Source organism: Prionailurus bengalensis, chromosome A1, assembly GCF_016509475.1.
Source record: "Prionailurus bengalensis isolate Pbe53 chromosome A1, Fcat_Pben_1.1_paternal_pri, whole genome shotgun sequence".
NCBI lineage: Eukaryota > Metazoa > Chordata > Mammalia > Carnivora > Felidae > Prionailurus > Prionailurus bengalensis.
This window is the reverse complement of record NC_057343.1, coordinates 31,726,710-31,798,798: the sequence shown is the minus strand read 5'-3', so window position 1 is coordinate 31,798,798 and position 72,089 is coordinate 31,726,710.

Sequence of the window (72,089 nt, the reverse complement as noted above, 5' to 3'; positions counted from 1 at the left end):
AGTCATATGTATCCAATCATTCATTTGATGTTTCTTTAAAAATTTTTTTTAAATGTTTTTATTTATTTTTGAAGGAGAGAGACAGACAGAGCATGAGCAGGGGAGGAGCAGAGAGAAAGGAAGACACAGGATCAGAAACAGGCTCCAGGCTCTGAGCTGTCAGCACAGAGCCCAATGCGGGACTCTAACCCACAAAGTGTGAGATCATGACCTGAGCTGAAGCCGGATGCTCAAATGACTGAGCCACCCAGGCACCCCTCATTCTATGTTTCTGCTTGACCAGCTCCCACTCTTTCAGTAATTAAGTTTTCATAAGTTGTCTTACATTGCCCCATCTATTCCTTCCACATTCTTTTCTGTTTTATAAAATGTACCTTTATCCAATGTCCAGTTATTTGTTCAAGCTTGAAATCTGAGGTTCCTGATTCCTCCCTTTATCACAAACTTTCTATTAAATTTATCATTAATTTTTGTGGAATTTACCAATCACTATTCTCTGGGTTACATTACTGTAGTGGCCTCTTAACATGTTTCCCTCTTTCAACCATGGTTAGCATCCAATTTATCTTCTTTTATACAGAAATCAGAAGGATTTTTTTTATTTAAAAAAAAAAGAAAAGAAAGAAAATTCAATCATTTTCTCCATAGCTTCAACTCTTTCATAGCTTCACATTATGTTTGGGATAAAATCCAAACATTACTCCATGGCTTATGAGGCCCTGAATGTTTGCATTAATCTGCCAAAGCAAATTTCCCCATTGTTACAAATAATTTTCCCCATTGTGCACTAAACACCTAACTGCTCAGAGAATTAGCTCCTGCTGTTTATTTTCCTTATAATATTTTCTTTGGGTGGCTGGCCCCAAGTATTAACTTAAATTCTTCATAGATGTTTTTCTCTGTTTAAAATTGACTTCCCTTCCATTCTCTACTCCAGCAATTTATTACTTTATTTATTTTTGGTACACTTATTACTATTAATGGGATGTATACACTATATATATGTATACTCATATATATATTTATATACACTACATATATGTATACTCTATATACATATGTATATATGTATATGAGTATATACAGTATGTATATAGAGTATATAGAGTATGTATATATATACACACTATATAGTGTGTATATATATGTATATACGTATATACATATATATATATAGTATACAGTATATATAAAGTATATATACTTGTAATTTATTCACCAGTGCTATTTTTACTGCTACCAAGGCATGGCAGAAAATAACCATTTATTTAATAAATAATCATTGAATAACTATTATGTGCTAGGCACAGTTAGAGGTGTTGGTTATAAGACAGAGAATAAGTTACCCACTATTGTTAATTTTGTGCTTTGATTTTGAGAACTTCTTGCTAGAGTGCACTCAAATAAGACCTCTGTGTCACTTATATCTCAATAAAGCTGGGGGGGGGGGTTGGATAAGGCCTCTATGAGAAGATAAATTTTAAAAACAAAATTCTAGGGGAAACTGGGTGGCTCAGTTGGTTAAGAGTCTGACTTCAGCTCAGGTCATGATCTCATGGTTCATGAGTTCGAGCCCTGTCCGGCTCTGCACTGACAGCTCAGAGACTAGAACCTGTTTCAGATTCTGTGTCTGGCTCTCTCTGCCCCTCCCCTGCTTGTGCTCTGTCTTTCTTTCCAAGATAAATAAACATTAAAAAAAAATAATAAAATAAAATAAAAATTTTAGGGGAAGAATATTCAAGATGATACAAAATACAACTCTAAGTTACATGTTCAAGAGACAAAAATGGCTATGGCTAGAAATGATATTGTCAAGAGCAGTTTACAGATGATATTGTGGAATTAGGCAGAGGACCACTTGCTTAGTGGTTATGGAAAAGTTTATGCAGGGAGTTGCACTGATTGGAGGGATGGAAGAAAGGAAGGAGAGAAAGAAGGAGCGAGCAAGTGGGTGAGGAAAGAAGGAAAGATGATAGTGGCAGTGCTGCTTATATTACCTGCTGATTGAGAATATGGCTAAAAGCTAGTGAAGGGCCTCCTGCTGCGGCCTCACATAAAGTGATTTCATAGTGTCCTGTAATTTCATTGAATCTGCTGCTTCGTGTTAATTGACATCTGACCAACCAGAAATTTCTAAACCCTGACAGTCACTTCTAACATCCTCATAGGATTCTGGAATTGCATTTTACTAAATGTTTCAGCTAAATGAATTCGTGAATATTCTCTCGACCTGGCGATTACCTTCTCATCTCTCTTTGGGAAGAGGTCAATGTCAGACAGGTCTGAAAGGAGGAACACAGAGGCTCTGCTTGCCAGAGAGGAAGGGTTAGGAGGTACCATCATGTCCAGAAGCAAAACCTGCAGGAATGCTTGCAAACCCATGGACACCAGAGATGAGGCAGGCTTAGAAAGTTCATCCTTTTGCCAGAAACCCCATGACCCCCTCCCTACTGTGTCATTTCAGCCTAAGTAAACAGAAACATCCTTTAATAGAGATTTTTGACCAACTGGGCTCTCCTATTCCGGAACATGCTGGTAACTACTTACTCTCCCATTAAAGTTCTTATCTCATTAAAGACTAGTAATTTGAGAACCAATTTTCATTTTAGGCCACTAACATACCAGTCAGTAATTTGCAAATAGGTAATGTTTGCTAATTCTTTACAATGTGCTTTTTTTTTTTTTGGCAATCTAGACTATACATATTTCACCTTAAATGCTTTGCTAGTGAAAAATATTATATTCTTTTTAAAACTTTCTGACAAGGATAGAGGCCAAGGTTGAGGCTTAGTTAAGAAGAGAGCTTGAAGGGAGACACCTGGGTGGCTCAGTTGGTGAAGGGGCCAACTTCAGCTCAGGTCATGATGATCTCAGGGTTTGTGGGTTTGAGCCCCATATGGGGCTCCACACTGTTAGTGCAGAGGCTGCTTAGGATTCTCTCTTTCTTCCCCTCTTTCTCTGCCCCTCACTCACACTTTCTTTCTCTTTCTCTCAAAACAAATAAATAAACTTAAAAAAAAATACAAGGACCTAAAGGAACATAACTAAAGTTTGGTCAGAGAGCATCTTATCATTTTGTTGCTGGGCGAACTGGGGAGACCCCTGATCCTGAGGCCTTGACTCCACCCATCCCAAAGATGTAGCTGAAGGCTCTTGGTATTGTCATCAGAAAGAATTCAAAGACAGACACAACACAGCAGATGAGCAAAACAAGCAGGAATGTTCATTAAAGCCAAAATAGACTCAAAATGTGAGAGTAGGAAAGAGAGTCCGAGAGTGAGAAAAAGAGATTAAGAGAACTATGCACCTTGGAGTTTTTATCTTTTATTAAGACAGTTGTTAAGTAGGGGGTGGAATATTCATTACCTGGGGCAGGCATTTCTTGGAAGCAGGGTTTTGGTGCCTCCCTTATTTGGTCAGTGGTTTCCAGCCTACTTTGTCCACCATCTTGGTCCTATCTGGTTTGACCGGGCTTCTTATGGCTCTGTTTTAGAGTGCTGGCAGGACAGACTTCTGACTTTCCCCACAGATGGCCATTACTTCTTTTTTGCTGGCCTCCAGGCAACCTGGTAGAACCTAACATCCTCTAATGAATTCATCACAAGAATAATAGAATTTTATAGATGGAGAGGAGCTTAGAAATAACCTGAATCAACCCATCCTCTTTATAGAGGAAAATGCTGAACATTCATATGCAGCTGCTTGCCCAAAGTCACCTGACTGTTGGAATACATGAAACAATGACTTAGCCCTATGCTTTTGCCTTTACACTATTGTTGTCTCTTATTAGATTATTTACATATTATCCTAATATATAAGAAATTAGATACTCTAAACACAGAATGGCACAACATATAATAGATGAAATTGGCTTTAAAACTCCCAATAAAAATTGACATTATTTGTTTTAGATTGCTCTTCTCTCATCCATTTATCCTCAGTTAAAAAAAATCTATATCCAGGTTTACTAACAAATAGCATATTTGTTGTTTAAATTGGTGTTGACTGGATAGTTATGCAGGATCTTTAAATGTCAAATGGGAGTCTGTGGAAATAGATTGGAATTCCAATCTCCCTACTAAAGGTCTTCTATGGAGCTGTAAATGAAAAACAGTGTGTGAGAACATTGTTTTAGCACCTGTTTTATTGCCTGCACTTGATGTAATTAGTGTATTTAAAGACAGCCCTATTGGTTACACCATATGGTTTGTAATCATTAGTATAATAATAGATGTACCATTTAAAATGGGGCTCAACAACTGAGTGCTATTGTTCCATTATGCCAGCCTAATAGGGGGTTCTCACAGAATTGACTGAATCCCAATTTTGAATCTGACACATTTAGGTTCTCTCAGAGAAGAAATTTCACGTGATAAAAGGCAAGTTTGTCTACTGTTATTTGATTTAGATATTAGTAAATATTTTATGCTTCCTTTGACATGTCTGACCCTAAAATAAGGATATTTTAAATACGGGGCGCCTGGGTGGCGCAGTCGGTTAAGTGTCCGACTTCAGCCAGGTCACGATCTCACTGTCCGGGAGTTCGAGCCCCGCGTCGGGCTCTGGGCTGATGGCTCAGAGCCTGGAGCCTGTTTCTGATTCTGTGTCTCCCTCTCTCTCTGCCCCTCCCCCGTTCATGCTCTGTCTCTCTCTGTCCCAAAAATAAGTAAACGTTGAAAAAAAAATTTAAATAAACTATTATGAATGATGACAATGAATCTCATTAGCATTTTCAAATGTGAAGATGTGCTATCTTCTGGTTTACTAACACTGGATTCCCATTGTGAAAGTTTAATTAGCTTTTTATTCACACTAATTTCAGTTGTTATTAAAATAAGAAACTTATTCATTAAGTAAAATTTTAGCAGGAAATAAAAAAAGTGGCACAGGTCCTTATAAACTGTGGAAATAGTCCGTTTAAAACAACCTCGAAAACATCCCGTGTTTACAGGTTGCTCCTAAGTGACAACACCTAAAAGTTAATCAGTGATTCTATCTTCTCACTTCTCACTTGGTAGAAGCTACAAGAGGTGACAAACAAAACAAGAATCCCATTGGAGATAAGATTGGAAGCAAAATAAGAAGACACTGATTCCAGTGCTGTTAACCAATACGTTCATGTGCATATATACACATTTTTAGATGTATGCATGTAAAGAATCCACAGTCGTGACTACATATTATATAGGTATTTTCAAGTATAAATTTAAATTTGAATACATACTTCTTATTTCTTCACCAAAAAGACTAATCTCCATGCTGAAATTCCAAATTTGATGTAAAAATGAAAAAAATACATGCTCAAAAAACAAAGCCTAAATGCCTATTTTCCTCTAACATATAAAATGAGTTCATGTAATTATAATTTCTAAACTAAATACACCAATATTGTTCTCTCTCTTTTTTTTAATATGAGGATCTCTTTGATTTTTTTTTTAACGTTTATTTATTTTTGAGACAGGGAGAGACAGCATGAAAGGGGGAGGGTCAGAGAGAGAGGGAGACACAGAATCTGAAGCAGGCTCCAGGCTCCGAGCTGTCAGCACAGAGCCCGACACGGGGCTCGAACTCACGGACCGTGAGATCATGACCTGAGCCGAAGTCGGCCGCTTAACCGACTGAGCCACCCAGGCGCCCCTCTTTGATTTTTTTTAACATTTACTCATTTTTGAGAGACAGAGAAACACAGCACAAGCTGGGGAGGGCCAGAGAGAGAGGGAGACACAGAACCCCAAGCAGGCTCTAGGCTCTGAGCTGACAGCCTGATGTGGTGCTCAAACTCACAAACCTGCAAGATCTTAACTTGAGCCTAAGTTGGATGCTTAGCCGACTGAGCCACCCAGGTGCCCCTACATGAGAATCTCTTTGAAAGTAATAAAGACAACAAAATATTTGGGATTCCACTGACCCATGGTGCCAGATACATACTGAACTTTTTCTAATCAAAGGAACTGCATGACCTTAGTACCACTATCCTTTGCTTTGCCTGCCATCTACCCCCTACCTATGAGGCTTTGCATTTCTCTCATCTATCTACTTCATGTCTCTGAAGGCCAATGTTTTCACATTGTATTTGCCAATTAATGCAGCTTGATTTACTATCCAAGATGCAGCAGTCCCTTGCTCTGACTTATGTCTTCTCTGAACCATTTCCATTTGCAGCTGTTTCGCTCTTAGGTATGCCCTTGTCATTTGTCTTTAGACAACACTTCAACCACTAATAGGATGCCAGTCACATATATTAAAAACAGATCTATGCCTCCCAATAATTTCTCTGCTTAGGCAGACACCTCCAGTTGTTCCAACTGCTCCCTTTCAACTATTTTACCATTTCTCACTCTGAGCTTCACTACTCTTAGCTCATTTATGTAGGCATATAGTGGAAGGCTTGGTCTATAAGATATTAATATTCTATAAACTTCATACAACTTTGGTAGAATTAGCCACAATGAGAGCCATCTATTGTACAAAGTGCTTCCATAGTTTCCTTCATGCCTTATTATAGCCCCCAATTCAGTTTCTTTACCCACAATTCTCTCTTTTACTTTTGTGTCCACTGTGCCACTTAATCTGCCCTCCATTCCACTACATGTATGTACAGAAGGGCACTACATTTTACAACAGCAATGGCTGTCAGGAATTTTCTATGTACCTCAGCTGATGTAAATATAGATGAGATGTGAAGATGGACAAGCATTTGCTAGCTTCACGAAGTTAGCTTCTACTAAGGACCAGCTAGGATATCCTGTCTGAGGGGCAATGTTAAATGCCTAGTCTTATAGGGGAATGATTAAATAAATGTGGAAATTTAAACTAAATGGAATACTACACAGATGCTAAAATAATGAATATATATATATATATATATATATATACACAAGTTAAAAATGAAAAATAATGTAAATTTAAAACCTAACAGTTAAATATTAAAATATATTTTAAAATATTGGACAAAATGTGGTTTTAAATAAAAATCTTTAATATTTATATAGTTTTTCTTACATTGAAGGTTAATTTACACATAATACAGTTTTTAAACTGGTTAGATGAGATATAGCAAATATATTCATTGCATAAGCACATGCCAATTAAGTATAGAACATTTCCATCAAATCTGTAAGTTCCCTTGTAGCCTTTCAAGTCAACTACCACCATGTCCAGATCAAACCACTACACCAATTTCTAGAATTTTTGCCTGTACTAAGACTTCTAATAACTAGAATTATATTCTCTTCTCTTTGGTCTCTGGATTATTTTGCTCAACAAATTTTTAAGAATCGTTAATGTTATTGGTTTACCAATAACTGGGCATGGGATTACTGGGTAATCTCCCATGACTTTGGCTTTATCACAATTTAAATGTCTATTCATAGCCACTTGGTTTTTTTTTTCAGTTTGAGGCTATTAAGTATTAGCTGCTCTGACCATTTCTTCACAAATAATTTTTGTTGACAGCAGTTTTTATTTCTCTAGGAAAAATACCTACAAGTGTAATTGTTCTGTCATATAGTCAGTGAAGGACAAAATTTCTAAGAAATTACCAAATTGTTTTCTAAACTAGTTGTTTTGTTTTTGTTTTATTCTTATCAGCAAATATATAATATTTTACTTGTTCTACATCCTTACTAACTCTTGAAGTTGTCACTCTTGAATTTTTCTCCATTCAGTGAGGAACAAAGAGAAACTACAAACTAGTACTCATGATGTATAAGCTGTTTATATGGTATCTGGAAAGCAGAAATGTTAGTGTGGATGAAGCCCAATTTATTTATTTTTCTTTTACTGTTAATCACTTTTATGTCCTAGAAATCTTTGCCTACCCAAAAGTAAAAAAATGTTGCCCTAGTTGTTGTTTTTTATCAGAAGCCTTATTGTTTAAGCCTTCTCATTGAAGTTTATCACCCATTGTAGATTAATGTGTGTAAATAACATGCAGGTTTATCAATATTCATACGGATATCTAGTTGGTCCAGCATCATTTGTTGAAATAATATCTTTCTCAATTGAATTGTCTTGTACCTTTCTCAAAAATCATTTGGCTGTATATTGTTTACATTTTGAGGGGCTCTTTTCTGTTGTATTATATTTCCACTTCCTGTTTATTGATGTTTATGCCAATTCTTCACAGTATTGATTACAGTAGATTTTTAAATGAGGTAATATAAATCTTCTAATTTTGTGGCTCTTTTTCAAGATTAGTTTGGTTCTTCTAGTATCCTTGTTTCATTATATAACTTTTAAAATATGCTTATCAAAATGTTATGCTTTATAAAGTTCAAGTCAGCATATAATTGGACCTTACCTATTTATCCAATATGACAAGATTTCATTTTAATTGGCATCTTTAGTCCATTACATTCAATACAACTACTGATATGTCAGGCGTTTTGTTTAACACATCTATTATTGTTTTCCTTTGTTCCTCATTTCCTGTCTTGCATTAGTTGAGTATTTTTATTCTTCTATTCAATCTTCTGTATGAGGTTTTAGCAATACCTCTTTATTTCTTTCAAGTTCCTCTTTATATCTCAGATTACTTTTATATGTTTTGACCCGTAAGAAATTTACAACACTACATTTCCATTTATACTCCTTTTCTAGCCTTTGTGCCATTTTTAAATAATTCATATGTGTATCTCCAATACCCTGCCTTTATTTTTTGCTTAAAATAGTTTTATAAATTTAATAAGAGAGAAAATAGCCTATTATATTTAGTATTGGCTTACAATCTTATGTAGTTCTTTCTTTCTATAAATCCAAATTTCCATCATATCATTTCCATAAATATAGAAAGGACTTAATGAAGAATCTAATTTTTTCATTTCTTTTTTAATGTAGAGATGCTGATGGCAAATTCTCTCTGTTTTCATATGTTTGGAAATGCCTTATTTTGCTTTGATTTTTGATGCCGTTTTCCCCAAACACTTTAAATATGCTATTCCACTGTGTTCTAGCTTCTTGTTCCTAAAAAGGGGTCAGCTATCTTTAATTGTCATTAAGTCACTCTTATAGTTATTTCCCCAAACATCCAGTTCTTTTTCCTTGCTGCTTTGATTTTTTGTTGTTGTTGTTGTTGTTGTAATTTTTGTGTTTTTAGCAGTTTGGACAGCATGGGCCTATGTGTTTTCTTTTTCTTTTTTTTGTTTTGGTTTTTGTTTTGGTTTTTGTATTTTGGTGCCCTATTCTCTCTCTGCTCTATCTCACAGGGCACTGCCTTTCCTCATTTATTTTTTAAAATAAACTTATTTCAGAATATTTTTAGATTTACAGGAGAGCTACAAAGGCAGCACAGTGTTCCTGTACACCTCACCCCATTTCCCCATTGCTAACATCTTACTTTTGTACACTTTTCAATATTGACTTATCAGTTAAAGTCCACACTTTACCTAGATTTTCTTCCTTTAAATGAATGTCTTTTTTCTCCTCCAGAATTCCATGCAAGGAATCACAGTATAGTTAAGTCTTCAGCCTCCTAGACTTCTCTAAGACTATGAGAGCTTCCAGGCTTTCCTTGTTGTTGATGCCTTAGACAGTTTTAAGAGGAGTGGTCAGATTTTTATATCCCCCAATTGGGGTTGCCTGTTGTTTTCTTATTTTCAGACTAGGGTTATGAATTTTGGGAAAAAGACCACAAAGGTGAAATGCCACTCTCATTGTATTACATGAAAGATACACGTGATATATATGTACTTATCATGTGGCTGATAATGTTAACCTTGTTCACCATTCTCCTCACGCCCTGCTGGTACTATACTCTTTGGCTGAATGTCATTATATTAAGTATTCATTTCAATAGTGTGAAGTTACACTCTACCACCTTTAGTGTAGAATCATTTGTTTTCATCTTTCTGTTTTAATGCAGGTAACACCCATTGATCTGTTTTCAGGTTATTACTAATTGTTTCTTCTGCCGTGTCCAGGCTGCTATTAGTGCATATAAAATGTTTTTAATTGCAGGTATTGTATTTTCAGTTCTACAATTTCCATTTGGTTCTTTTTGGCAGTTTTCAAATCTCTCTTGAAATTGATCATGACTTCACACACTATATCTTTATTTCTTCTCACAGACTCTTCAATATATATTTCCTCTTGGCCTGATAATTTTTCATAACTATGGTTTATATTTTTTGCCTGCCTAATAATTTTTCTTGTGCTCTGGGCATTGCATATCATGCATTTTGTATTTGTCTCTTAATACTACTAAGGGTTCTCTCAGGCAACTAGTTAAAATATTAGCAGATCACTTTAAAATTACATTTTTCCTTTTTTTTTAATGTTTATTTTTGAGAGGGACAGAGAGTGCCAGCGGGCACAGAGAAAGAGGGGACACAGAATCTGAAGCAGGCTCCAGGCTCCGAGCTGTCAGCATAGAACCCGACATGGGGCTTGAACCCACGAGCCATGCGATCATGACATAAGCCAAAGTCGGATGCTCAACGGACTGAACCATCCAAGCGTCCTTACATTTTTTTTCTTTTAGTCCTTGGCCAAATCCCTTAGTACTTGAAGATGATCTTTATCTTAAAGGCAGAACTTTTGTTGTTTTCATGGTAAACCTAAGTTCTTTGTGAAGTCACTTGTACTTGGTGATACTGAATGTCTTCTCTGATTTAGCAGCAATTGAAATAGCAGCCCCACTCTGCTCATCTCTCCCTGTACTGTCTGGAGCCCTGCCCATTCATGACCATTTCAGTGTTCACCCAAGCATTTGGGAAGAGTTATAGAAAGATTTGGGGCCTTCATCATCTCTGGCTCACTCATTTCATGGAGTCCCACTTTATACTTTCTTTCGCATCCCTGACTTACGTTTTGATTACTAGGTCAATATGATTTCCTTTTATGGTTAAAATCAGATTTAGTGAACTGTTCAAACTTGGGAGTTTCCTCAGGAACAAAGTCACTATTTTATCAAGTGAAGTGAGTTGCTTTTTGTTGTTGTTGTTGCTGTTGTTGTTTTGCTTGTCATTCATGGTTAAATTAGTTCAGCTTCTGACTGATTTTGGTCATTTTCAAAGACCTCAGAACTATTATTTTTTAAAATATGTTTGCCAATATTTGCAACTGTCATAGTAGGAGGATTAGTCCAATAAAAGCTACTCTGTCATATTTGGAAATAGAAGTCTGTACCTTTATTTTTTTTTTCTTATAGAAAGCTTTAATTGGATAATTGTTTTCTACAACCCATTTTTGTGTTTAGTTTTTCAAATATATAAACTATTAAAGCCAATTTTCAATTAAGCATTATATCACTTGTTTACATTTGGGGAAACTGAGGCTCTAATATATGAAATTACTTGCCAATAAGTAACATCAGATATTAAATGCCAGAGATAGAATCATATGCGGAATTATTACATTCCAAACATTACATTTGCAAAAAGTATAAAAAGAAGACAAAGAAAAATTTGAGGAGTAAGTAACATAATTATTATAAAGCTAATGTTACTACATACATTTAATAAATTAAGAAAAATGAATTCACAATGAAAGCTATTTAAATGAGCTATTAAAAATTATGATTTTTCCAAATCAAAAATATTTTAAATGACTGTCATATATGTTAGACTTCAATTTTCTTAACTGATTCAATGAATGTATAATTATTCATTTTTGGAAAATTAGCTACCATGTATTTTGAAAAATGCAAATGATTTCATAGAAGAAAAGCTCCATATTTTTTATAAAAATTATCACCAAAAATAGTATTTTATAAAGATAAAGACATTTTGTTTTAATGTAATGATAAATTTCTTGGCCATATACTTAAAACCATGATCAGAACACAAGTGTGAAAAACAGGTATCCATAAAATATACTATAAAACACGTGAAGTGTATATTTAGCTATCAGAACTACAAGAAAAAATTGTGTACAAATCAGGAAAAGTTTAAGTTACATATATATATATATATGTATATATACATATATATATTAAAAGATATATGAAAGGGCCAGACTCTGCCACTGATTATCTGTGTGAACTAGATCAATTACCTTAACCTTTCTGATCCTCAATGATTCATAGGGAAATAAGTACAATGAGAAAATAAGTTACAGTGTTTACAATCTAGAGTGAAAATGGACAGGCAATTATAATAGTAGATGAAAAGAACGGCATAATGTTTACTCTAGGGTCAGAAAAACCTACCCAGAGTAAATGACATCTAAACTGATGTTGAAAAATGTATATGAATTAGCCAAACAAACAAGAAGAAAAGAGTATTATGTGCAACAGGTCACAAGAAAAATACAGTAGTGTGTTTTGAAATTGAAAGACATTTAACCTGCTGCAATATATAGTGCAAAGGAGGTAGAGGTAAGATATGAGGCTAAAGAGAAGCAGTAGCCAGACCTATATGAAATGCAAAATCCTGAACAGACTTTGTTTACAATATAAAGTGTATCCTAAATGCAATTGGATAACACTGATGGCATTAATCAGAGGTAGGACAAGATTAGATTTAACTTTAAAAATATAATTTTGACTACCATGTAGAAAATATATTGGGATCAGGGGAAAAATATGTTGCTTTATTATTTAAATAATATATGTAATTCTTTCAACCAAGCAACTATAACAGATCAACCAGAAATAAGTAAAATTCCCCTCATGATCCCATTTACTTGTTCTAAATCAGTTTATTAAAATTTAACAAGATGTAGCCTCTGCTCAAGTCAATCACATGAGCCCTGTCCATTGACAAATTCAATATATATAGGTGCTTAGCTGACCTCTTTTTTTTTTCTAAAAATTGGTTATTTAGTTCTTTTTGCTGCTCAATTGTAAGCATTTCTCATATATTTTGGATATTAACCCCTTACTGGCTATGTGGTTCACAAATATTTTCTTCCATTCTATAGTCGCCTTTCATTTGGTTGATTGTTTCCTTTGCTGTGAAGACATTTTTAGTTTGACATAGCCCTGCTTTTTTGTTTTCACTTTTGTTGCCTATGCTTTTGGTGTAAAATCCATAAAACCATTACCAAAGCCAATGTCAAGGAACTTTTGTTTTCTACAAGTTTTAGAGATTCATATCTTATTTTAAAGTCTCTAATCCATTTGGAGTTGATTTTTATGTATGAATGATAAGGGTCCAATTTCACTCTTTTGCATGATCCAGTGGTACTCTATTGAATATTCAGTTCATGCTAATTTACATGAATATGCAAACCATGGCAATCCAATATTGGATATGAAGTTCTCCAAACACCATTTATTGAAAAGATAATTGCATTCTTGGTGGCTTTCTAAAAAATTAGTTGGCCACAGATGTGTGTTTTTCTGAGCTGTCTGTTATGTTCTACTGATCTATGTGTCTGGTTTTTTGTTTTATTTTGTTTTTAAATGTTTATTTTTCAGAGAGCGTATGTGAGCAAGGGAGGGGCAGAGAAAGACAGGGACAGAGGATCCGAAGCAGGCTTCACATTGACAGCAGAGAGCTCAGTGGGGGGCTCAAACTCATGAACCCACCAACCCATGAACCGAGAGATCATGGCCTGAGCCAAAGTCTGATGATTAACCGACTGAGCCACCGGGCACCCCTATGTGTCTGTTTTTAGGCCAATACCTTATTGGTTAAATTAATTCCTAAGTATTTAATTATTTTAAATGATATTGTAAATAGCACTGTTTCTTAGTTTTTTTTTTTTTTTTAAGAAAAGTTTGCTATTAGCATTTGGAAGTGCAACTTATTTTTGTGTGTTGATTTGTATCTTGAAATTTTCCTAAGTTCACTTAATAATTAGTTCTAATAGGCATTTTTTCCCCAGTCTTTGGGGTTTTCAGTATATAAGATAATGTCATCTGCAAACAGAGACAATTTTTCTTCTTTCTTTCCAATTTGAATCCTTGTTTTTTTTCCTCTTCCTTGATTTTTCTCGCCTGAATTTCCAGTATTGTGTTAAAGAGAAGTGATAAGATTGTATGCCTCTGTACTGTTTCTGTTTATACAGAAACAAGTTTTCAGCTTTTTACTGTTGAGTATAGTAACAGCAGTGGGCTTGCCATATATGCCTTTTATTATGTTGAGATATGTTCCCTCTACACCTAGTTTATTGAGAATTTTTATCATGAATGGATGTTGAGTTTTGCCAAATGCTTTTTTCCACATTTATTGAGATAATCATATGATTTTTATCTTTCATTTCATTGATCTTCCCTACTTCTTTTCAGTCTTTCCTTCTATTTGCTGAGAAGGACCTACTTGCCCTTTATTCTCTGTGCCTTATCTGGGTTGGGTTTTGGAGTGTAAAGGCTACATGAGGGCTTCACAGCTTTAGCAGCAAACTTCTTAGTAATAAGAGGAAAGAGATCTTGTGCTCTGTTAAGCATTGAATAGTCTTGGTCTATTTTAGGCGAGGCTGGGGTTTCTCTGACATGAAAATTTCATCAAAAACCCAACCAATGTCTAGTCTGTTTGCTGTTTAGAAGTTCCACAGGAAAATCTGGCATTCAACCCTTTTGCAAAATATTTGTTTTACATTTTTAGTATCTGTATTTATTGATAATATCATAAATGTACACACAAGGTTTTGGGTGCAGAATCAATTATTATTTGCTTTAATATAAGTAATAAGTATGTGGTTCTTCTGTGCCCAAATTCTTACCCTGAGGCAATGAAAAACAGCTATCACTTTCCCTGTGTGGGTTTTATTGTAGGCAAGGAACACCAATAAAATGAATCTAGGTGTTTACATAAAAGAAAGGGTCAATTGTTCTCTCTCCCTAACTGAGAATCTTCCTGGAAACACAAATAGGGAAAACTCAGAGCTATTATTGTAAATCTTTGGATTATAAGCAAATTTTTCCTAAAGAAAGATAGACAAGTATGTCCCGCTCTGTAATCTATAGTGTCTCATAGTCCCAAATCTTATCACTTCTTGAAATCTTTCTCTAAGGAAATCTCTCTGGGGTTCCCATTTGCTAATGAGTCATAAAGTTCCAGGAAGCCCAGGCCCTAAGTTTCAGTAAAATGTGCTCCAAAAGCTCTCAGTGTGCAGAAGCATAAAACATATTCTCTCTACAGGCTCGCAGGTTTTAATCTTGAACATCATTATTTTGTATTATTTCCTTGTATATTTTGCTTATCCATCTAGTCTCCAAAAAAAGTGTAGCTACATTAAGACCTTTAAAACAACAGGTTTGAATGCAAAGCTAACACAGCTACCACTTTCATTTGCAAAAAGACTTATGACCTTTATATGATTGGATGTCATTGTATCTTCCAAAGCTATGATTGTACCTCCGCCCAGAACAACACTCTTAATTTAAGAAACCAGTAACTTTTACAGCCTTTAGAATTCCAAAATACACAATATTCAGTCAACTTATTTTGTATGCTATAAGTAGGATTCTCTTAGTTTATCCATCTTTATTGAAAACCTTCTGGCTTCAGTCTGATTTTATCTAACTCATAGATTTTTACTGATAAAGAAGTGCAAACCTACACCAAATTTCATTATTTCTTCAATTATTGCTCTTAACCATAGGTATAGGGCAAGATTCCAAGGTATAGAAAGTTATCTGTAGAATGTTTTATCGCAGATTGTTAAAGCTTCCCAGATTTTTGGTCTATAATCTCCCAAAGCCTCAAATCCTTTATTTAGCCAAATTGAATTTTTAGTGTTTTTTTTTTTTTAACTTAAGCACTTTACTTGCAAACACAAAGTAAAGTGCCAGCTAAGATTAGGTTTGGATTAGAGTAATAGAGACTTAGAGACAGTAATATAAACATGCCAGGCAGGAAAGTAGTTCAAGGCTGGCATGGTGACTCCATAGGTTATCTTCAGACACTACTTCCCTCTTTTTCTTTTTGGTGAGCCATCCATGACCTTCATCCTCCTGGCCACCTGCTCGGCTAAGATGGATGCTGATACTTCAGGCACTTTATCGATATTCAAAAAAAGCAGAAATGAGGAAGAAAAGACAAAGGATTCACTCTTTCTGTAATACAGAGGTTAGCTATATTTCATTGGCCTTCATAGACACTTGTCATGCCTACATTCCAGAAGATTGGTAAATGTGTTCCTATAACAGTTTGCATTATAAACCTGAAAAAAAAAATTACGCCTCCCTCATTGAGTAGAAAGAAAAGAATTCAGCAGTCTGCTATAATGAAATAAATTCCCCAAGTCCTATGGAATCCCAGAACTCTCTTCCATGTCTTTTCTTCACATCAGTCTCCATTAAGAAGTGCAAGAATTTGATGAATTATGTACTTAGTTAGGAACCTGAATTTATAGTCTCAATACTACAATGTTTTAAATGGGATTTACCCCCCAAATTCATTTTGCTTATTTGGTTATTCATTTATAGTCAGTTCCAAATTTAGGCTAGATATTTCCATTTCAGAAATATTACCCATAGAGGATATTTAAAAGTCTTGACACTGAATGGAAATACAATGAAAAGAAAAGAATAATGACGAAAAAAGGTACAAGGACTGAAGCTTGATTATTTAAAGGTCAAGAAAATGAGAGTTCAGGAGAGTGAGAATGATAGTCAAGTAAAAGGAACATGGAGAATATGACTCCTCAAAACAAAGTGAAAAATGTGTTCAAAGTAGCATTCAAATGTGTTAACTGGTGTTGAGAGGACAAAAGGTAAGTACTGAGAATTTACTAGTGGGTTTGACAAATGTGGTAATTACCCTGACAAAAGATTGTTTTAGTAGAATGTTATGGACAAACTTACCTATTTTAGCCACTAGTTGCTCAAGGAAAAATGGGAAGAAGCAAAGCAGATAGTGGATATAGACAAAATTTTATATTAAAGGAGAGGAGAGAAGAAATATTATCTGGAAAGCAATGTGAAATCAAGAGATGGGTTTATGACTTTCTATTCCTTCTTAGGATGTATTATAGTTAAGGAGATTGGTCACACAGACAGGAAAGCTCAGTGAAAACAAGGAGACTGCTGGAACCCTGTTCTTGTGAAGACTGGGCACACTGGGGGAGCGGATGGAAATATATAGCTCATCCACAAAAGATGATTAGATTCAGGTACCAAGACATCAAAAACCATACAATGCCAAGTATACCTAATAGGTCACTGTCAGTTTCCTCGGGCTGCTATATCAAATTACCACATTTTCGTGGTTTACAACAAGTGAAATTTGTTCTCTCACACTTCTGGAGGCTGGAGGTCTGAAATCCAGGTATTGGAACAGCTGTGCTCCCCATGAAGGCTCTAGGGAAGAATCCTTCCTGGAAGAATACTTCCTTGCCTCTGCCTAGCTTCTTACAGGCCCCCAGCAATTTTCCGTTTGCGGCTGCATCACTTTATAATCTTTGCCTCCATATAGTCTTTGTTTCTGTGTGTCCTTTTCTCTGTTATGAGAGCACTGACATTGGATTTAGGGCCCAGACTAAACCTCACTTTCATTATACCTGCAAAGACCCTATTTACAAATAAGGTCACGTTCTGAAGTTCAGAGTAAGACATGAATTTGGAGAAACATTGTTGAATCCACTCAGGTACTTATAACCAACTATCATCTTTACTATTGTTTTGATAAAAGATGTTTTCTCCATATCAAATTTGATTTAAAAAAAAAAAGGTATCTGCCAGGCCCAGGTAGGAGGTATGTAAGGAAATAATATTCATTCCTTGGAGCTAACATCCTGCCAGTTATATTAATTATAGGAGTTACATGAGAAAGATTGTCTTTTAATTTTTGTGAGTTTAGGAGTAAATAGCAATTGCCAACAATAGAAATAGAGCAAATTTTATGAAATTGATGAGCCTGATACAATTGAATAGATCATTCAGACTTGGCTTATTCTTGGTACAAAATCCAGCGAAATAATTTCAGTAGTGAGGCACATTGAAATGTCCTCTTTAGATGACATATTTTTCCAACCAATATGTATCAACCAGGATAAATAAAGTAATAAGAATTCTTTGCAAATTATATTTTCAATAATAGGTAATACATACAAGACACCCACACATACTATATGTTATACGATGTATGATGTATAATATAGAATACACAATACATACATGTAAATTAAATGCATTTAAACAAAATTTTTTTTAAATTTATTTTTGAGACAGAGAGAGACAGAGGATGAGCAGGGGAGGGGCAGAGAGAGAGGGAGACACAGAATCCAAAGTAGGCTCCAGGCTCTGAACTGTCAGCACAGAGTCTGATGCAGGGCTCGACTGAGCTACCCAGGCGCCCCTAAATTAAATGCATTTATACAAAGATTTGAAAAAATCAAATATCTGTTAATTTTTGTAACCCTTTAACTAACAGCAAATACCTCCAGTAATTTATCACAAAAAACTATGACAAACTACATATCTAACATTAAACATACACTATTTTATTAAAGTTCAGAGCAATTGCCCATTAACCAAGATCATCTCATATTTTCTTTGCTAGGAGTGATCTCCCCTTCCTTATGTATAAAATATAACCCATTTTGTAAATATATAATATTAAATATACTCTAACATTTATTTTTTGCAATCTTTTATAACATTTTCAATATATTATTTAGACTATTCACATGCAGTAATAAGGCGGGAAGATCTAGAGAATAGTGTTTTGTATTTAATGTATCCCTTTAGTTCCCAATGCTCTACAGACATATAGCAAATAATAACAAAAACAAAAACAAAACAAACAATAAAATTCTTATTTCTAAAAGTTGTTAGGAAGGGAGTAAATCACTTAACAAACCTACCTAATATCCAATATAATGTACTATATTTCACTGAACTCAGAAATGGTCTATCTACTTCTGTAATATCAAGATAGTAATAATGCATATGGCTCAGATTGACATACTACTTGTTAAACTAATTTAATGTAAATTAATGAAACAAGATACCCCTCTAAGCTATTAAATAACCTGGAATAATTAATTACAGGGGAAAACTGCTTAAATATGTTAACATAAATTCCCTTTCAGGAATGTTTTGAAACTAAAACGTAGGACTTAGTTGGGGCTATCTACTTGTCAAGAAACCAATATATTAGAGATTTTACTGCTAATAATATTTTTAATTAGTTGACATAAATGTTTCTTTGAGAATTCTAAAAATAAATACATATACTGAAAGATTAAAAGGAAACATATTGTAGTCAGTAAAATCAGGCAACGAGCCTAAAAGAGATATAATGTGCTTTTCCTCACCATTTGCTTTGCTCTTATTATGTAGTCAATTTAGTCAGAGATACATAGGGTGTTCGTTTGCAGCAGGATAGTTTGTTCTTTCCACCAAATAGTATGTTTTATTCTTTCCACAGTGTTATTGACACTTTGAAGAGAGAGAGAGATGCAAATTGTATGGGCCAAAAGACAAGAGCAAGAACTCCGGGATACACTACATTCTTTTAAAGGGCAACTTTTTCTTACTTTTCAATCTCTATCTCCTTAAAGCCAGGGAATTCTTTCTCTACCAGCCAATGAATTATCTTGACTGAGACCACTTCTGGCATTTTCTCAGGTACCCGCAGTGCTCATTCTGGCTCTACTATATCCCACAGTGAGGGCAGATGGCTCCAAAAAATTGACTAATGCAGACAGCAGTGGTCTCTTTTGACACGTTGTGAATGGGTGATATTTCAGACCAAAAATAATGCTTTTTCTTTTCCCAATCTCAAACGTGAGGAGTTCTTATCAAGTGTTCTTCGCAGAGAATGATATCTTACCCTTCTCAGAAATTCTGCCTCTTTTCAGAATTGGTGATGTTATGCAGAGGAAAAAAACTCATTTGAGCACTATATCCTCAGGATACAAAGAGGCTACAAAGACAAGGTACAGGGAAGTAATTATATGTTAAAATCTGCATTTGTATTCATATGGTGTATGGATCAAGGGTATGACAACTTTCAGTAGTTAAAAAGCAAATAAGCTAGGAAAAAAAAATACTTTTCCTGAAGAAAACTAAGTCCTGAAAAACTAAAATGTGCTGTATGATTCTCCACCTTGAAAGTGTATATCAATAGCAGTATAATTGACACAAATTAACTTTGACAGGTAGCTCAAAGAATGCTTAAAAATACACTCTTCTGCTTTCATAGAGTGTACCAGGGTGTGCATACAATCACAATAAAATAATCTCTAAACTGCATCCCATTTATTTCTTTAATCTCCAAAATTCACTGTCGGACAAAGAGATTAAGTAATGTCACATCTATGCAGACATGGTATGGCAAAAGCAGAGTTATATAGTTAGTATTTATGAGACAAGTTGGGGAGAGCAAATGAGGTTGAAGATTGTATTATTTCAAAATAAACTCACATAAAAAGACTCCAAGAAGTCAGACAAAACAAATATCTAAGGCCTGTTCTTCAATAGCTCTTTATGTATTTGAATTTGAGAAAATAAATTATACACACACATGCACACACACACACATTCTTTGGTAAGAAAATAGTCTAATTTCTCTTTTATTTTCACATTTTAAAAAGTCTACATTTTATAGAATAATTTAAAGAATATCCAAAGGCATAGCCTGAACTGTGTTCAGACTGTGTAAGTGTTGTATCCCTCAGAAGCATGAGCATTGTTCAGAGCCTCTGTATTTAAATATAATTCAAATAAACAATTAAGAAAGAGTTACAGAATAATTATCATAAGTAACACACCTCAGAAGTCTGCATCCCTGTATGAGAGAGATGTCTTTTGAAAGATGGTTATCAAGCTCAAACAAAATACATTCAAGAAGTACAGTTTTGAGTTACTACATTGGAGAAATTTATACTATTTAAACGTATATTTTCAAGAAAAGTGTCAGGCCTTTGAGATCACAGTAAATTAGTTGAATGAATAAAAAAAGAGCCCATTCTTCTGATAAGTGGACTTTAGAAATAAACGAACCTTACTTAAGACTTAATTCAACACTTCTTTAAAAAATATATATTTATCTTGAGAGAGAGAATATGTGAGCATGAGCTGGGGAGGGGCAGAGAGAGAAAATCCCAAGCAGGCTCAGCACTGACAGTGCAAAGCCCAATGCTGGGCTGGATCTCACAAACCCTGAGATGATGGCCTGAGGGGAAATCAAGAGATGCTTAACCGAACTCAGACACCCAGGTGCCCCAAATTCAACACTCTAATTGAATTAACTTTGAGATGAAGCAGTAAATAATTGGGACCCTCTGAAAATCAGTGAAGAAAGATGAGAAGTACTAAAATAGAGGTCAGTTGCTGATCCACAACTTCTGTTGAGATAAACTCCTGAGATCTACCCCATACATCAACATTCTACCTGCCCATTACCATTCAAGCCCCCACTACTCCCTAATGAGAGCTGAAGAGACTTGAAGATAGTCAATACAGCAGAGCCTGAATGCAGAAGGAATAATTAACTATCGGACACATAAATCCAGCTACATCTTGGGAGACATTAAATTTTGCAAATTCTCACCAAGGTGCTGCTCCCTTATACTCTTTTACAGCACCACCATCATCCCCAAAAAGTTTCCTCTTTTAAAAGTCTGAGAATTAGGAGTTCTCAGTTATGTCTATTTCCCATACTACCAATTTGAATCCAATATTTGAAACTTTGTAGGTAGTCTATTAATATTTATTTCTTATAAACAATGTTGTTATAAAATTTTTTGTACAAGTAATTTTATGTTACTATGAAAAGTTTCATTAGGATATATAAAGAACATATATCCTATTTCCTGGGACTTGCAGCATCATAGGGCATATGCTGGCAATTTAATAGATAAAGCAAAATTGTCTTTTCAAAGTAGTAGTACAAAACCATATGCTTACCAATAGAGTTTGTGATTCCCCAATGCTCAGGATAATTATCAGTACTGTTTTAACTTTTTACTGTTTGGTCAATCAAATGGATGGAAAATTAGAAATTTTAAGAAGTCATAAAGTGTCTATGCATATAATCCTCCCCCAAAAAGCTCTTACACATTTGTAACAATTTTCACATAGATAAGCTATGTAAGCTTTTTGAATGGCTTGTTACTTATTTTGTGCTCTTCATTTATCTATACTGTGTCTATGAATATATAGGGAGAGATATATGTATACATGTAATATTTTATATTTGAACTAAAACTAACTTGATAATTATTTATATCCCCCAAGTAGTCCAGTTCTTACATATTATCTAAAACAAACTCAATACATATCTTTTTTTTTTTAAATTTTTTTTTCAACGTTTATTTATTTTTGGGACAGAGAGAGACAGAGCATGAACGGGGGAGGGGCAGAGAGAGAGGGAGACACAGAATCGGAAACAGGCTCCAGGCTCTGAGCCATCAGCCCAGAGCCCGACGCGGGGCTCGAACTCACGGACCGCGAGATCGTGACCTGGCTGAAGTCGGACGCTTAACCGACTGCACCATCCAGGCGCCCCAATACATATCTCTTAATCAAGATATCAACTCAAAAGTCCTGACACAAATATTACTTTCAATTTCATGAAAATCTATAGAAATTTGATTATGTTTTTCCAAGATAAATAAAAGGCTCAGGAATAAATTCATCCCACAAGAAATTTAAACATGTAAATGAGAACACAAGACTATTTTTATGGTATGTTGGTCAAATATAATAATAGCTTAAACTTTTTGTAGGTAGGTATCACAATTTGCAAAGCATATTTGCATAAATTTTTAACTATAATGACACTTAAGCCTCTGAGTTAACAGAAGGCATTCATGTTTCCACTTTACAGCAAAGGAAACTGAATTTCAGACAGGTTGAGTTTCAGAATTCTGAAGTTCATAAATGTTAGTCTATCATCTACCTCTATCTTTCTCTTTCTTTCTTTTTTCTTTTTCTTTCTCTTTCTTTCCTTTCTTTTTCTTTCTTTCTCTTTCTTTCTCTTTTTCTTTCTTTCTTTCTTTCTTTCTTTCTTTCTTTCTTTCTTTCTTTCTTTCTTTCTTTTTTCTTATTGAGATACAGTTTATATACCATAAAATACACCCCTTTGATTTGTACAATTCATTGTTTTTAGAATATTCACAGAGTTGTGAATTCATCATCATTACCTAACTTTAAAACACTTTCATCAACCAAAAAAGAAATCCCATGCCCATCAGCAGTCATTCCCTATTCCTACCACAACTAGTCCCTGGAAAACATTAATTAGTTAGGGGGTGTGTTGTTTAATGTCCACATATTTATGAGTTTCCTGAATTTCTTTTTCTTACAGATTTCCTACCTAATTATGTTTTTGTCAGAGAACATACTTTGTATAATTTCGATCTTTGTATAATTATTTGGGCTCGTTGTATGGCCTAACATATGGTCTATTCTGGAGAATGTTTCATGTACTCTTGAGATGAATGTGTATTCTGTTGTTGATTGATGCATTACAGACACCTATCATGTCAAGTTAGTTGATAGTGTTGTTCAAGCCTTCTCTTTCCTTATTTATCTTTTGTCTAGTTATTTTTCCATTATTGGAAGAGGTGTATTGAATTCTTCAACTATTATTGTTGAATGATATCTTTCTCATTTCAATTCTGTCAGGTTTTGATTCGTGAATTTAGGGGTTGTATTGATAAGTGAATATGTCTTTATAATTATTATATTTTCAGGATGGACTGATTTTTATTACTATAAACTGTCCTTCTTTAGCTCTGGTAACAATTTTTTGTATTAAAGTCTACACTCCCTGATATTGGTACAGCAACTCATGCTTTATTTTCATTACTGTTTCCATGGTTAGTTCTTTTTTCCAACCATTCACTGTTTGTTTTGTTTTGTTTTTTAATTTATCTTAAATGTCTTAATTTACCCTTCCTGTTTGAAAGATAGTTTTGCTCTATACAAACATTTTGGTTGATAGTCCTTTTATTTCAGCACTTTGAATAGTTATCGCACTGCCTCTGGCTTTTGTAATTTCTGATGATAAGTCAGTGTATATTCTTACTGGAGATACCTTTTGATAAATTGTTTACCACTTGCTGCCTTTAAGATTCTGTCTTTGTTTTTGGCTGTTGAGAGTTTATGATGTGGGTAGTTATGGATCTCTTTGAGTTTTTTACTTGAAGTTTATTGAGCTTCTTGGATGTGTAGATTAATGGTTTCCATTAAATTTAAGAAGTTTTGGGCCACTATTTCTTTAAATATTCTGTCCACATTTTTGTCTCTCTTCCTTCTGAAGCTCCCATTATGATGTACATACATTTAGTCATGCTTCACTTTTCTTGAGGGTTATGTGCTTTTTTTCTTTTTTCTGTTTTTTTCTTTTATGTGGATTCTTACGCTTTTGTTATGCAGGTTTTCAGACTGAGTAACAAAAATTAAACTATCTTCAAGTTTTCTAAATGTTTTTCTGTCATTTCAAATCTACTTTTCAACTCCAGAATATCTATTTCATAAGATTTTTATCTCTATAGATATTCTCTATTTATCATGCCATAGTATTCTACCTAATATAATTATTTAGATATGGTTTCCTTTAATTATTTGAAAACACTTATAGTACTGATTTAAAATATTTGTCTAGCAAATCCAACATCCGAGTTTCCTCAATGTCAGTTTCTATTGACTGCACTTTTTTTTTTCTGGACCATCATACTTTTCTATTTCTTTTAAGTTCTCATATTTTTTTTTTCTGTTAAACACTGGACATTTTAAACAAAATAATCTGACAGTTCTGGAGATCACATTTTACCCTATCCAAGGTTAGCTGTTTTTCCCATTTGTTAATTTTTTTTGTTTATTGCCTTTTGCAGACTCATTTTATACAGTGTGTTCTTGTTTTAGGGTGACCACTACAGTCCCTGCTCAGTTAGCTTACTTGTCCACTAATGATTGGACAGTTTCTTTTACATTCCCGGAACCAGTAAGTCTCCCACTGTGTGCTGAGGGGTTCTGTGTGTGTGTTGGAGCATATTTTCAATGCTCAGGCAGGCAGTTTACAACCCTGCCTTAGCCATGACTTTCTGCTTGCACGAGTCAGTGGTAAGCAGCTCTGGCATTCTCCAGTCTTGCCCGAGAATATGAACAGCCTTGCACTTGTACATGGCCTTATATATCCTTGGATTGAACTGGAACTTTTCAAAGCCTTCTATGGATATTTCATTTCCAAGATTTTCCTCTTATGATTTTGACCAGGAGATGGTTAAATGCTTGTCCCTACTGGTTGTGCAGTGTCAGGCACACAGTGCAGTGTTAAGCAATTTCTACCGATTGTTTTTCTTACAAATGCCCTGGGGATAGATTTTCTTCACTTCACCTCAAAGAACGAAAAACCCTGTGAATGGGGCTTTTCCAGGGGATTGCCAGACACATCAAATAGTGACAAATTTAGAGGATTAGGCTTTTGGGGGAACTCCAAAACATTCTGTCCATTTAGGGGTTGCCAGGCTGCTGGTTTTAACAGGTATCATGTTTCTCAGGCTGCAGGTTTTATGAGGCTGCCACAGAGTCCCTGGGGAGCAGGGGAGATGGCAGTAGGGAGAACATTAATGCCATAGCACTTAAATTCTTACCCTAATTTAACTGTTTTTTCTTGGATAGATTGTCCAAGAATTGTTGCAAACTTTTGGTTAAATACGTGAGTTTTGGAAATGTTAATTTTCACTATTTTTGCCAGTGTTGTCATTGCTTTTATTGAGGTACAGACATTCACACATCTTGATTTCACCATTCTCGAACTACTTCGTGCCAACACTCTAACTTTTTATTTTTAATCCAACTTTAAAGTTTTTTTGCTATATCACATCAATATGGAAAAATGTCAGTAAGATGGGTTGGGGAAACTGGAATAATACATATGGAGAGAAAACTAAATGTGCTTGAGAAAGTCATTGTGTTCTGGAAATAGCATATTGCATGGGAGTTAAACTATCTTTGGTTCAAATTTCAGTTATTAACTCTAAGACTTTGAAATTTTCTTTGTAATAATTGATGCACATAGGTTTTCTCTTACCTAATGGGGTTAGTAATACCTTCTAAAAAATGCTGCAAACCTTAAATAATGTGTATTGGAACTTTCATTTTTGATTTGTCAAATAAATAAACTGATTGATACTAAGATATTATGGAACAATTTGTCATTAGAATCTTAAAAAGAACTCTGTTTTCTGCATTGAGATTCTATATTTCTTAAAATGGAAGACTTTGACTCACTTCAGCAGGCTTTAGTAAAAATAGGAGAGGCAAAGGATCAAAGGCTTTAATTTATACGGTAATCTGTTTTTTTTCAGCCAAATATTTTCATCCATAAAATATTTATTTAAAGATGTTAATATAAAAATTAATATTCACCTATTGTTAATTAAAATACTAAAAACCTTCAGGATTTTGTAAAGTTCTATAAGCTCAGAGACAGAAAACTGACTTATCCTGATATTTCCAATCTGAGCTTTTCTGAATCTGCTTATGGATTCTTTGATATTGATGTGACTTGTCTAGAAGCTGGACTTCAAAGAGAAACCAATGTCATTAGGAAAAAAAATAATTTTTTCCTTCTTCCCCCCATCTTATGATCAGGTAAACTTTAAACTTAACTCTGAATAAAAAAAAAAGTGTGTTTGAACTATTTTTCTTTCTCTTTAAAGAAAGATTGAAGAAAGACTTCAAAGAACCTGTCACAAAAGGCATCATACCTTGGGTTGAAGGTATGATTTCTATAGACCTCAGTTCAGCCCTCAGGATACATATAGATCTATCTCCAAATGGATACAGGACTGCCTTAGATCTAATCATTTCTTAAAAGTAAAGTAGACTTGCAAAGACAGGATATAGAAAGTAGAATTTAAAGCACCCAGTGCCACTACACAGACTATCAATATTGATTTAAATTGTGTTCCTTCTATGAAACATAACTTCAGTGTCTCGTTTGTATTCATTTTCTTCCTTAAAATAAAATCTCTAGAGAAGCCAGCGTCTCTGTTGCAATTTGGACAATACCAGGAAATTTACTTAATTCATTTTGGTTCTGAATTACCAAGCTCAGGAAGAAAGGGATGAGGAAAGAAGAGATAAAGAGAAAAAATACCTATAAAATTACCCAGCAACCTATAGAGATTTGTTAAAATGTCTGGGCATTGTTGAACAACTTAAAGTATCCAGATCTCCATTATGTGAAATGTTTTGTTTGGGAATCTCTCATTTAAAAAAAAATGTTCATTTATTTATTTTGAGAGAGAGAGAGAAAGAAAGAGAGAGAGAGAGAACACAGGGGAGAGGCAAAGAGAGAGGGAGAGAGAGAATGCCAGCAGGCTTCACACTGTCACCTCATACACCAACGCGAGGCTCCAACTCAGGGACCAAGACATTACGACCTGAGCTGAAATCTAGAGTCAGATGCTTACGCAACTGAGCCACCAAGGCATCCCAGGAATCTGTCACTTTTAAAACTAGAATTCAAGATTTGGCCTGTTAGACTGCAGATAGCTATTAGACTGCATTTTTATTCACTTCCTCTTTTTTAGTTAGAAATTTGATCTTATCACAAACCAGCTCCTCTGGCATATAGATGCCTCATCCTAGTCTGACCATCTGCTGCTCAATCCATAGCAATAGCCATCACTCAAAATACACCCAAATGTTCCAAATGTTTTCAATTTTTTTAAATGTAAAATGTGTAAAAATGTTGTAAGAAGGAAAAATACATCCCTGCATCTCTGTATCTTCTTTACCAACACTTGTCTAATTCAGCCAATAACTATCTGTAGCAAGTCAAACTTTCCACAACCAGTTCCTTCTCTCATTCTTTCTACTCCTGTGAAAGGCACTCATCCTAATAAATAAATCCTAAAGAATGAGTGTCAAGAACTCATCGCTTATCTCAATAGTACACACTATAGAAGCATGGAGTACTATCCATCTTGTTTACACTCTTGGTCACAGTTTAACTCATACTGATGGGATTTCATCATCAAAACCATCAGTAACATTAACAGAATTTTTGCCACAAACAACAGTAAATACCTGGGGCTTTAATACAGATTTACAGTAAGTAATCCAAAGACACAGTAAGTTTAGAAATCAGAGAGCAAATGGTATCACTTACATGAATTAAAATGGGAACGACAGCTATGAAAAGGACAAGACAAAAATAGGTCGCCTTTAAAGAACGTGTTTGGGCAAAGTGATTCTTAACCTGGATATTAAAAGAAAGGGAAGGCTAAATAGTCGTTAATAACGACATTAATAATAAATTAATCTGGGAAGACTTAGAAACTGTGCATTAGGAAAGGTAGACTCATTTTTCTTAAAAGTCTGGGGAGGAGCCAAGCTGGCCGAACAGCATGGAAGTTTTTTCATGTCCATGTAATACAGCTATATCAACACTAAACCATCCTGCACACCTAGAAAACTGATCTGGGGATTAACACAACCATCTGCACAGCCTGAACCACAGAAGTCAGCAGGTATGCGACGCAGCGAGGTGAACTGGGGGAGAGAGAAGCCGTGGAGGGCAGGGAGCCACTTTTGCATGTGGAGAGAGGATGGAGACGAGGGGAGAGTATGGGAAAAGCAGCCCCCACCTCAAAGCAGCTGGAGAGAAAGTGGAAGAGTGGAAACAGGTTCAGAGACTGAACTAAAAAGGGAAAAAGGAGAAAGAAGGTTTAAAATCCATTAAGACTCCATAAACAGGGAAGTGCAGAGTCTGAAACTCCGCAGCTCGTTACCTGGTGGAGCACTGGTGAGAAGGGCGAATCCCCAGAAGCACAGTGAAGTCCAGGGTCTTTAGGCCACACAGAGGAGGCAGTACCCCTGCTGGGAGGACACCTGGTAAAGGCTGTGTGGATCCCCCAAAGTCAAAGGCCCCAGTGGACCTGGGGAGAACAACCATATTCACTGGTGCTGGAACAAGGTTGCTGGGGGTGAAGCCTGGTGCCAGATGTGTGTTGTGATTTTCCATATCCCTGAAACGCCGCTGCTACAGGATCATGTGAACTTTTTCTGGGGCGGCCTGGCATCCAGCTGCAGTCTCTGGGTGTTAGCAGCAGCACGATCCCACGAACGTACCTGGGTGCGGCCAGCACCTGGCCATTGCTCAATGAGACCCTCCCAGGAGGGGCAGAACAGGTCAACGCCGCAGTTCCTCAGAAATAAGGGGTCAGAAAAAACAGCCATATCTGAGATAAAACTCTAGAGTAAGGTACTGCCTGGAGCTTAGTCAAAGACCATGTAAAAGCAGGGAGTAGACATAAGGTGAAGACAAAGGACGGGTGCATGATTGCTGATCAGGGAGAAGAGAGTTCCGATCCTAGAGACTGCGTAGCTGGGTGACGCCATTACACTAAGCCCCGTGTAACTGGGCCAGTCTCGCTCTTCAGGAACATGAGTCTCTCCTCTTGCTTAGTTTATGGACTATCAAGCGCTTCATAGTCTGACATCTAGGGGAAAACGAAGTAATTTCTGTCATATTTCAATCTGTTCGCGGGTCCATCTATTCAAATCTTTTTTCTTTTTCACTTTTTCATTTCTTTTCTTTTTCTGGAATACAGAAAGAAAAACTTTATTTTTATTTTCAATTTTTCTTAAAAATATTTTTCTTTAATTTTTTCTACTATATTTTTTTCCTTTTGTGTAAATTTTCTCAAATTGTATTTTACTTACATCATTTCATTTTATTCTACTTCAGTGTATTCATTTTTTCAAATTTTCAAATGATTTCCTTTTTTTTTCTTTCCCCTTTTTTCACTAATCTATCATGCCCTTTTTTCACTAATCTATCACTAATCTTTCAACACCCAGGCCAAAACACACCTAGGATCTAGCATCATTTGATTATTTTTGTGTGTTTGTTTTTAATTTTTTAATTTTAATATTTTTTAAATTTTCATTTTTTTACCTCATTAATTCCTTTTCTCCTTTCAAAATGATGAAATGAAGGAATTCATCCCAAGAGAAATAGCAGGAAGAAACGACAGCCAGGGCCTTAATTAACACAGATACAAGCAAGATGTCTGAAACAGTTTAGAATCACGGTCATAAGAATACTAGCTGGAGTCAAAAATAGATTAGAATCTCTTTCTGTGGATTAAAGAAGTAAAAGCTAGTCAGGATGAAATAAAAAGTTATAACTGAGCTTCAAACTCGAATGGATGCCATGGTGGCAAGGATGGATGAGGCAGAACAGGAAATCAGAGATAAAGAGGACAAACTTATGGAGAATAATGAAACAAAAAAAAAAAAAGAGGGAGACTAAGGCAAAAGAGCACGATTTAAGAATTAGAGAAATCAGTGACTCATTAAAAAGGAACATCAGAATCATAGGGGTCCCAGAAGAGGAAGAGAGAGAAATAGGGGTAGAAGGGATATGTGAGCAAATCATAGCAGAAAACTTTCCTAACCTGGGGAAAGACACAGGCATCAAAATCCAGGAAGCACAGAGAACCCCCATTAGATTCAACAAAAACCAACCACCAGCAAGGCATATCATAGTCAAATTCACAAAATACTCAAGCAAGGAAAGAATCATGAAAGCAGCAAGGGAAAAAAAAAGTCCTTACCCTATAAGGGAAGACAGATCAGATTCAGACCAGACCTATCCAGAGAAACTTGGCAGGCCAGAAAGGAGTGGCAGGATATATACAATATGCTGAATCAGAAAAATATGCAACCAAGAATTTTTTTATCCAGCAAGCCTGTCATTCAAAATAGAAGGAGAGATTAAAAGGTTCCCAGACAAATAAAAATCAAAGGAGTTCGTGACCAATAAACCAGCCCTGCAAGAAATTTTAAGGGGGACTCTCTGAGGGGAGAAAAGACTAAATAAATAAATAAATAAATAAATAAATAAATAAATAAATACCAAAAGCAACAAAGACTAGACAGGACCAGAGAACACCACCAGAAACTCGAACTCTTCAAGTAACATAATGGTAATAAATTCATATCTTTCAGTACTCACTCTAACCATCAATTGACTCACTGCTCCAATCAAAAGACATAGGGTAACAGAATGTATAAGAAAACAAGATCCATCTGCATTCTGTTTACAAAAGACTCACTTTAGACCTAAAGACACCTTCAAATTGAAAGTAAGGGGATGGAGAACCATCTTTCATGATAATGGTCAACAAAAGAAAGCCAGAGTAGCCATACTTATATCAGACAATCTAGACTTTAAAATAAAGACTGTATCAAGAGATGCAGAAGGGCATTATATCATAATTAAGGGGTCTATTCACCATGAAGACCTAACAATTGTAAACATTTATGTGCCAAATGTGAAAGCACCCAAATACATAAATCAATTAACCACAAACATAAAGAAACTCATTGATAATAACACCATAACGGTAGGGGATTTCAACACCCCACTCACAGCAATGGACAGATCATCTAATTAAAAAATCAACAAGGAGACAATGGCTTTGAATGACACATTGGACCAGATGGACTTATCAAATATATTCAGAACATTTCATCCTAAAGCAGCAGAATATACATTCTTCTCCAGTGCACATGGAATGTTCTCCAGAATACACCACATACAGAGACACAAATCAGCCATCAACAAGTACAAAAGGATCAAGATCATACCATGCATATTTTCAGACCACAACACTATGAACCTTGAAATCAACCACAAGAAAAAATTTGGAAAGGTAACAAATACTTGGAGACTAAAGAACATCCTACTAAAGAATGAATGGGCTAACCAAGAAGTTAAAAAAAAAAAGTACGAAGTTCATGGAAGCCAATGAAAATGACAACACCAAAACCCAAAACCTCTGGGACGCAGCAAATGCAGTCATAAGAGGAAAGTATATAGCAATCCAGGACTTCCTAAAGAAGGAAGAAAGATCTCAGATACACAACCTAACCTTACACCTTAAAGAGCTGGAAAAAGAACAGCAAATAAAATCCAAAACCAGCAGAAGACAATAAATAATAAAGAATAGAGCAGAAATTAATGCTATCGAAACCAGCCAACCAACCAACCAAACAAACAAAAAAACAATAGAACAGATCAATGAAACCAGAAGCTGGTTCCTTGAAAGAATTAACAAAATTGATAAACCACTATCCAGTTTGATAAAAAAAAAAGTACCCAAATAAATAAAATTGAGAATGAAAGAGGAGAGATCACAACCAACACAGCAGAAATAAAAACAATAATAAGAGAGTATTACGAGAAGTTATACACCAATGAAATGGGAAATCTGGAAGAAATGGAAAAATTCCTCGAAACATATATACTACCAAAACTGAAACAGGAAGAAATAGAAAATTTGAACAGACCCATAACTAGTAAAGAAATCAAATTAGTAATCAAAAATCTCCCAAAAAACAAGAGTTCAGGGCCAGATGGCTTTCCAGGGGAATTCTACCAAACATTTAAGGAAGAGTTAACACCTATTCTCTTGAAGCTGTTCCAAAAAAAAGAAATGGAAGGAAAACTTCTAAACTCTTTCTATGAACCCAGCATTACCTTAATTCCAAAATCAGACAGAAACCCCACTAAAAAGGAGAACTATAGACCAATTTCCCTGATGAACATGGATGCAAAAATCCTCAACAAGATATTTGCCAACTGGATCCAACAATACATTAAACAAATTGTTCACCATGACCAAGTGGGATTTATACCTGGGATGTAGGGCTGGTTCATTATCCGCAAAACAATCAGTGCGATTCATCACATCAATAAAAGAAAGAACAAGAACTATATGATCCTCTCAATAGATGCAGAGAAAGAATTTGACACAATATAGCATCCTTTCTTGATAAAAACCCTCAAAAAATTAGGGACAGAAGGATCATACCTTGAGATCATAAAACCCATATACGAAAGACCCAACACTAATATCATCCTCAATGGGGAAAAATTGAGAGCTTTCCCCCTAAAGTCAGGAACAAGACAGGGGTGTCCACTCTCACCACTGTTATTCAACATAGCATTGGAAGTCTTAGCCTCTGCAATCAGTCAACACAAAGAAATAAAAGGCACCCAAATAGGTCAGGAGGAGGTCAAACTTTCACTCTTTGCAGATGACATGATACTCTATATGGAAAACCCAAAATATTCCACCACAAAACTGCTAGAACTGATTCATGAATTCAGCAAAGTTGCAGGATATAAAATCAATGCACAGAAATCTGTTGCATTCCTATACACCAATAATGAAGCAACAGAAAGAGAAATCAAGGAATCGATCCCATTTACAATTGCACCAAAAAACCATAAAATACCGAGGAATAGATCTAACAAAAGAGGTGAAAAATCTGTACACTGAAAACTACAGGAAGCTTATGAAAGAAGTTGAAGAAGACACAAAAAAATGGAAAAATATTTCATGCACCTGGATAGGAAGAACAAATATTGTTAAAATGTCAATACTACCCCAATCTACATATTCAATTAAATCCCTATCAAAATAACACCACATTCTTCACAGAGCTAGAACAAACAATCCTAAAATTTGTACGGAACCAGAAAAGACTCTGAAGAGCCAAAGCAATCTTTAAAAAGAAACCAAAGCTGGAGGCATCACAATCCCGGACTTCAAGTTGTATTACAAAGTTGTAATCATCAAGACAGTCTGGTGCTGGCACAAAAACAGACACTCAGATCAATGGAACAGAATAGAGAACACAGAAATGGACCCACAAACACATGGTCAACTAATCTTTGACAAAGCAGGAAAGAATATCCAATAGAATAAAGAAAGTCTCTTCAGCAAGTGGTGCTGGGAAAACTGAACAGCGACATGCAGAAGAATGAACCTGGACCCCTTTCTTACACCGCACACAAAAATAAACTAAAAATGGATGAAAGACCTCAATGTAAGATAGGAAGCCATCAAAATACTCGAGGAGAAAGCAGGCAAAAACCTCTTCGATCTTGGCAACTTCTTACTCGACACATCTCCACATATAAGGAAAACAAAAGCAAAAATGAATTACTGGGACCTCATCAAAATAAAAAGCTTCTGCACAGCGAAAGAAACAATCAGCAAAACTAAAAGGCAGCCTACAGAATGGGAGAAAATATTCACAAACGAAATACCAGATAAAGGTTTGTCCAAAATCTATAAAGAATTTATCAAACTCAACACCCCAAAAACAAATAATCCAGTGAAGAAATGGGCAAAAGACATGAATAGACACTTCTCCAAGGAAGACATCCAGATGGCCAACCGACACATGAAAAAATGCTCAACATCACTCATCATCAGGGAAATACAAATCAAAACCACAATGAGATACCACATCACACCTGTCAGAATGGCTAACATTAACAACTCAGGCAACAACAGATGTTGGTGAGGATGCGGAGAAATAGGATCTCTTCTGCACTGCTGGTGGGAATGCAAGCTGGTGCGGCCACTCTGGAAAACAGTATGGAGGTTCCTCAAAAAACTGAAAATAGAACTATCCTACGACCCAGCAATTGCACTACTAGGCATTTATCCAAGGGATACAGGTATGCTGTTTCAAAGGGGCACGTGCCCCCTAATGTTCATAGCAGCACTATCAACAATAGCCAAAGTATGCAAAGAGCCCAAATGTCCAATGATGGATGAATGGATAAAGAAGATACATATGTATATGTATATGTATATGTATATGTATATGTATATGTATATGTATATGTATATGTATATGTGTGTATGTATATGTATATATACACACACTGGAGTATTACTCGGCAATCAGAACGAATGAAATGTTGACATTTGCAACTGTGTGTGGAACTAGAGGGTATTACGCTAAGCAAAATTAGTCAGAGAAAGACAAATATCATATGACTTCACTCATAGAACAGATGAACATAAGGGAAGGGAAGCAAAAATAGTATAAAAACAGGGAGTGGGACAAAACATAAAAGACTCTTAAATACAGAGAATAAACAGAGGGTTTCTGGAGGGTTTGTGGGAGGGGGGATGGGCTAAATGCATAAAAGGAATTAAGAAATCTACTTCTGAAATCACTGTTGCACTATATGCTAACTAATTTGGATGTAAATTAAAAAAAAAGTCTGACTAATGCCTCGGTTGCATTATAAACTATACTAAAGCTTGATTCAAAATTCTCTCCTTCTGCATAATTGATTTTCCTTATTAACGCAAAACATGTGAGTCTGAAGATGTCTCTCTTCTTTTCCCCTTCCTCCCCATAATTTTCCAATGTCACTTTTTTATGTCATCACACTCTAGAAATTACACTTCTTATAAAATGCCTCTTTAAAAGAGTTCTAGGATTTAAAAATCTAGTATTATGGATGTGTTAGAATCCAAGCAACAAATAAAATTACCAACATTTTCTTTTATAATGAGGGCTCTATGTGAAATTAATATATATGATGCATTGTAAAAACTTATGAGTTTATACTGTACCAAAACCTATTAAGAAACACATTCAAGCTAATTTTACACCTTTTAGTCAATGTTCTAAATAATTTTGTATAGTTGTCACAAGTAGTTTCAACATAGGTGGCCAAATCTCTCTATCCAGCTTCAAGTGGTATATAACAAAAATTGTTACATTTAGATTAATATTGACCTAAATTGCTTTTCTCATGGTGTTCTGTTTTTTGTTTAGTTGTGTTTTGGGCACATTTCCAGTTACCATTTGTCAAAGGTCCTGGCTCAGCAGGTTGATGTAGAAAAATCCAACACCTATAGCTTCCCAGACTATCCTAATAAAGTGGCATATCTTTGTCAATTTCTCTATCTCAACACAAAATTCATTTCTTCACAGCTTCTATGACTATCTGAAATAATCTCATTTATTTCTTTGCATTATGGCAGGAACCGTTCTGCTTTTCCATTCATGTATCCCCATATAAAGTACATAGCTTATAGTAACTTTTTAATGAATACGCTTTGAATTAATTAACAATGAATGAATGAATGAATGAATAAATGGAGAATGAGTCAATGAATCAACCTAATTTAATTAAAATGAATTTCTATTATAGTAAATTAGGAAGTAAGACGCAGCTTAACTTTCAACATAATCTTATACAAAATGTTGACTTGTGGCTTAATAACATTTGCCAAATCACAACATTTCAATAAATCATTTTTCCATTCCCTGTTGCATACCATGATCTACAGACTCATGTTTGATTTATTTCATTTTCTTCCAGCCGCATCTGTATGATCTAGTCCACTTTGTATCACTTCTGTTTATACCACTGTTGTCCATGGATGTTTCTGTGTTCTTTGTTCATTCGCAGCTACAGAATTGAAAACAATAATCACATAAGCTCATTTGTTGTAAAAGTCCACATGTTATTGTCCTTATCTTTAGCTTGGGTTTTACAGAGTATGGCTTAGTTGATGCCAGTTTCTTTAGAAATGTATTTTGTACTGTTCTATTATGGTCAAAAGCAATGCACAGAAAAAAAAAAGCATAGATTGAAATAGATTCAAAAAAGGGAGAGGATTGAGAGAAATATGTTACAAAGATCACAATCCCTTGGTCCTATATCTCATTCACATTTTCTTTACTTATATTCAGACTTGCTCCTTCTGTTTTTCCAATCTCTTCCATATTAATTCCTTTCCCTGTATTTATATACCAGTTTCCCCCTCTGGCCTGTTAATAGAATGCTCAACAGTGTTACAAAGTTGTATCTTAGTAGCTCAAAGGAATCCATTCATTTCTCTGAGGACTTATTTTGCTCTCAGGAAGCAACATAGGTTCCAAGAAGATGTGTGATTAAAAAAACAAAACAAAAATCCTGGGTTTTTTTTATTAAACCATATTTTTCTCCAATAGTATAAATGATTATAATTAAAAACCATAACTTTTGAGCCATGAAAATAACACTAATCTATATTTTCCATTAAACTTTGTTTAACCTTGCATTCAAGGAACCATAGCTTTTAAGCAATGCTAGATCATAAGGCCTGCCATATCCATATAGCTGTAGGGACTTATAAAGTTGTACATTATCTCCTCGCAACACATTCGTCTCTAACATACATTTAGAGAATCTAATGAAAATGAGATCAAGTTCACAGATAACTACCAATTAAAAAGAAATGAAAATTAAAATTATCCCCAGATTTGTAATCTTCTCAGAAAGAATTCATGGTATGGTAGACTGGGGCAAACAATTTTCTTATTTTTCCAATAAAGGATACCTTGGATGGGATTCTGAATTAGACGATGTAAAGTTTAAGCAAATATCAACCTTTCTATGATATATATGACTATGTAAGCCAATCAATGTTTTAGTGTTAAAACATTAAATTCCTGGGTTACTGAATCCAAAATAGAGTTATTTTTTGCCTGTACAGAGCAATGTTTTGCAGGAGAACATGTTGAATCTTATTCAAAAGGGTTAGACCACATGACAACCTCATCTTCATCATTTGGCTTATTAGGTCCAGAATAAAAAATATTTCATTGATATGTTTTCAGAATATGCAGTAAAAGAAAACAGTCATAAACACAAACACATAAAGAAACAGTTGTGCAGCTGGTGAATGTATTAATGCAGAGTCATGAAAGATCAAGGGCCACATTTCTATTATGTGCTTGTGTGTGGGAAGGCAGAACTAAAATTAAATTCCAATATTGTGCCCTAAGTTCTTTATTTATGAGAGTCATGTAAGATGACCTAACTATAGTACTCATCACCATTTGTGATACATAATTTTTTTTTCATTCCTTCAACAAAGTTCTTATAAGTTCCTTTATAATGTTATTCTTTCCAGGTACTTTTCTAGATGTTCACGATACATCAGTAGACAAAAGAATAATTAAAAAACTACCTGATGTTATAGAATTTACAATTCAGTAGGATCAGACAGATAAAAAATTAAATATACATATTTTCTATCTATATATACAAATGTCTTTTATCCGTATTGTGCATGTATGTATGTTGAACACATGCTTGTGTTTATGCTATATTAGAAGATGATGAGTGTTGTGGGAGGGATGTGTGGCAATTTTAAGTTGTGGCCAGGGAATGTGTCACTGAGAATTTGACATCTGAACAAACATTTTAAGGAAGTGAGCGCATGAACCATGTAGGTATATAGGGTAAAACGTTTCAGGCACTTGGAAGAGAGCATGCTTTGAGCAATTCAGCATTGGTATAATAGGGACTACATAAGTGAAGGAGAGAGTGATGGCAAATAAGATTTATCAAGATCGAGAGGATCAGTCCACATAGAAATTTGTAGGGCAATGTAAAGACATAACTTTGAGCTAAAAAAACATTTTAAAGTTGAACAGAACAGTGATATAATAGGTCATACTATTCAGAAGAACACTGTTTTTGTTTATTTGTTTGCATTTTTGTTTGTTTCTGTTTGTAGAATATATAGGAAACGGTGGAAGCAGGGAGACTAGAAGACAAATTGAAATAATGTCTATGAAATGTGATGATGATGTGGAGCAAAGTGGTTGTAATGGAGATACCAAGATGCAGTTGATTCTGAATATTGTCTGAAAACAAAGATGTCAGGATAGACATATAGACGTGAGAAAAAAGGAAGAGTCAAGAATGCCACTCAGACATTTGGAATAAGCAACTGGAAGAATGGAAAATATTGTAGTTACGGCAGGTCTGGGAAAAGAATGCCCAGAGTTTATTAGTGGACATGTTAAATTTTAAATATCCGAGTGAAGATACTGAGTTTATAATTTGATATATGAATTCAGACAATTTGAGATAAATCTGAACAAGATATTTGGATATAAAGAAGGTATTTAATTTCAAGGCCTTACATGAGATCTTAACATTAGCATGTAAATGAAAAAGAAAAGAGTTACCAGGATACAACAATGGAGAATTCCAAGACCCAGAAATAAGGAGTATAAACTGGTTCCACACAAGAGCCTGGGAAGAGGTAAACCACCTTATAGGAGTAATATCAGAAAAAGGAATTTTCCAGAAATGTATGCAGTATTGAATTGAGAAGTACTGAATGATTCAATACGTGAAATATTGCAGGTAAAGCAACATCCATTAAGACCAATCCATAGGGGGTCATGTGGGTGGCTCAGTCGGTTAAGCGTCCAACTTCGGCTCAGGTCATGATCTCGCAGTCCGTGAGTTCGAGCCCTGCGTTGGGCTCTGTGCTGACTGCTCAGAGCCTGGAGCCTGTTTCAGATTCTGTGTCTCCCTCTCTCTCTGACCCTCCCCCATTGATGCTCTGTCTCTCTCTGTCTCAAAAATAAATAAACGTTAAATTTTTTTTTTAAAAAAAGACCAATCCATTGGGCGTGAAACCTACTTACTCTACTAGCAAATGAGAGCCACTTGCATGATTTTTTTTTTCACATTGTGTTCATTAACATCATGTTAGAAGCTTGAAATCGGCCATGGCCAGAGTGTTTTATACCATGAAAATCTGCAGACTCAGAACTAGAGAATTTTTCTCCCACTGAAAGTCATCATCAACATCAACCAGCACACCACAGACAAAGACATGATTTTGGGATTCAGTAATGTGTAGGTCCACTGGAGATCATGACATGCATTTTCAGAAGAGCAGTGAGGGGGAAAGCTTCAGTGAAGTGGTTGAGGAAAGAAAGGAATTGCAACCAGTGAGTATGCATAACTCTTTTCAAGGAAAGTTTACATAAAAAGGCAATAGCTACAGCAATATTTTTGAAAGACTGAAAGATTTCTGTTTGTTTGTTTTGTGTTTTTAAAGAGGGATCTATAGCATTAGTGAATGCCAATGGGATTGATCCAAGAGGTAGAGGAGGGAAATGACAATGAAGGGAGGGAAAAATGGATGGAGCTGTAACCTTGTGAAAGTGGAGGGATGTAGTGCTCAAGTGGAGGAGTTCTTTTTCCCGAAGAGTACAGACTTTCCTTCCCTGGCAATAGGTGGGAACACAGAACATATGGTTTATATATGCATGGTGAGAAAAATACCATTTGTGATTGCTTCTTTTCTCAGAAGCGAAATCATCAGCTGGAAGTGAGAATGGGGCAGAACGTAGTTGGAGTTATGAGGTGAAAGGACAAGATGGGAAACTGCAGGCTAATGAAAGCCTAGGGACATGTAGGAGGTCTCCCTTGCAGCACTAAGGGCTCACTTGATGCTAACAGTCAAGACATTAAAATAAAGCTGCAGGGCACCTGGGTGGCTCAGTTGGTTAAGCATCTGACTCTTGGTTTGGTTCAGGTCTTAATCTCACGGTTCATGGGTCTGAACCCCACATTAGGCTCTGCACTGCCCTGCCAGCATGAAGCCTGCTTAGGATTCTCTCTCTCCCTCTCTCACTGTCCCTCCCCTGCTAGCTCTTGCTCTCTCTCTCTCTCTCTCTCTCTCTCTCTCTCTCTCTCAATAAGTAAATAACTAAACTACACTAAAGCCGGTAAACAGGACTGTGATTTTCTTGAGCAACAGTTAACATCAGGAGTAGGCAGAGACCTGGCTCTTGCAATGGATAAGTATGAAAGGAAGCATAGTTGTGATGAGGGAATTGATACTGAAAAACAGATTAAATTATGAACTGTGGAACTGAGGCCTGTTATGGATGGAAAGGAGTACATGGAGGGGATGAGAAGCATTCAAAGGAAAAATGCTTAGGTAGAGTAAAAAAATAGTAGCTTTGCAGCCCTGTGAAGGGTAAGCTGGGATAGACAAAAGGTGTAAAAAAAGTCAGATTCATAGAACTGAACCTATGAAAGTTGTTAGGGAAAAGGAGGTCTAGTTACTGAAAGATCACATTATTTAAAAAAGCATGTATGTGGTTTTTACAAACACCAAGAATAATGACAGAGAGGGCTTTCAGTTAAATTATAATTAGTAAGAGTCTGAAATCTACAGAGATTTCTAGGTAACTAAACCCACAATGAGATACCATTTCACACCCACCAAAATGAGTACAGTAGAAAAAAGCAAAAAACAGACTCTTAAATACAGAACAAACTGGTGGTTGCAAGGGAAGGGGGCTGCGTTAAATAAATGAAGAGAATGAAGAGGTGCAAACTTCCAGTTATAAATAAGTCAGGGAGATAAAAACTACAGCATAGGGAATACAGTCAATAATATTGTAATAACTTTGTATGGTGACAGATGGTGACAACACTTACGGTGAGCACTGCATCATGTATAGAACTGTTGAATCACTATGTTGTACACCTGAAACTAATATAACACTGTATGCCAACTATACTTCAATAATAAAAAAAAGTGATCATAACACATGTTGACATGAAGAAATGGAGTGCTTATGGAAACGGAAAATGATACAACCCCTTTGAAAAAGAGTTTGATTTTTTTTTTAAATATTAAACATAAATTTACTGTATTTTCAAGTGATTCCACTCCTAGGTTTCCACACAAGAGAAATAAAAAAATATATGTCTGCATAAAGACTTGAAAGCAAATGTAGATAGGAGAATTACTCATAATAGCCAATAAATGTAACCAAATGCCCATAAACGGGTGAATTGTTCAGGAAAGTGAGCTCATCTAAACAATGGAATCCTATTTTGCAATAAAAAGGAATGGCATCCTGACATGCTACAAAATGTATAAACCTGAAGAACATTATGCTAATTGTAAGAATACACACAGAAAATATCACATATTTTTTCATTCCATTTATAAGATGTGTTTAGAAAATTCAAATCTATAGCAACAGAAAATAGATTAGTGGTTGACTAAGGCTGGGATAGGAAAGGAGATTAGCTATTAATCATCAGGAGGGATCTTATTGGAGTGATAAAAAATTTTCTAAAACTGGATTATGGTAGGGGTGTCTGGGTGGCTCTGTGGGTTAAGCTTCCGACTTCGGCTCAGGTCGTGATCTCGAGGTCCATGAATTCTAGTCCCATGTTGGGCTCTTGTGCTGACAACTCAGAGGAAGCTGGAACTGCTTCCTATTCTGTGTCTCCCTATCTCTCTGCACCTTCCCTGCTCATGCTCGGTCTCTCTCTCTTTCTCTCTCTCAAAAAATAAACATTAAAAAATTAAAAAAAAACATAAAAAGATAAAACTGTATTATGGTAATGGTTGCATAACAGAATATTTACTAAGTGATTACTAAAATCCTTGAATTGTACACTTAAAACGAATAAATTTTATAGTATGAAAATTATATATCAATTATTTGTTTTAAAAAAGATAGCTAAGTGGTTTTTAAAAAGGAAGGATAGCAGTTGATTTTATTTGGTGACTTGAGATTCAAGGCTGATTTTTTGTTTTTTTTCTGGGCTGGAAAGGGGAGGCAAGGAGAAAGGGATTCTTTACCCTACTTCTAGCCCTATGCTGTGGGAGGAAAAAAATGAGTTCCCACTTGAGAGAATCAGCATCCTCAAGGTAGGGGTAAAAGAATAAGAGAGTATACAGCACAGAGAAGGGGTTCAGAGTATAATGAATTTTGCTATTGACTAGGAGTGTTTCTAAGGGCACAGGAGAAGTGCTTTCAGAGCTCAGACAGAATGAAAAATGGGTTAGCAAGGAGGTATGGACTGAGCTCTGAGGAGGTGAGAACTGGAAGACTCTGTGAGCCCTGGTTTACCTTGGTAATTGATATCAACCAAGACAAAAGGCAGCACGAAGCATGAAGGCTCTGAGATTTTACCCTGCTTGCAACCTTATAAGTTAGACTGCCACTGTTTTGTAGATGCTGGCCAAAGACAGATTGCTGTCAGAAACAAAGGACTTCATTACTCACAGTCCAGCGAGCAGCATGAACTTTGTGTCCTGGAAGTCCCTGGGAGTGATAAAGAGTGATCTGGGGGCTGCCGTGCATGCAGTATATTCCTATCACAGATAAGTAACACCAGGCTTAAGGAGACCGAATGTTTTATATTTGGCTACAAGGTAACCTGTCTAGTCTTTCCTCAGGAAAAGACATTACATTGAACTCTACCCTGGACAAAAAATGGATCTGCTTTCTGCTCCTAGAAGTAATTATTTCCATCGTTCAAGACTGTTTGCCATGTAAGCAATCTTGTAAGTATAGTTTATAACAAATGCTATCCGTGACTCTACTCACAAGATGTTTAGCAATGCAAAAGGGTTATGGACAATCTTCCAACAAAGGGCATCTGTCTATCATGATAGACAGATGACTGTTGGCCAGGTATAGGGATTGGTAAGGAGTTTTGGCTAAGATCACACAATGGTTTGGGGCCCCCTTTTTACTCTGAGATGTATGGAAGTTAGAGCAGAGATCTTTTTGGAAATAACTGGAGTTCTGAAGCTCTCTGCACTGCCTACAAGTTACGAGTTTAACCACTTCTTATATTAACGTAAAAACTCTAAAGTATGATTAGGTTATTTCTCAGAAATGTTCCCTTTCTCTCCCTCAGTTCCATGGGAAATGAAACTTCCTCACATCTGTGATGATGCATTAGGCTTATGATTTTCTGTAACACAAATGGGATGTTTGTAGACCTGTCACAAGGAGATATTTGAAATGTGCTTGCACAATTGTTCTTTGACAGCTTCTACCATTTTGGTGGGAAGAACATGAGAAAGCCCACAGACAGGTCCCAGAGGCAGAAGTGAGTTTAGATGAGATCAGCAGAGCCCCCAGGTTAGTTAGGCTAGATCAGCCAGCTGCATGTAAATCTGCAGATGTGAGAATAAATGTTTGTTGTTTTTTAATGTTTATTTTTGAGAGAGAGAGAGAGAGAGAGAGAGAGAGAGAAAGAGAGAGAGAGAATGTGCACGTGTACACAAGAGCAAGGGAGAGGCAGAGAGAGAGTGAGACAGAGGATCTGAAGCAGGCTCCCCACTGACAGCAGAGCACCTGATGCAGGGCTTGAACTTGAGAACTGTGACATCATGACCCGAGCCAAAGTTGAACTCTTAACCAGCAGAGATAATCATATGCTCCAATGATTGTTTTGGGGTTTTTTTAGCCATTGAATTTAGGGATTTTTGTTTGTCTGTTTGCTTGTTTGGCAATTACTAACTGATATACTGCTTGAATACAGAAAAAAAAATAATTTGAAGTAGAGGTAGACATTTTCGGAATATGGAATACCAAAGAAAGTTTATCGTGGCATGACGGAAGTGTATGTGTGTTTTCATATGTGATAAGGAGTCTGAGAGTAGGCATTCTGGGAAGGACCTAGTGACCTATGTATATACATACATTCAGTGACCCAGGTTCTTTTTATTTTTTTTTTAAAGAAACTTACTTTTTTTTCTTCACTTTTATATTTATTTAGTTATTTATTTTTGAGGGGGGAGGGGGGAGACAGAGAGAAAGAGAGAGAAAGAAAGAGACAGAACAAATGGGGGAGGAGCAGAGAGAGAGAGGGGGGAAGAGAGAATCCCAAGCAGGCTCCACGCTATCCGACTCAGGGCTCAAGCCACAAACCATGAGATCATGACTGGAGCCAAAATCAAGAGTCAGACGCTTAACTGGCTGAGTCACCCAGGTGCCAGGACCCAGGTTCTTTCCATTTTTCCATCCTTAGCATTCTCCAAATTGTTGCAAATTGGCAAAGGGCTACATCACAGCTTGTTATATTACATTGTTACCTAGCTTTTTTAATGATAATATCTAACATTATTTAAGAACCATGTTAATAATTATATGATAATAATAATAAAAAGTAAAGCTGTGATTATTAGGCTTAATGACCTGGTAAATTGATTCATGGTCATAATTGCAATTTCATGTACAGCTTGCTCTTGAATCACAAAACCCTTGATTTAGCAACAATCTTCATGACGAAAGGGATATTTTAGGAATCAAGAATCTGGATTCTTCGTTTCTATTTTTATTTTTTGAGTCAAATAATTATTAAATTTGAAACAAGAATTTGATGAAGAAGTCTTGTTTTTGTAAACCATAGAATTAATGATTTATTAATATTCATATCTACTACCACATCATGTAGATAGTGACCAACTAGAACTTCTACAAATAAAAAGTATATAAACAAATATATCTAGTGTCCTGTGTATGAATTGGAAATTATTTCCAAAGCAGTGGGTTTTCTTTAGTGATTTGTATAGTTTATAATAGTAATATTTTTATCATCTTTTACCTAGTGGAAATCTGAAATGAAAAGCAGCAATATTTCTTCTGTATTTTATATGAGCAACTGTGCTCTGAGTTTCAAATCACCAAATCAAATATTCACTTGTGGAAATGAAATAAAGAAAGAAAATCAAATGTCATGTTAGACATGTAATTAGGATCTCATTTAAACTTCATAAAAGCCCTGTAAGTTTAGCATTATTCCATTTTTAATCTGAGAACTGGGTGGATCATAATTGTTATAACTTAGCTATGGTTATAGCTCTAATAAAAAAAATACACATTTGGGGCGCCTGGGTGGCGCAGTCGGTTAAGCGTCCGACTTCAGCCAGGTCACGATCTCGCGGTCTGTGAGTTCGAGCCCCGCGTCGCGCTCTGGGCTGATGGCTCAGAGCCTGGAACCTGCTTCCGATTCTGTGTCTCCCCTTCTCTCTGCCCCTCCCCCGTTCATGCTCTGTCTCTCTCTGTCCCAAAAAATAAATAAATGTTGAAAAAAAATTTTTAAAAATACACATTTTTCAATATTGATCTCTGAATTAAAACCCATTTTATTTAAAGTTTCTCTATTTTTTTTAAAAAAATTTAATGTTTATTTATTTTTGAGAGAGAGAGAGAGAGAGAGACAGAGCGTGAATGAGGGAAGAGCAGAGAGAGAGGGAGACACAGAATTCATAGCACGCTCTGAGCTGTCAGCAGAGAGCCCTACATGGGGCTTGAACTCACAAACTATGAGATCATGGCATGAGCTGAAGTCAGACACCCAACCACCTGAGCCACCCAGGCACCTCTAAAGTTTCTGTTTTCTACATCAAATATACAGACTAGTTATGCTACAGTTTTTGCAAAATCATCACTTGCCTTACCCAAAAAATAGTAAATTGAGAAAAGAGGAATTAGAAAGGTATTAAAAATAAACATAAGCATATTTATTAGCATTATTATTGATGTCGCTCTAGTAATAAAAGCTAAAATAATCACTGCATATGTACAATTATGGAATTTATTCCTTTAAAAAAAGTTTACTTATTTATTTTGAAAGAAAGATCGAGGGAGCAAGCAAGCGCAGTGGCAGAGAGCGGAGAGAGGGAGAGAGAATCCCAAGCAGGCTCCACATTGTCAGCGTGTAGCCTGATGCAGGGCTTGAACGCATGAACTGTGAGACCCTGATCTGAGCCAAAATCAAGTGTCAGACACTCAAATGACTGAGCCACCCAGGCACCTGTGCCATTTATTCTTTTTTTGTTTATCATGCATCTAAATATATATTATTTTATATTTTAAAATGTTAAAAATAGTTAGGTAATTTATTCTCTTGCATTTAAAATTTTTGTGATTGAAATCAGATTATCTGAAAAAAACCAACAATAATGGTGCTTGGGATAAAATTTCTAGTTAGAAGATGGAAATAAGGTAAAAACAAGAGTGTGTGTATGTGTGCGCGCGCGCGTGTGTGTGTGTGTGTGTGTGTGTGTGTGTGTTTGTGAGAGAGAGGGAGAGAGAGAGACAGAGAGGGATGACATTCAGATAAGTTTGGCAAAGATCTAAATTACTAGGCCAGGATATCACATTTTGATATTATGCCATACTTTTGCAATTTGTTTTTTTTTTTTTTTTTTAATATATATATATATTTTTTTCTGAAATTTATTGACAAATTGGTTTCCATACAACACCCAGTGCTCATCCCAAAAGGTGCCCTCCTCAATACCCATCACCCACCCTCTCCTCCCTCCCACCCCCCATCAACCCTCAGTTTGATCTCAGTTTTTAACAGTCTCTTATGCTTTGGCTCTCTCCCATTCTAACCTCTTTTTTTTTTTTTCCTTCCCCTCCCCCATGGGTTCCTGTTAAGTTTCTCAGGATCCACATAAGAGTGAGACCATATGGTATCTGTCTTTCTCTGTATGGCTTATTTCACTTAGCATCACACTCTCCAGTTCCATCCACGTTGCTACAAAAGGCCATATTTCATTTTTTCTCATTGCCATGTAATATTCCATTGTGTATATAAACCACAATTTCTTTATCCATTCATCAGTTGATGGACATTTAGGCTCTTTCCATAATTTGGCTATTGTTGAGAGTGCTGCTATGAACATTGGTGTACAAGTGGCCCTATGCATCAGTGCTCCTGTATCCCTTGGATAAATTCCTAGCAGTGCTATTGCTGGGTCATAGGGTAGGTCTATTTTTAATTTTCTGAGGAACCTCCACACTGCTTTCCAGAGCGGCTGCACCAATTTGCATTCCCACCAACAGTGCAAGAGGGTTCCCGTTTCTCCACATCCTCTCCAGCATCTATAGTCTCCTGATTTGTTCATTTTGGCCACTCTGACTGGCGTGAGGTGATACCTGAGTGTGGTTTTGATTTGTATTTCCCTGATAAGGAGCGACGCTGAACATCTTTTCATGTGCCTGTTGGCCATCCGGATGTCTTCTTTAGAGAAGTGTCTATTCATGTTTTCTGCCCATTTCTTCACTGGGTTATTTGTTTTTCGGGTGTGGAGTTTGGTGAGCTCTTTATAGATTTTGGATACTAGCCCTTTGTCCGATATGTCATTTGCGAATATCTTTTCCCATTCCGTTGGTTGCCTTTTAGTTTTGTTGGTTGTTTCCTTTGCTGTGCAGAAGCTTTTTATCTTCATAAGGTCCCAGTAATTCACTTTTGCTTTTAATTCCCTTGCCTTTGGGGATGTGTCGAGTAAGAGATTGCTACGGCTGAGGTCAGAGAGGTCTTTTCCTGCTTTCTCCTCTAAGGTTTTGATGGTTTCCTGTCTCACATTTAGGTCCTTTATCCATTTTGAGTTTATTTTTGTGAATGGTGTGAGAAAGTGGTCTAGTTTCAACCTTCTGCATGTTGCTGTCCAGTTCTCCCAGCACCATTTGTTAAAGAGGCTGTCTTTTTTCCATTGGATGTTCTTTCCTGCTTTGTCAAAGATGAGTTGGCCATACGTTTGTGGGTCTAGTTCTGGGGTTTCTATTCTATTCCATTGGTCTATGTGTCTGTTTTGGTGCCAATACCATGCTGTCTTGATGATGACAGCTTTGTAGTAGAGGCTAAAGTCTGGGATTGTGATGCCTCCTGCTTTGGTCTTCTTCTTCAAAATTCCTTTGGCTATTCGGGGCCTTTTGTGGTTCCATATGAATTTTAGGATTGCTTGTTCTAGTTTCGAGAAGAATGCTGGTGCAATTTTGATTGGGATTGCATTGAATGTGTAGATAGCTTTGGGTAGTATTGACATTTTGACAATATTTATTTTTCCAATCCATGAGCAGGGAATGTCTTTCCATTTCTTTAAATCTTCTTCAATTTCCTTCAGAAGCTTTCTATAGTTTTCAGCATACAGATCCTTTACATCTTTGGTTAGATTTATTCCTAGGTATTTTATGCTTCTTGGTGCAATTGTGAATGGGATCAGTTTCTTTATTTGTCTTTCTGTTGCTTCATTGTTAGTGTATAAGAATGCAACTGATTTCTGTACATTGATTTTGTATCCTGCAACTTTGCTGAATTCCTGTATCAGTTCTAGCAGACTTTTGGTGGAGTCTATCGGATTTTCCATGTATAATATCATGTCATCTGCAAAAAGCGAAAGCTTGACTTCATCTTTGCCAATTTTGATGCCTTTGATTTCCTTTTGTTGTCTGATTGCTGATGCTAGAACTTCCAGCACTATGTTAAACAGCAGCGGTGAGAGTGGGCATCCTTGTCGTGTTCCTGATCTCAGGGAAAAAGCTTTCAGTTTTTCCCCGTTGAGGATGATGTTAGCTGTGGGCTTTTCATAAATGGCTTTTATGATCTTTAAGTATGTTCCTTCTATCCCGACTTTCTCAAGGGTTTTTATTAAGAAAGGGTGCTGGATTTTGTCGAAGGCCTTTTCTGCATCGATTGACAGGATCATATGGTTCTTCTCTCTTTTTTTGTTAATGTGATGTATCACGTTGATTGATTTGCGAATGTTGAACCAGCCCTGCATCCCAGGAATGAATCCCACTTGATCATGGTGAATAATTCTTTTTATATGCCGTTGAATTCGATTTGCTAGTATCTTATTGAGAATTTTTGCATCCATATTCATCAGGGATATTGGCCTGTAGTTCTCTTTTTTTACTGGGTCTCTGTCTGGTTTAGGAATCAAAGTAATACTGGCTTCATAGAATGAGTCTGGAAGTTTTCCTTCCCTTTCTATTTCTTGGAATAGCTTGAGAAGGATAGGTATTATCTCTGCTTTAAACGTCTGGTAGAACTCCCCTGGGAAGCCATCTGGTCCTGGACTCTTATTTGTTGGGAGATTTTTGATAACCGATTCAATTTCTTCGCTGGTTATGGGTCTGTTCAAGCTTTCTATTTCCTCCTGATTGAGTTTTGGAAGCGTGTGGGTGTTCAGGAATTCGTCCATTTCTTCCAGGTTGTCCAATTTGTTGGCATATAAGTTTTCATAGTATTCCCTGATAATTGTTTGTATCTCTGAGGGATTGGTTGTAATAATTCCATTTTCATTCATGATTTTATCTATTTGGGTCATCTCCCTTTTCTTTTTGAGAAGCCTGGCTAGAGGTTTGTCAATTTTGTTTATTTTTTCAAAAAACCAACTCTTGGTTTCGTTGATCTGCTCTACAGTTTTTTTAGTTTCTATATTGTTTATTTCTGCTCTGATCTTTATTATTTCTCTTCTTCTGCTGGGCTTAGGCTGCCTTTGCTGTTCTGCTTCTAGTTCCTTTAGGTGTGCTGTTAGATTTTGTATTTGGGATTTTTCTTGTTTCTTGAGATAGGCCTGGATTGCAATGTATTTTCCTCTCAGGACTGCCTTTGCTGCGTCCCAAAGCGTTTGGATTGTTGTATTTTCATTTTCGTTTGTTTCCATATATTTTTTAATTTCTTCTCTAATTGCCTGGTTGACCCACTCATTCGTTAGTAGGGTGTTCTTTAACCTCCATGCTTTTGGAGGTTTTCCAGACTTTTTCCTGTGGTTGATTTCAAGCTTCATGGCATTGTGGTCTGAAAGTAAGCATGGTATAATTTCAATTCTTGTAAACTTATGAAGGGCTGTTTTGTGACCCAGTATATGATCTATCTTGGAGAATGTTCCATGTGCACTCGAGAAGAAAGTATATTCTGTTGCTTTGGGATGCAGAGTTCTAAATATATCTGTCAAGTCCATCTCATCCAATGTCTCATTCAGGGCCCTTGTTTCTTTATTGACCGTGTGTCTAGATGATCTATCCATTTCTGTAAGTGGTGTATTAAAGTCCCCTGCAATTACCACATTCTTATCAATAAGGTTGCTTATGTTTATGAGTAATTGTTTTATATATTTGGGGGCTCCGGTATTCGGTGCATAGACATTTATAATTGTTAGCTCTTCCTGATGGATAGACCCTGTAACTATTATATAATGTCCTTCTTCATCTCTTGTTACAGCCTTTAATTTAAAGTCTAGTTTGTCTGATATAAGTATGGCTACTCCAGCTTTCTTTTGGCTTCCAGTCGCATGATAAATAGTTCTCCATCCCCTCACTCTCAATCTAAAGGTGTCCTCAGGTCTAAAATGAGTCTCTTGTAGACAGCAAATAGATGGGTCTTGTTTTTTTATCCATTCTGATACCCTATGTCTTTTGGTTGGCGCATTTAATCCATTTACATTCAGTGTTATTATAGAAAGATACGGGTTTAGAGTCATTGTGATGTCTGTATGTTTTATGCTTATAGTGATGTCTCTGGGACTTTGTCTCACAGGGTCCCCCTTAGGATCTCTTGTAGGGCTGGTTTAGTGGTGACAAATTCCTTCAGTTTTTGTTTGTTTGGGAAGACCTTTATCTCTCCTTCTATTCTAAATGACAGACTTGCTGGATAAAGGATTCTTGGCTGCATATTTTTTCTGTCTAGCACCCTGAAAATCTCTTGCCAATTCTTTCTGGCCTGCCAAGTTTCAAAAGAGAGATCAGTCACGAGTCTTATAGGTCTCCCTTTATATGTGAGGGCACGTTTACCCCTTGCTGCTTTCAGAATTTTCTCTTTATCCTTGTATTTTGCCAGTTTCACTATGATATGTCGTGCAGAAGATCGATTCAAGTTACGTCTGAAGGGAGTTCTCTGTGCCTCTTGGATTTCAATGCCTTTTTCCTTCCCCAGTTCAGGGAAGTTCTCAGCTATGATTTCTTCAAGTACCCCTTCAGCACCTTTCCCTCTCTCTTCCTCCTCTGGGATACCAATTATGCGTATATTATTTCTTTTTAGTGTATCACTTAATTCTCTAATTTTCCCCTCATACTCCTGGATTTTTTTATCTCTCTTTTTCTCAGCTTCCTCTTTTTCCATAACTTTATCTTCTAGTTCACCTATTCTCTCCTCTGCCTCTTCAAGCCGAGCTGTGGTGGTTTCCATTTTGTTATGCATTTCGTTTAAAGTGTTTTTCAGCTCCTCGTGACTGTTCCTTAGTCCCTTGATCTCTGTAGCAAGAGATTCTCTGCTGTCCTGTATACTGTTTTCAAGCCCAGCGATTAATTTTATGACTATTACTCTAAATTCACTTTCTGTTATATTATTTAAATCCTTTTTGATCAGCTCATTAGCTGTTGTTATTTCCTGGAGATTCTTCTGAGGGGAGTTCTTCCGCTTGGTCATTTTGGATAGTCCCTGGCGTGGTGAGGACCTGCAGGGCACTTCCCCTGTGCTGTGGTGTATACCTGGAGTTGGTGGGCGGGGCCGCAGTCAGACCTGATGTCTGCCCCCAGCCCACCGCTGGGGCCACAGTCAGACTGGTGTGTGCCTTCTCTTCCCCTCTCCTAGGGGCGGGATTCACTGTGGGGTGGTGTGGCTCGTCTGGGCTACTTGCACCCTGCCAGGCTTGTGATGCTGGGGATCTGGCGTATTAGCTGGGGTGGGTAGGCAAGGTGCTCGGGGGCAGGAGGGGCAGGCTTAGATCGCTTCTCCTTAGGTGATCCACTTCAGGAGGGGCCCTGTGGCAGCGGGAGGGAGTCAGATCCGCTGCCGGAGGTTTGGCTCCGCAGAAGCGCAGAGTTGGGTGTTTGCGCGGAGCGAGCAAGTTCCCTGGCAGGAACCGGTTCCCTTTGGGATACTTTTGCAATTTGATATTTCAATTAATTTATTTCTCACAGAAACCAAATAGAGTAAATGATCTAGATTAAATTATCAAAGTAATAATTTATTATAAAAGTTAAAAAAGATTTTTGTGATTAATTTATTTCACGTAGAATAATATCCCCAAGTTTCATTCATGTTGTAGTATGTGACAGGATTTCTTTTTTAATATGGCTGAATAATATTCTATGTATATATATATATATATATATATATATATACATTGTGTGTATATACAATATTCTCTCTCTATATATACATATTGTGTGTGTGTGTGTGTGTGTTGTGTATGTGTGTATCACAATTCCTTTATCCATTAATGGACATTTAGGTTGCTTCCACATTTTGGCTATTATGAATAATGCTACAATGAATATGGGTGTTCAAGGAGAATATATTTTAACAATGCAGGATCATTCTGATATATCAAATGAGTAACAGAAAAATTTGTAAATTGCTAGGAATCTGGTAAACTTCTCTTAGCCATCATTTCTGAAATAAACAAAGTTGGTGAATATTGATTTTTCTAAAGCTTTGTGTAAACAGGGAATGCTAGAGTTTTTAGGAGTCTCTCTGCCAGTATAAAATGCCAATTTGGTATCAAAACATGATTCAATATTATTTTAATATGAAATTCTATTACATATTTCAATATGAAAAGGAATATTAACTATCACTATACAATGTACTTTGTAGGTAATGTAAGTGGAGGGAAATGGAGAATATAAGACATCTATATAAAATAAATCATTTACTAATCTTAATTTTTGGATTGAATATTTTAAATTTATTCATACATATTCAAGAACTGTATTTCCATAACGTCATCATGGGCTAGAAGCATAGATTAGGCATGGAGAAGTTTAACATCACTTTAGATATATCTCTAACTCTAGCGTAATTATGAAAACATTAGTTCCCTAAATAATCATCTTGGAACATACTTGTTTTCAGTATGTTATATGTACAATGCACCTCACCTTTTTGGTACTTCAACTACCCTATTTTGTCAGCACTGTACCTAGCTGACACTTAAGAAGCTGTTTTTGAGCCTCTTGAAGGTTAGGGTGAAATGGCTCATGATAACCTTAAGCCAATTCTCAGTGAACCCTATAAATTCTTGGGTTATGGCAGAACATAATTTCTGTTCAAAGGGACGTTAAAAGGACTAAGAGCTTGAAGTGAACATGACCTTCCCAAAAGGGTAAGTAAATACAACAATTGCAAATGTGCAGCATTTTGAAGAACAGACCTGTGCCTGTTAGATTTCAGTGTTTGTAAGGCTGTGAAAGTTTGCATCATGAATGAATAAGGAAGGATACTGCAAAAAGAAATAGTAGACACTGAGCACTGCAAAGAGAAACAGACATGTACAACTGAGTAGTGAAAAAAATATATGCTCATAAGAGCAGGAAGATTTAAATCACTTCTATGATAAATTCTTTCGCCCTCCCAAATCAGGTTCACAGGAGAAACTCAGTTCTTGACGTTTTATTGTTTCACTGCTACTCTTTTTTCAAAATCAATGTCTTTTTTTTAAAGTTGTATTTATTTATTTTGAGAGACAAAGAGAAAGAGAGAATCCCAAGCAGACTCTGCACTACACTGCTAACACAGAGCCCTGTGCGGGGCTTGAACTCACAAACTGTGAGATCATGACCTGATCAGAAATCAACAGTCGGATGGACCCTTAAGCGACTGAGACACCCAGGAGCCCCAAACTCAGTGTCTTTTAAAGCATCTGAACTGATAAGGAATAGGTAAGCCCTTTTTATGTGTATGTGTCCAACTTAATGGACAATACATTATCTGAAATGCAAGAAAATCTCGCAAGTTTAAAAACGGATGTTCTGTGACTGACTAGTTGCTTTGCGAGTGAAGAAACAGCAAAGGCCTTATACCGACCTCTTAGTAACATTTCTTTTGTGATCTTACTTCAGTAAGGCAGCACTGAGATCGAGTCATTATGATAATACAGGAAAAGCCGCCTTTTAAAATATTCTCTCCATCAGCTTATTTCTTGAAGTATTTACCTTCAGCCTCTAAAAATACTTGCCTGAGCTATTTGAATTTCCCTAGTCTACAAACATCACCTTCAGTTTCATTTAATAATAGGCATAAAATCCACATAATATTTAAATTGCTGTAGAATAATAGTAAAACAAGGAAAAAAGTACTAAGATAATGAGATACATACAACTTCTATTACATATGACCTACCACTAAGCATGTGTAAATCCATACAGTTTGTAAAGCAGGGAATCAGTGCAAAATTCTACACTTTTCCTAGAGCATCAATAATGAATTTCACTAAAGATGATGGAAGACCAAAGGCACCCTTTAAGATTTATATCTCCTCCTTTATTATATTTAAGGGTCTCTCTCTGGGTGCCCTTCTCCCACATCATTGGTTTTTATTCCTACCGGTCTTAGACTCCATCGTTGATGAAACAAAGTTCCTTGCAGTCCTGTTTTCTTGCTCCAAGAATAATTTCTAAGAATCAGCCTTTTGAAATTCCTAATTAAAATAGTAAGATGTGGTTTCACTGTAGTTATGAAGAAAATTTGTAGTATCTTGTGCTGAATATTATCTATCTCTTTGGGTTTGATATTTTTCAATGTTAGCTTAATGAGGGAAGGGTAGAGTCAGAAAAGAATTAATAATTTATAATAATCCATAACATAAATTGTTCTTCTTAGTTCTACTTTTGTCACTTTTAATACCTAAGGGAATGTGTATTATTTCCAATCCAGTTATACTTGGAGAGTGAAGCTGTTCCAGGGTTGAAAAAAAAAGGATCATTAATATCCTGGGGATCCATGCTTACTTCATTTTTATTTAAACTAACATTGAAGTCTAACATTTATTATGGAGCCACTGAGAATCTGGAAAACTCCATCTGAAATATCAGCCATAGAAATTTTTATAACGAACTGTAAAGGGTACCTCAATGTCTGTTTCAAAACTGATTTGATGAATACAGAAAAGGTCAAGCTAAAAATAACTAGACTGAATCAGTTATAAGTGTAGTAACATATGCATCATTTAATAACGAACTCTAAATTTGCACCACAGTTTAAGGAGTATCATGAATGCTAATTCTGACAGCAAAGGGTTATGAACTACCTGTCGACTTGTGCCCGACACAAGGTCAGGCAGTTTTGAGCTAATGAAACCCCAATGTACCAGAAGGTGAATGACTGGCATGAGTGGGCTAGTGGGAAGAAACTGCTGTAGCACAGTGGCACATCCAGAATGACACGGTGTCCTGAAACAGAAGCGACTGTGATCCCATCTGTTTATAAAGTCTAACTGCTTAACTTAAAACCTCCCTATGTAGGCAACATATTTCCTAGGAGATTTTTTTTTTTATATCCACAAACATTCAGATGTTATACGTACTAAGCATTGTCAGGTTCTCCTTATGTATGTGGTTAGCTACTTCTAAAAGGTTTTATTAAATATTTTTGACACGTTGAACAACAATGAAGACTCTCATGTGGGGACTCTAGCCTGGATAATCAGTTTCACCCAAGAGCTGATTCAAAATTTCTGAGTGTGTGATGATGTCCATGAAGATTTGTTTTAAAAACTTTGTGCCCACGATAGTTATCAAATGGAAATATAATTTATGCTTGTTAAAATTCAGGAAATCAAAGGAAGCCCTAAGCACTAAAATTCTGATAAGGCTAATGCCGTTAATGTGAACATACTTTAAATTATCTGTAAATGTACATTCTATCAAGTCTGCACTTTTAGCATATTCCCCAACCATTTGAAACCCATGAAAACAAATCGGTTTTCCATTTGTCTCTCTTTTGAAGATGTCTCTACAGCCCTAAAGTGTTTCTCCTCCTTATATAGTTGGTTTTTAATTGTATCGCAGGAATAAAAGATAAACAACAACATTAAAAAAAGAGAGAAGTGATTTCTAGAAAAAGTCTCATTCCAGGAAGCAATATTATGAAAGAAAGAAAAAAGATGAAGTAAAACACATGCACACCCACGTGCATGTGCACACATATGCACACACTAACATGAGTGAATATTTGGGGTATGCAAGTGTGTGCTTGTGTGTGTGTGCACGTGCATGTGTGTGCACGTGTTTTACTTCATCCTTTTTCTTTCTTTCATAGTATTGCTTCCTGGAATGAGACTTTTTTCTAAAAGTCACTTCTTTTTTCTGTTTTTAAATTCTTTTTCTAGCATGTACTTCACATTATTAGTTTCTTACTCCTTTAGGAAATCTTGATAATATCGGTATGGCATAACACCATCAGAGTTTGGTAAAGTTTTTATCTTCTTAGCCAAGGAATGACCAAAGAAGGACTAGGTTTAGTTAGGATGTGGAAAATTGGAAGAAAACTACAAAATTATCAATTCTTATATAAATCTCTATGTTCTTTCTTCTAGTGCCCCCACTATAATCATAACAATAAATTACAACAATCCTTATATTGATAACTGAGCGTATTTCCAGTTTACCAAAAGAAAGCATCAAAAGTAATTTTCATTAGTGTGTGGGACAAAGTTTACAGCTTATAACTAAGGAAGAGTGTTTGGCACTAGTAATAAAATGCGGAATAAAAACCAAGTATCGATTCTCACAGAAATTATGGTTCTGTTAGATTTAAAGGAAATAATCATGTGAATAAAAACTTAGACATATTTAAACGTGCAATTTAAAAAGGTGTTAATCAACTGATTGCGTGACTTATTATAAAATTATAAAGTGACCTACTTCCTACAAAAGGTAGGGCAAAGGGGAGCAGAAAGCATGATTCTATCAGAGTGTGACTGAGAAAAATGACCTAGTTTGGAGGATCAGGAAATGCATCCAAAATAAACAGGAATTCAGCTGCTGTCTAAAGCAAAAGAAGGAGGTTACAAATCAAGGGGGTGTCCTAAAATTAACCTTCTTGAGGAAGGAGTGAGTGCATGCAAGAGCTCCACGTTGATGAGGGCAAGGGCATGTTCCAGAAACTGAAGGATGGCCAGTATGGGAGAGAAAAAGAAAGCGACTGGAAGATACTGGAAAAGCTGGAAAGGTTCATGCTAAGAAGGGGTCCTGCCAATCAGTGTAAGGATGTTGTGCTTTACCTGAAGTCCAATGGAAAATGTTAGCAAGTTAGAGCTATGTAAGTCAAAGTTAGACCCAAACGTGTCTGGATATAAAAGAGACTTCTTAAACACATAAGCTGGAGTGGATGGTGGGAAGGAACACCAGACTGAGATAAGGCTGTTTGGGATGGTTGAGACGAGGCAAGAGAGAAAAGTTAACAGTCAGAATACACAGACGAGGTTGGTATAACTTTTTAAATGAGAAATAATAGCTATTAATGAAAACAACAGGGCTGTTTGGGGGAAATTGTGAAACCAGAAGTCATATTAGAGTGTGTTGTCTGGTGAATGGGAGGAAAAGGAAAGAACACAATTGCAGAAGATACAAAAGAATCAGGGCATTCAGGAAGAATGAATACACCAGAAGGTAAACCAAATTCAGTGCTCCAAATTCTGACCCTTTTCTTGGAACTTTAAATTATAAAGAGTGTTTCCTATCAAACACATGCCACATGAATATTTTTGCATTTATGCACTTGAACCATTATTTTCTTACAGTTTCCTTCAGATACATCCCAAGAAATGAAATTGTAGCATTGATCAATTTAAAAAATTTTAATATCAATTTTCAAATATCCTTCAGAAATGATATCCAAATCTAGACAATCAATAGTAATGTATTCAGATCACCAACTTCACACACTTTTACTTATTAACATGAATTTTGCTAATCTGAAAAGATATAAAGCTGTTGCAGTGTTCTTTTTTTATTTATTTTTGTGTGTTTTATTTATTGTTGAGAGAGAGAGAGAGTGCTAGTGAGGGAGGGGCAGAGAGAGAAGGAGACACAGAATCTGAAGCAGGAGTTCCAGGCTCTGAGCCCTCAGCATAGGGGCCAACACAGGGCTTGAACCCATGAACTGTGGGATCATGACCTGAGCCAAAGTTGGACATTTAACCGACTGAGCCACCCAGGCGCCCAATTGCAGTGTTCTCTTAAATTGCATTTATTTGATTAGTACTATGACTAAAGAGTATTTCCTGTATTTATATGCCATATTTGCTCATTCCTTTTAATGACAGTTACTACGGATTCCTTCATTCTTTTTTTAATGTTTATTTATTTATTTTGAGAGACATGAGTGGGGGAGGGGCAGTGAGAGAGGGAGAAAGAGGATTCCAAGCAGACTTCATGCTCAACACAGAGCCCACAGGGCCCAGTCTCACAACTAACCGTGAGATCATGCACTGAGCTGAAATCAAGACGCTGATGCTTAACTGACTCAGCCACTCAGCCACCCCTGATTCATTCACTCTACTATGACTTGGTGATCTTGACAGCATCCACCTCATGATGGCCAGATCCACTGCACAGGCACTTGCTGTTCCTTCTCCCAGGCACCTGTTCCATTCTAATAGCTGTTGTGTTTTTGTTTTTGTTTTTGTTTTTTAATGGTGTATGAGTCTCTGTTGCAGATAACTAGAAAAAAACTTTCTGCATTATCAGGCAGTGGCTTTAAACAGCAAACAGTGGATCAGATGAAGATTGGCAAATTATCTTTTGGATAAAGAATGGATAGTTTTCCATTTGAGCAATTAGCCACTTGATACACATATACCACAAAGTAGAGTCATCAGTAAATGTGCTTGGTCTTATTTTCCTGAATATTGTAATCTTTTATTTTCTCTTTTTCTTGTTTTGGATCATTCTTGATCTTCTACTAAGTATGAATCACTGCTGGATGATATCTTTATAATACTAAAAAGCTACTGTATAACCTCTTATAGTTTTGTAGTAATATACTTTGAAGTTGCACATGCATTCTGTGTATGAATAAGGCCCTCACCAAGATGTCCCTGTGCTCATTATATTTCCAGTAAATTAACTATACAGATTTCTAAATGGATTGAAATTCTCATTAAAAAATTTAAGTTCAAAGTAAATTTCAGATATGTGTATCAAAGACAAAGTTGCTTTCTGCATCCCCATGTTTAGTCAGGATATTGAATTTTAATTAAACTCAACGAAATGCCACTAGTCCTTGTGCTTATGCTTTGATTTTTGGTATTGTTAAACTGCCACACTGACATCTAAGAAAAAATATGCAATGATTTTGAAAATCTTGTTGAACAACCCTGAAATTATTTCTTTCACTTCTTTCAAATATTGAGAATGTTTTCTTCCGGTTGTACATGACACCACACTTCTGAGCACACTTCCATCCTAATGATGAGAATGTTTCATTTTCAGGCCAAAAGACAATGGATATAATTATACATTCTTCCATGAATTAAATAATAATGGAATTAAATTGTGTTTGTAGGTTTGATATCTTGCTATTGTGACTTATGAAAGTAAAGACCAACCTCACATATTTATTACATATGTATAATGCAGATCAATTTGGCAGTGTTTTTACTCTTTTTATTTCTTAGCACTTACACACCTCAAATAAAATCTTTCCTCAAACTCAAGCTTATGAATTCTATAAAAAAGAGCCACTTTGGTTGGACTAGAAAAGGAAGTATGGAAACTGTCTTACTAGGGCCCTTTTGCTTTTGTATTATCTATTTTTTCCACAATTGCCACTCCTGAAGATACATCCCCAAAGCCCCTAAAACAAAACCAAAAAAATAAATAAAAATAAAGCAATATGAAACTACTATATTGAGGCATAGATAATGAGATAGCATTTGGACAGAGATCAGATGCAAAGAAAATAAACTATGGCCTATAAGAAATGAAATATTTTCAACTTTCAATCATATATTCCATATAAACATGCAAGAAATCCTAAATGGCAAAAATTGAGAACAGATCTATGTTACATAAATGATACTGCACTCTTAGTATGTAAAAATATTATAAAATAATTATGGTGTTAGTAATTTCCCTTATAACCTTATGCATCAGTTCAAGGTCTTAAACCTCTTAAAAGAGGCGGACATCAGGATAGAACTCAATGTTCAAGACACTTACTGATAGAAGGCCTAGGAACAATAGAGGGGCAAGAAGGAGAAGTAGGGGAGGGAACATTTAGACCATGAGGCAAGTCTGACTCTTATAAAAGGAGAAGGGGGAGGAAGGAGGTTTGGGGGTCCAGACTGCAGTATAACTTTGAGGAAGTCTTAGCAAGGGCCCAAAGCAAGGAATATCTGTAATGTCGAGTACTACATTGGACATTCATGGTCTGGGCCCAGAATGGTTTTGCCTTGGCATGAGTGCTATGACAGATCCAAGCGTATGCAGCAGCTGCCTGGCACCTACCCACTTGCAGCAAATTGTCTTTTTTTTTTTTTAAGTATATTTATTTTGAGAGAAACAGAGAGAGTGAGTGCAAGTGGAAGGAGGGGCAGAGAGAGGGAGACAATCCCAAGGAGGTTCCATGCGGTCTGCACAGAGCCTGATATGGGGCTCTGACCCATGAAACTGAGATCATGACCTGAGCCGGAATCAAGAGTTAGACACTTGGGGCACCTGGGTGGCTCAACAGGTTAAGCGTCTGACTTCGGCTCAGATCATGATCTCACAGTCTGTGAGTTCGGTCCCTGCTTGGGGCTCTTGGCTGACAGCTCAGAGCCTGTAGCCTACTTCAGATTCTGTGCCTCCCTCTCTCTCTGCCCTTGCCCCACTCCATCTCCTCTCTTCCTCAATCTCTCTCTCTCTCTCTCTCTCTCTCTTTCCTTCCCTCAAAGATAAATAAAAACATTAAAAAATAAAAAAATAAATAAAAAGAGTTTGACATTTATCTTCTGAGCCACCCAGGTGCCCTGCAACAAACTGTCTTGAAAGGAGATTGGAGCAGTGTACCTCCACAGCTTCCTCCCTTGATAATTACATAATAAAAACAGGATCATCCTGAAGCAGCAGTTGTGAGGCTCAAAGAGCTTGCTTATCTTTATGTGGATTGTATCTCTCGATATTTACTATTAAAATTTAAAAAGGAATTTTTAAAAATATTTGTTTAAAAAACAATAATACAGTCATTACATTACCATAAATAATACATTTTTATGTAAAACATTTCCAAACCTAATTAATTGATCAGAAAAGTGGCATTGTTTCACTTTAACAAAAAAAAAGAAATTTCTAATGTCTCCTTTGATGTAACACAGATGTATCCTCATATCAGGTTCTGCATACAATCTGTTGTGAAATGCCATTTCAGGTTTTGTAATTGGCAAAAATCAAGGCTCAGACAGATATGTAAATTAGAAAAAGGAGGACTCCAAGGACCACATGAAAGAGTCACTAGGAACCTCCATGCACACTTTGAGAAGCATTGATTAAAGCATTAAATACATCTTATACATTAAGTAAAACAATACATTTAATTTATAAAAGTTATCTTGCAAGGGCGCCTGAGTGGCTCAGTCGGTTAAGCATCCAACTTCAGCTCAGGTCACGATCTGGCGGCCCATGTATTTGAGCCCCGCATCAGACTCCATGCTGACAGCTGGGAGCCTGGAGCCTGCTTCAGAATCTGTGTCCACCCCTCCCCTGCTCGTGCTCTGTCTCGCTCTGTCTCTCAAAAATAAATAACTGTTAAAAAAAATTTTTTTTAAGTTATCTTGCAGACATAGAATATGTTCACGCAAAGTGTAAGACCCAAATAGAAAGTCACTGACAGTATGAATCTTCTTCAATTCTTCTAGCTAAAAATATTCTCCAATATACAACACCTCCAACACAACATGCAAAATTATTTTGGTTTTAATTGTCTCTATCTTTAAAAAGTCTGACCTTCCTTCTTCATTTTCCAAAGAACCTAGTGCAATGCCTTGTGCATAATAGGATTTTGATAGTTTTAAATAAACTTTCAACATTGATATTTCTTACATTATATCTGAAGGTATCATTATCAACCTATGTGGTTACATGTTGTGCACTATATGCTATCTTTTATTTTAAGTTTATTTATTTTTAAGAGAGACAGAGAGAGTGTAAGCAGAGGAGGGTCAGAGAGAGAAAGGGAGACACAGAATCTGAAGCAGGCTCCAGGATCTGAGCTGTCAGCTCAGAGCCTGACTCGGGGCTCAAACCCACGAGCTGTGCGATAAGGACCTGAGCCAAACTGCAACGCTCAGCTGATCGAGCCACTCAGGCACCCTTACATGCTACCTTTAAAATAGTTATTTCCCTTGAATTAAAAGATAAATAGGCATGAAGCACTTTAACAACAGCTGTGGAAGCTTTGATTGATGATACATTCTTCCTTATTTGCTTTTCTTATTAAGGCTACAATGGTAAGCAGTGACTTCTGATTTTATTGCTTAACTGTTGTAATCATCAGCCATTACCTATAACCTGATTTTTCTTTATGTTAATTATATGACACTATTTTATATACATGAAATTACATGAATTGCTTTTTTTCATGTTTCCATTTTACTGAATAGTTTAACACAGAATAGTGCCCTGAATTAATACCCTCTGAAGATAATTCTGTCTTGGAGAAACCACCCTTCCCTTCATGAACTCCACCATAGTTTGTCAAGATAATGAGTATCTACGGAAAGGATGGTGATAACCCTATGCCAGTGCTATCCAACATAACTATAATGTGAGTCACATATAATTTTAACTATCCTAGAAGCCACATTAAACAGAGAAACCAGAAAAAAAATAATTTTAATAACACTATATTTAATCCAATATAGCTAAGATATTGTCAACATGTAATCAGTAAAAAATGTAACCAATATAAAAATTATTAATGAGGGGCGTCTGGGTGGCTCAGTCAGTTGAGTCAACTTTGGCTCAGGTGATGATTTCACAGTTCATGAGTTCCAGACCCGCGTGTCAGGCTCTCTGTTTGTCAGCACAGAGCCTGCTTCAGACCCTCTGTCTCCCTTTCTTGCTGCCCCTGCCCTGCTCTCTTTCTTTCTTTCAAAAATAAACAACCTTTAAAAAAATTATTAATGAGGGGCGCCTGGGTGACTCAGTCAGTTAAGCATCTGACTTCGTCTCAGGTCATGATCTCACAGCTGTGGGTTCAAGCCCCGCATCAGGCTCTGTGCTGACAGCTCGGAGCCTGGAGTCTGCTTTGGATCCTGTGTCTCCCTCTCTCTCTCTCTCTGCCCCTCCCCCGTTCATGCTCTGGTTCTCTCTCTCTCAAGAATAAATAAACATTAAAAATTTCTTTAAAAATTATTAATGAGCCAATAAATAATTAGTACTGTACTAACTGTACATTTTACACTTATAACACAACTTAATTTGTACATGAAATTTTCATTGGAAATACTTTATATATATTTAGATATCATAAAATCGACGGTGACAAAGTAGATTCAAATGTTAAAGTTGTTCCTCAAATATTTAAAAGTTTCCAACAGTGCTCGCTTCAGCAGCACATATACTAAAAGTTTCCAACAATCAAACTGAGTGGAGGATCGGTTTTAAAATTTAAATAAAAATCTTTGCAAAACATCTGTCTAATAAGGGGGTTAATATTCAAAGTATATAAAGTACTCTTAAAACTGAATAGCAAACAAACAAAAAACCAAATAGAAATAGACACACAGACAAATAGAAAAAGACAAGTACTGTATGTGGAATCTAAAAAAGCTGAACTCACAGAAACAGAATGGTGGTTGCTGGGAGCAGGGGTTTGGGGGATTGGGCAGATGTTGGTTAAAGGGTACAAACTTCCTGTTATAAGATGAATAAGTTCTGGGATGTAATGTATAGCATGGTGACTCTAGTTAATAATACTGTATTATATATTTGAAAGTTACTAAGAGAGTAGATCTTAAATGTTCTCACTACAAAAAAATAAATACAATGCTAATTATGTGAGGTGATAAAGGCATAAACTAACCATATTGTGATCATAATTTTGTGATATGTGTATGTATTAAATCCTCACACTGTATACCTTAAAGTTACACAGTGTTATTTGTCAACTATATCTCGATAAAGCTAGGGAAAATTGCATTCAAGTTACTTAAAATAAAAAATCAGGTTATCAGTCACATTAGCTACATCTAAATTAGGCACATGTGGCTAATGACTACTGAACTGGACAGTACTTCTCAATACATAACTTAAATCATTTTAGTGTTTACAGATTTATCAGTGTGTGTTATGGTATTTGAATAAACACTGTCTTCAGTATGAAGCCAGTAATTCTTCTGAATTTTGTAGCATATTTAAATACTTTAAAAAAAAGCACTGTAAAAAAACCCACATTATTATTTTACGTAAACATTTGATATTAAATCTTTGAGTAAAAACATATTTCCCATTTTAACCGTAAAATATCTTCCCCTTAAGCAAGTACTATTTTCCTGAGCCAATGAGAAAGGAAAAGAATGGCAGCTTTTCCGAAGACATAATTATATCAACCAAACCAGTCGGTGGGATGACAGATGATAGTTGTATCTGGATACCATATTTCCACATGTTCATCCAGTGTGAATTTCATATATTATAGAAGGGTTTGATGATGTTGTAAAAATACTGGTGTAGTAAGGGGCCAAAACTATAAATCTTAACATAAGTTATATTATATCCATAATTATAAGTATTATTACTTTAATATTTAATAGATTAGTGTGTTCTCCTTCAGCTTGGATGTTTCTATAAAGAAAATCCACTTGGAAACCTTAAAATTTCCAATGTCACTGATAACACTTCCTTCTGAAAATATGGTTTCTTAATGTCACTTTTAATGCTTCCACTGCATATACTTTAGTATACAGACAGACACATGATAGATATTTGGAAAATAGGTTGTGCACTGCTACTATATTGATATATATAGCATTGTACTGTAGAATTACATGGTCCAATATAGTAGCCACTAGCTACATGTAGTTTTAAACACTTGAAATGAGGCTTGTCTGAATTGAGATGTACTGTAAGGATAAAATACACGCTGGATTTCAACTAGTTAGTATGAAAAAAGGAATTTATGATATACATAAATATTTTTATTGTTCACTTTTGGAATGATAATGTATTATTCCACTTGATTATTTTTACTTTTTAAAATGTGGCTCCTAGAAAATTTAAAATTATTTATGGCTCCCATTACATTTCTTTTGGACAGTGCTGCTCTGGATTATTAAAAATACACTTTAAAATTCTTTGGGCACCTCCTATTATTTCCACAATATTAGAACACACTTATTACATATATAGGGAGACATATATGTAATGTAACATATTTAAATACTTTCAAGAACATAGAGTTTAAATAAACACATTGATATTATTTGTAAACATTTGATATAATGTCTGAGTAAGAATATTTTGCTTGGGGGTCCCTAGGGGGCTCAGTCGGGTAAGCATCCAACCTTTGGCTCAGGTCATGATCTCAAGGGTCGTGAGTTCGAGCCCCGCATGGGGCTCCACACTGTCAGTGCGGGCCTGCATGGGATTCTCTCTCTTCTCTCTGACATTCCCTCGCAAAATAAATAAATAAACTTTAAAAAAAATGTATATATTTTCTGTTTGATCTGGGAAGAATTTTCTGTATACACAAGATTTAAATACTTTCTGAAGGGTAATGTGAACTTCTATTTTTGTATCAATCACAGACATGCCTCCAAGTTAAGATTCTTGCCTTTATTCCAAATATAACATATGTAACATGAAGCAAACCCAATAAATGAGAAGCAAGTACTTACCCTTTAGGATAATTAGTGTAATTTCCCTTATTCTGCTTCTGAAAACCAAGGGACATTTTGTGTTTTCAGTAGATAATACAGAAAACGATGTCATGTATATCATCCATATCTGCGGAATTAGCTTCAAATATCAGCAGTGTTAAAGTAATAAAATACATGTTCTTAGAATCTGAGACAGAAAGTAATTTAAAAGTTTCTAATGTGTCCCCAGTCTTCTTAAATCTTCTAGAGATTTTTTTTCTACTTTTCATTATAATAAGCCATGTTGCAGGAGCACAGATTTTAGCTGTGATTGCATTTTTGAAAAGTAAAACCAAAAGAATGTCTACATTAATTCAAGATACTATTATGACTGTGACTAGTATCTTATTAGGATGTTAAAACTAAGGGATGTTAGCATTCACAGAGGAATGTAATACCAACTTAAATGATGAGAAAGTGGAGACGCCATTTCTTTACACAAATATTAAGAACTAACCATGTGTTAGGTATGCACTATGATGACAAAATATTATCCTTGGCTACAAGGAGATTACAGTTTATTGGAGAAACAAAATGTAAGTTGAAAAACACAGTGCATGGTAATAAGTGCTGTCATAGGAAAGATCAGAAGCACACAATGAACACGTGCAAAGCAAGCTGGCTCAAGATGGGAGGAAGGAAAAGGACTCATGAGGCATTCTACCAGAGAGGCTACTGGGAAGGGTAGGTGTTAGCAGACATGTATATTTGAAACAAATGGTCAGAGAAGAGGATTGTGAAGCCATTAGCATTTGAGCCCTACAGCCCCTGGATGAGCCAGAAGATCTTGGAAATGTGATTAAAGTTTGGTGTGTTCTGGTAACCCCGAGGGCTCTTTTGAGTGGTCACCTCAGGGCCTGTCGCATATGCCTTAGGTGGGTATTTAGGATGTGGGTGGAGTAATTTATACCATGCCTCATTCAACTTTTGCTTATTTTTCCTTCTTCATTCTTGTCACTTGGCAAAAAAGGATGTGCCCTATTCTAGTGCCTGAGAATTCAAAATCTGAATGTGCTTCCTCCCTGATTTCTCCCAGGGCCAATCTAAAGTAATTGGTGTTAACTTTGAACTCATGTTGCTCTCATCTCACATATAGATTATGTATACTAATTGTAACTGAGAGAAGAGTTACTATATTCAAACACTACATTAGCTGTTTCACTCCTATTTTATTCAATTCTATCATCCCGTAAGTAGCAACAGAGTCCCCATTTACAGAGGGGGAAACTGAGGAATATAGCGACTCTCTCATGCTCATACAGCTCGTGAATGGTGAAGTCAGGACTCTGAAATATAAATCTTGAGGAACATGATGTCTCTTTTGGCCAGTATATTTGTGATGTTGTTATAATATATATTATATTACAGAGAATTTATAGGTATGTGTGCATGTATGTCTATCATTCTACATCCCTATGTAGATAAATAGATCTCCATAAGTTTGCAAAGTTTGCTTGAGAAAAAAAAATATATCTATTTCTTTGATTTTCTCCCAACTGTCTTCGGATTCCCAAGGCATTTACTGACTGAATTTCAAGAAAAGCCCACTAAAATTGAATCCAGAAAACAAAAATAAGATAGAAATCCTTTTGTACCTTAAAGATAATATTAACTATAAATAACATGAAGTATTCTAATGAAAAAGACTAAATAAATCTACTTTCATTTTGAGAAACCAGACAGAAGATGGTATGTCATTGCACTCTGTGGAGGAGAACTAAAATAAATAAACAAACGAAGATTACAAAAGCAACAGACTTTTACCTGGAGAGAGAAAATTCTGCACTAAATATTAAAACTCACATGTAGAAACTCATGACCTAAATCTTGTCATCAATCTCCTGCCCATGCACACCATTTACTTTAAATCTGCTGGTGACCAAAATCTGTATTTTAAGAATAATCACCTATTCTAGTATCTATTCTAGCAATAGATTCTCTGTGGTTTTAAATGAGATCGTTCATGCAATGCGAAAGAAAGTTGTGAATAAATGAGGAGACCTTACATGCTGCTTGTGGTTTGCTGAAGAACGGACAAATCTGCAAGTGCCTTTAAGTGAATCAAATAGATTGTTCTTGTTGCTCCATAGGTTAAGGGAAGAAATCAAGGTTGTTGACATCCCTGTCATTGAGATATACAATAGATACAAATGATTTTGAGTTGCCTACGGCATTTAACCCAAATTGTTAGTACTTTACTAGTTAATAATAAGAATTTAGTAAGGCAGAGATTCTGAAGACAAATAAAATAATGTTGATGATTGTTCCTACTGACAGCTCAAGAAAAATGTGCTGTTAGTGATTTTAGCATAGCTGTTATTCATTCATAATGACTGGTATATTTCCATTTTAAATCTCCAGACATTATGCTAGGAGCTCTGTTCAAGTACAACAGGAACTCTGCCTAGCAGTTTCTGATGGCCATTGCAGAAAATGACTTAGTAATGCCTCCTGACCTGTAGAGCCACTTTAGTTTGTTTTTCAACCTCCACCTCCTCCTCTCATAAGGTCAAGATGTATGTGATTTGTGATACTTGGATCTTCCCACCAGAGATGCTTAAATTTGAAGCCTTGAACTATCTTATTATATGGGATAGCGTACCCAGCCTATCAAAACCTGTTCCTGGAATGCACATCCCATTCCGGCTGTGTATACAAGATTTGGCTGTTTGTACTGAATTAACTACTTGTTTTTTGTTTTTTTGTTTTTCAATGTAGACACAAAAGCAGAAACTAAATCCTTATCTAAACTCACTGTACCAGAAATATAGTTTTAGAGAAAAAATAGGCATTAGTTATAATGTAGTGTGACACATTTGACACACAGATGAGGGCAGCAATGCCTGAAGATGTTAAGTAATTTTAAAGTTCTGTCTCAACATAATGACAGAGAAAGTACGAAAAAAGTATCTTCTGCTTTCCAGCATGAAATTTTTTTCACCGTTGAAGTATTGTTATATAGACCACAGCTATCGTCAAGGCATCTCCATGTGGTCACAAGTCACTGAAGGCTCTGCCTTATTTACACAAACACGATCTGGTCCTCCAAGTGTCTTTCCCCTTTGCATTGACTTATAACATCTGCATCTTGGGCCACATGATACTTGCTGCAGTGTTGAATGTTGCTTCTTTTTATTTATTTATTTATTTATTTATTTATTTATTTATAATTTTTTTTTTCAACGTTTATTTATTTTTGGGACAGAGAGAGACAGAGCATGAATGGGGGAGGGGCAGACAGAGAGGGAGACACAGAATCGGAAACAGGCTCCAGGCTCTGAGCCATCAGCCCAGAGCCCGACGCGGGGCTCGAACTCCCGGACCGCGAGATCGTGACCTGGCTGAAGTCGGATGCTTAACCGACTGCGCCACCCAGGCGCCCCTTGAATGTTGCTTCTTTAGCCATATTTGTAGCAATAATCATGTTCCACATGTAAACAAAAAACTAGCTAGACACTTCACTGCATTCAAGGGCATAGGATTCTGGAAAAAGCTTCTATAAAACTGGATACCAAAGCCAGCACCTCCAGGTGTAGCCTCTTTGTCATCCAAGGGCTTGGAAGTCCCCAAACCAGCACCCATGCATGGAAATGGCTTTGAACCTGGGAGGATGGATTAATGGAATATCAGGGATCCAGTGAGGTATCAGAAAAGTTCTGTGACTTACAACTATTCCATTTCCTTCTGGGGGCTTCATGTTTTTCTCTTAGCAAATGAGAATAATTACCCATTTCCATCCAGCCCTGTATTCTGAGAATACTTTTGCTGAGCTCATATCTCTGTTTCCTGTTTGTTTATCTAAGGCTTTAGTCCTATCCCAGAACATCTCTGCCTGGAAATGCAATGCAGAGTAATCTCTATATGAATGTATGTGAATGATTGCATTAGTGAAGGCGACTGAGGTCAATCTATGTAATGGTAACAGAACAGTAGTTGTAATAGTAATAGCCAAAAATCAACACAATAATCACCAATTGTTTGACAGGGTCTGTATGCTAAACTATCACATTCCTCATAAAGACCTAAGAACTGACAAAAGGCAAAGCGATATTTTACTCCAAGGTATCAGGATTAGGTTCAGCTATGTACAAAGGTAAATCCAAGTTAGCCATGGCCTAAACACATAACATTTTCTTATTTCGTATACTATGGTCAGAGATCAGCAATCAGGGGCTTAGATGAGTTTCACAAAGTTGTAAGCAACTCGACTCACTACAACTTTGGGTTTCACTATTCTGCTATGGTGAAATTCTGTAAAGTACAAAATAGCTACTAGAGCTTCAGCTACTATATCCACATTCGAGCCAGGAGGAAGAATGAAGGACAGCAAATTTTACTCGGTATTTTTACTTTTTTAGAAACTAGTCTTGTGACCAAAATCTCTCTAAGAGTTGTTGAGAATCCAAGTTGACATATACTTGACTAACATTTGGGGACTTTAGTGAGGTATAGATAGCAGAGTCTGCCTTGCCATCTGAAATTTTACTGATGACAGACATTGACAGGAAGCATCACAAGGCCAGAATATGGAGATTTTCAGCAATGTGAGATGAAAACACTTCTTTGAAGAGAAAACAGTCTATGATAAAACCAGAGATCTGCCAGCCTGAAAGCTGCCCACTCTATTACTTCATTGAAGATGTTTGCCATCGAATCATGTAGGCAAGAACTGGCTGAATCCCAGTGAGGGATTATGGCACTGTGAAATCAGTAAATTATTACATTGTATACGCTTTAGTTGCATGCATTCTTTTCTAATCTTGGATGTATACCCATGATTGTGACTCAAAGCTTATACAGGGTATCACCTCTAAGGATGAAATGTCCTTCCTCACATACTCTTGTTGTCTCCTACCCAGAAGTCCTCAAACTGAAATACTCTATTACTACAAACATCAATCAACCCCATCCAGAACCAAATATTCAGTAATGGACACATAGGTAAGGAAGCATGCAGGAATAAACAACAGCTTAATTTTGATCTAACAAGTAAATCAAGACCCATTGTCACTTTTCTTGGAGGGTAAGTTCCCAGAATATTGTTGCTGTATGGACTTTTGCACTACTTACTCCCAAAACATCAACCTCAGGCAGTGTTTCCAGACACTTATTTCCAGACTAGCTGCATCAGAATTGCCTATGGTGCTTTGGGAAACAGATTCTTAGACACCAAAAGAAACATATTAAGTATGAATGGGCAGTTAGGAGATACAGGACCAGAAGATTCTATTTTATACTTGAAAATATTGGGGAAAACATGTAAATCAAAGAACCAAAGAATGGTTAAAAATAAATACCTACAGATAGTTTTTAGTTCAGAAGATAGCTAAACATGAGTAATAGTCTGAGTAATGTGAAATGGTTAGCTTGGTGTTGTGGTACTGAGCAGAGAGATTGGAGTAATAGGCCAGGGTACATTTCTTACTTCTTTGTGAGAGCTTCATCGAATATTCCCTCCCCCTTTATTTTGTCATGGTACTAGAATATCATGCTTTTAAAAACTGCTTTTATTTATCTGACAACCAACATATTTCTCCAATTCCTCTTTGATCATTAATCAAATATTTTACGGTGTATGGTATGATACAGCACGATAGTACATTTATATTTCAGCTTGAGATAGCTTTAATAAATCATAAGGATGGATATATTATGTTGGTAGTTGTATAAATTATGCAAATTTTCTCTATACCAGAAATCAAAAAAATATATGGAAATAGAACAAAATTTTTAAAAAGAAAATCTAAGTGAGCAATTATTTTTCCTAGACAATCGGCCCATATATTTGACTACTATTTACCAACAAATGAAAATTTTACAACAAATTGTAACTTAAAGGAGTCATGAAAAATGTACACATCTTGCTTCAGTTTCCTCTTTTTAAGCCAGCTATTTGTGTTCCTGATTATAGAGAAAGATACAATGCTTTGGATGTATGATTCAGTCAACAAATTTTACTAGGTTCTGTTAATGAGCTAAACATTGTGCTATATTCTGAATATACAAGGAAGTAGGACATGGCTTAACTGAATGAACAGGGAAAAAAACTCTAAATAAATAATGATGAAACTTTTCTTGGGGCTACAATAAAGTAATGGGTAAAGTGCAGTGTGCGCGGGAGAAAAAAAAGGAATAACTGTGCCTGAGAGCATTTAGAAAAACTAATCAGAGGATTGGAGTGTGGTTTGAAAAAAATTCAGCTGGTGTTAATCAGAAGGAGAGGGAGCAAGGACATGTAAGAGGGGATGGCAGGGGCATTGGGTATACACAGGAACAAGGTGTACTTGGTGGGCTAAACATTTGTTTTGACTAGATTTTAAGCTGCAAGGGAGACCTATACTTCCGGAAAAAAAAATGAGTTTTTTTTTTTAATTTTTTTTCAACGTTTATTTATTTTTGGGACAGAGAGAGACAGAGCA